Source organism: Symsagittifera roscoffensis, chromosome 2, assembly GCF_963678635.1.
Source record: "Symsagittifera roscoffensis chromosome 2, txSymRosc1.1, whole genome shotgun sequence".
Taxonomy (NCBI): Eukaryota; Metazoa; Xenacoelomorpha; order Acoela; family Convolutidae; genus Symsagittifera; species Symsagittifera roscoffensis.
The window spans coordinates 7,616,000-7,688,088 of NC_087063.1; the positions used below are offsets into that span (position 1 = coordinate 7,616,000).

General features: G+C 37.7%; 2 protein-coding genes across 3 annotated transcripts; both read right to left on the reverse strand.

Annotated features, from left to right (window-relative positions):
- Nucleotides 1–1,382: 1,382 nt before the first annotated feature.
- LOC134840364 (S1 RNA-binding domain-containing protein 1-like) lies at nt 1,383–11,187 on the reverse strand. 2 transcript variants are annotated; one of them, XM_063856132.1, is made up of 7 exons: nt 10,716–11,187; nt 8,906–9,703; nt 5,857–6,113; nt 4,762–4,901; nt 2,556–2,672; nt 2,178–2,338; nt 1,383–1,976 (listed from the first exon to the last, which is right to left on the reverse strand). In XM_063856132.1, the coding sequence occupies exons 1-7, from the start codon at nt 11,179–11,181 to the stop codon at nt 1,642–1,644; spliced, it is 2,274 nt and encodes a 757-aa protein (XP_063712202.1). In that variant the 5' UTR covers nt 11,182–11,187; the 3' UTR covers nt 1,383–1,641. The 2 variants fall into 2 exon arrangements, with proteins under 2 accessions (XP_063712202.1, XP_063712201.1); XM_063856131.1 differs by having other exon boundaries at nt 1,383–2,338.
- An 8,574-nt stretch (nt 11,188–19,761) lies between these two features.
- On the reverse strand, nt 19,762–26,456 carry LOC134839078 (cell division cycle protein 16 homolog). The gene is made up of 9 exons (XM_063854496.1): nt 25,932–26,456; nt 25,224–25,416; nt 24,106–24,225; nt 23,836–24,010; nt 23,622–23,765; nt 23,220–23,446; nt 22,576–22,765; nt 20,560–20,956; nt 19,762–20,179 (listed from the first exon to the last, which is right to left on the reverse strand). The coding sequence occupies exons 1-9, from the start codon at nt 26,234–26,236 to the stop codon at nt 19,966–19,968; spliced, it is 1,965 nt and encodes a 654-aa protein (XP_063710566.1). The 5' UTR covers nt 26,237–26,456; the 3' UTR covers nt 19,762–19,965.
- Between the last annotated feature and the right edge of the window lie 45,633 nt (nt 26,457–72,089).

The following is a 72,089-nucleotide window of genomic DNA, read 5'->3' on the forward strand; positions in this document are numbered from 1 at the left end:
ACTATGTTTAAATATCCGTTCTCACATTGCTGTCAATGTTTTAGTTGCAATCGGTCAACTAGTCTAGAGGCTGCACTTCATAAAAAAGACAGTCGATGCTTCGAAAAATGAAGCTGGTTTAAAAGCATAGCCAATAGACAAGTGGAAAAGAGTCAAAGAAAGCAAAGAAATAGAAAACATACTCACTTGTTTATCAAAAAAATCTCAACTTTCGAAATTCGAAGAAAAAAGTCGATGGGCCTTTAACTAATCTCTTTGAATTTCCTGAAAAAATTTTTTGGACGCTTTTTCATAAATGTAACCCAATTGGAGAAAAGTAGATCAAGGAAAAATTTGTAAACTGAAATCCACTAACGAAATCAGAAATCGATCATGTCTTTCTGGATCTTTACACTTTTGCCGTTCAATAACGGAGTTTTCCTTCATCTTAGGAGAGCAAAAGAATTTAAAAAAATCAAAAGTCAAATAGCGATAAAATAAGAATTTGAGCTTGAAAAATTTTAAAACCAATTCATGAAAAATAATTATCACGACCTGTATAAGAGTCTGAACTACATTCATCGACTCTTTCAAATAAGTTGCTTCAAAATGAAGATTTCTGACTTCTAGTGAGTTCGAGCCCCAAACCATCATGCTCACGAACTTACAGTGATCCAACTGGATCAAACTCTGTTGACACTGTCCTTATTTGGTTTGCCCTTGAAACTTTGAGTATTTTTTGCCATTGAAACTTCTTTGCCCTTAAACTTTGAGTTCTATAAAAACACGGTTTCCTCAATATAACATTACGCTACGCTCATTCCAAGCTTGGTATAAGGCGTTTTTGAGCCAATTTTGATTACATCAAAGAAAGGTCACAGGGGTCTATGATGTATCATATTGAAACTTTTCAGCTGTGATTTGGCTTCCCAAACAAATTTTCGAAAAAATTTCTTGGAGTCAACCGAAGAACAATTTTTCTGCACCCCAGAAAGCGTCCCCCCTCAAAATAAAAATAAATGATTATTATGTTTGCATAAAATGATCTGTAGATCTGATGATACAGATTTTTTTTTGTGAAGATTTAAAATACCCTTTTTTCTAAATTAACCAATTTTCAATTATTTCCTTTGATAACTGTGGTCAGAGTATTTTATGCCAGATTCACTGCAATCGGCTACTATTAAAAATAAGGCTCGGTTTCATATATTTATTTCCTGTACAAAGACTCCTTCAACAAAAAGCAACAAACAAAACAAAATATATCTATTTTGACCGTGGCTTTAATCCAGTAGTTCAAAACCACTAACGATTAAGTTATCTGAATTGATCAGAAGCCATTTTAAATTATTAGTAAAGTGAAATCATAAAAATTAAACGCTGCAATTAGCCATCACCCCTCCCCCACAATAAATGGCATCAACTTAGTGAACTATGTCCTAATTAAAACTCACCCAATCAGAAATCTGCAAAATTCACCAAAACTAACTTTAACACAGAGGTGAAAAAAAGTGCAAGAAACTGACAGAGGCAAAGCGGAGCTTTGCATTACTTGCGTTTAAAATTATTTTCCATAACTTCAGCGTATAAAAAATTACTCTTAATAATATTTCTCACCAATATTAAATAGTAAACCAATATAAACAAACTCAAAACAATTCATCATTCAATAATTTTTAAAGTAAAATGTCCTTTTACAACATCAATTTTTGTCACCTTCACTTGTACATTTTGTCCAATTTGAAGCGATTGAATCAATCCAGGTCCATTTAGCGACATGGGGGCCAATCCTACAACTTTCGAACTCTTTAAATCGCAACAGTTCCTCAATTCAACAAACGCGCCAAAATCTGTGACATTAACAACCTTTCCAGCATATTCTGAATTTAATTTAACCTCTTCGTTAGTTGAACCTGAAAACTTTTTCAGCGCTTCTTTTCGGTCAATGAAAACTCTCGCTCGTTTCAGATTACTCATTTCGTTCAGCCTGTCTTGCTCTGAAAACGACAAACATTTCACAACAAACTCGAAATCGTTCAAAATATCCTTGTCCATCAATTTGTACTTTTGTCGCATACTTTCAATTTCATTCAGCTTTCGTGAAATTGTTCTGCTCACAACGCCGTTTAAAATATCATCTGATGAAATTTTGTTCATGCTCAAGCAATGAAGGACTTGTTCTGCTATAGAATACATACTGGGATGTATATTCGTCACGTCAAATGGATTTTCTTCGAAATATTTCTCGCCAGTTTTACTCTGTTTTGTTGTTTTCGCAGTCCCAGTTTTCCGTTTCTTCGCACTTGGATCGTCATCATTTACTGTTCTGCTGTCCGATTGCCATTTTTGGCCAATCTTTCTAGAAAAACAAAACAGGAAGTGAATTCTTGCGAAACTGTTTGGCTTGGATATGTAATTTTTCTTTTTGTTAAAATTGCAAAAAACTCAATGGACGCTTTTCAAGACAAATAACATTATTTTTTTACTTTTTAAGCCTTTTAGAATAAATGAACAATTAAACATCATTACCGATCAAAATTTGTAATTGAATTAAATATGAAAGGTTTATGTAATACCTGATTTTAGATTCAATTACACTTTGGTTCTGGCAACTTGGGTATATTTTGACGAACCCTGCGCATTGCTCAAACGTCTTCTCTCCCAGTCCCTTAACTGCACTTCTCAATTGCTCTCTAAAAATCAAAGCATCCATTTCTTGTTTATCGAACATAGCGAAAAGACAGCTGGAAAGGAGTCAATGAACACAAGGAAATAAAAAACGACTTGTTTTTTTTTTAACTTTCGAATTTCCAACTAAAAATATATGACCATGAAGCTCTTTGAGTTTCAAGAAAAACCTATGCTCGAAAAATATTTGATGAACAAACTCCATTTAGAACAATAAATAAAGTTTTTGTTCCGCTAGGATATCAGGAAATTAAAATCCACTTTCGAAATTAGAATTAGATCACTTTTTTGTGACCTCTACACTTTTGCTGTTCGATAAATGAGCTCGCCTTCTTTAGAAAAAAGTGAACTGCACTTGAAAAAAACAATCATGAGTCAACCGCAAAAAAAATCATCACGATCTATATAAGCGTCTTCACTACGTTCATGGACTCTTCAAAAGCTTTCGAAATGAAGTTTTCTGTAGAAAAAAAATAAACTAAACTTGAAAAGAAATCATAAGTCAAGCCGCAAAAAATCAAAAAAAAACATCACGAACTATATAAGCGTCTTCACTACGTTCAGGCAGGGACACTTCAAAAGGTTTCGAAATAAAGTTTCTTGCAATTTCGAAAAACTTCACAAAGAGATTGAGTGAAAATTTTTCCAAAAAACGCTGATCATTCGTTTCGCTAACTGAAAACCATTCGATTAAGAATAGCCGGTTGCTTGCAAGTAGCACATAATGTTCCGGCCACATTCATAAAAACTACTAATAAAAATTCTTCAAATTAATACGTTTATCAAATGAGGGTCGTCTTTTGTGCGTGGTTTGATGAGATACACTTGCGTGAAAAATTAGAAAACTAGGAATAATTGACAACTGTTCTTTGCAAACAAACAAAAAACGAAAAACTACATTTTTTTGCACTATATTTTTTATTATTTTTTGAGAACGTTTGTTTTTGTCAGGGATGTGCCAGATAAAGCTTTCAAATGTAGTTTTCGTTGGCAAAAATTAAGTTCTTTAAGCCTAAGTAACCAATTTAACAAGTTATCATCACTTCATTCGTTCGCTTCATTCGGTCAAAATTAAAAGAAAAATCAAAAATCTCAAACCGGTTTTTCTCGACACTGGGAAAATGTTTAATGTCGTTCGAACCACGACTAAAAGAACTTCCATGTCATATATCTTTCAACCCAGTTTGATGATTCTAAGTCGTACCTGATTTTGCATGGAAAAAAGAGAAACACCCGAATACAAAGTTGCTCCCCATTTTCCAAATGGTCGGAACAATAACTAAATTAAACATACATACTTGACACTGCGACAACAGTTTCTCATTCTTTTTTCTTTCGAAATCGGAATCACAACTTACATGCCTCAAGCATGATACAACGCGTGACGCGAACAGAACTTTTTTATATAGTAGAAAAAATTGCATGAAAAAATCCACCCTACTCCATAGTCCCTTCCAGTCACTTCGTGACCTGATGGGAATAAAAGGCAAGAGAAAAATTTTTCCAAATAGCAGCAACAAAAAATATTAGATCCTATACTACACAACCAAAATTATGGGAAATTATCTATTACGGCTCAAAATAAAACTTAGAGGCAGTAAATGTAAACTTGGCTTTAAAAAAACTTATATCGGAGCAAAAACTCCATAAAAAACAGAAAAACAGAAGAACAACTACTCGAAAACATAGTCTAACACTGACAGCTTTTTATAAACAGGTCGCTGTTCTTTGAATCACCTGAAATCTATGTTCAAATTGATAATGTGAATGAAACCCACAAAACTTCAATTAAAAACTATCAGTCCAAAAACCTCAAATTATATTGAAAAACTTGATGCTACTAGAAATAAGTTAAATGTATCAGAAGACTGAAAAGCTAGGAAATTTGAAATTTATATTTTAACGTAATGAGTGAAATTTAAACTTTTAACTTAAAAGTCTGAAATCGTTTAAAAATTTCGATGCTGGTCGCGAGTGTGAAAAAGTTTTTGAACTACTGCAATTATATAAGTGTCATTTCCAAAAAAAGAATTGTCGTTTAAGATTACGGATTGAAAGAACTGAGTAATACTAATACAAATCTTTATTGAATACCTCGATACGAATCTGCAATCTGGCATATTCTCTCTGCACTTGACAATTTTTTCAGCCAGACCAGGTCCCAACCCAGCGACATGTTGAAGCACATGTGCACCTGCTGTATTCAGATCCACGCCAGAGAAAGACACAAACTCCTGTACAAAAACAGTACTGAATAATTTAGCAAAACTTCAAAAATACAGTTAGTTCAAAGTTCTAGGTTGAAACTTTTTGAAGTTCATAGCGTTTAAAACCAAGTTTCCTCTAACTTCATTCTCATGGCAATTTTCGAGGGAATTTTGGATTTCAATGTTAGGTTCACAGCGGCGACAATACAAGAAAAGCCGCTAAGTCAAAAAAAGAAATCAAAAACTTCGAAACAAACCAGATCTATCAAAATGAAAAGAACTAATTTTTAAAACATGCCAAGCCAAATGAGCAGAAAACGTTTGAGACAAAAAAATTCTTAAAACCTACAAAAAAGTTTAGTCCCCTCCCCTCGAAGCACAACCATACACACACACACAAAACACTTGGAAATTTGAAAAAATTTAATGAAAATTTTAAAAATTTGTCGAAAATAATGGATCGACCAAAACCTTCATATCGTCGCCTTGATTTTGTTCGAAACAAAAACCCTCTCAAAAAATGCCAAATAAAGTAATTGAAATTAGCATCGAAACAAAATTAACAAAGCGGTAATAAAGCCGACAATTCTTGAGCATACTTAATTTGAGCTGGAGAAAAAATAACGAAAAAAAAAACAACAAAAAAACGAAATAAAACCATATACTGAAATTGGAGTTGGCAAAGTAACAAGCAGCATAAAAAAAATGGGCATCTAAAAAGCAGACATGCTCAGAAAACTTGTCTGTTAGTTAACGAAAGTACAGTTTTGAAGATGACGAAAATTTTAGTCATCCTGTGAACAATGTTGTTAACAGGAAAAACAGCCTAGAACCCGGTTGCAACACCCTTGCTTATCGCGAAGGTAATAATACGGAGTATTAGTTCTTGTTACAGAAAACAGATGCAAAATTCGCGATAAATGCTTTAAAAAAAATCGCTTGATTTCTGAAAAAAATCAGCCGTTCAGAAAAGCAGACGAACCTGAAGAGTGTCTTTCATTGAAATCACTGTCTTTGCATTCGGCAAGTCGTGTTGATATTGTCCGACTGATAAGTTTTGCGGAGGTACCCGAGACAACTCGCTGATTGGATCTCTGAGTCGTCTGGCCAATGAGATTGCACTTCGAAGTCCTGCTTCCATATTAGGAAACTCTTTCTCGGCCTCCGAGCTCACACTCCAAATTGAAACTCCTGCCTCGCCAATTGTAGTAAGTTTAGGTTCGGTTGGCCCTCGAATATCTGCAAACATTAGAACAAAAACCGCCGATTTGCCGATAGTTCATAACATGATGAAAGAGAAAAGAAATGAAGAAAACTATCCAAGATCAAAAAAAATTACATAACTGGAATCTTACCAAAAATTTAATACAAGTCTTGGAAAAAGCAACAACCTCGCCGATAGATCATCTTTACAGTCAAACCTGTGAAATCAAATAGTCAGAGTAAACGTTTCCTTTATTACGCTGAATTGTACTTTGGCAGTTTTGAGAGCTATATGACACATAAATCAAAAATTTACATACGTCAAAAATTCAAAAACTTGACTTTCCGAAATCAATAACTTCTTCTGCAATAAGAAGGTCGTGGCCGATTAAGCAGAAAATTCCCAAAACCGGGGTTCCCAAAATTCCCAAAACCAGGGCAGTTTTCGAGAAAGACAAAAAGTTTCCGAAATACTGTCAATAAATCAAAAATTTAACTTTTATTACAAATCACACTTTTTTAGAAAATATTTGAAAGTAGCCACTGGAAAGAAGAGAAACACACAATCTGCTGTTTCGATTGAAGTCAAAAACTTGGGATTTGAAATGGCAGTTTTCGAGAAGAGTCGAATAGTTTCAAAAGACAGCAAACCAATTATTGACTTTTCCGATGGCCATAACTTTTGCGAAACAAAAAAAATTGGGTGTAACAGGATTATGCAGGGGAGCATTTCACAATCTGTTAATTTGATTAATCCAAAATCTCAGAGTTGGGCGGGTAGGTTTCGAGATAAGTCAAAAAGAATAAAAAAACGGTCAAAAAATCAAACATTTGACTATTCCGAGGGCCATGACTTTTTGTGGAGAAAAATTTGAGCGTAGCCGTTTATGCAACGGAAGTTCCAATAACCTGTTTTGTCAATTGAACCCAAAATCCAAGATTTAGGAGGAGATTTTCTGAGAAAAGGAAAAAAATCCAAAAAAAATTGAAGGCTGTAGACAGTAGTGTAAAGTATAAAGAGATGAGAAGATTATGCACACAGGGGATTAGGCAGACTTTAGATTGACATGCCTGTTTTGAAATACGGTAGAGTAGTTTTCTACTGAGCTAAAATTTTTCCGAAAAATTTTCGAAAATTCTCAAAGAAGAAAAAATGAAAAAACCCTATCCCATACATTTTCATAATACCTGATTTTGTCGAAAATGAATTTTGTGGCCGTTTACATAACACAATATAGGTTGAAAAAGCCAGTTAAACATCAGGCGAAACCATTTGGTCAAAAAAAACTTTAGAAAAAAAAACAAAATTGCTCATAATCAGACTTGGTAACATGACAAATTAAAGAACTTTCAATTACTGTAAAAAAATTTAGTATAAAAAAAAATCAATGCTTCACAAAGTAGGCCGATAAAAACTAGCACCAGATAAATGGTTTCTTTATCCCAATTTTCTGTCACTTTTTTCTCGAAAGATCAATTGCATTAGATGAAAAATGCTAGAATTAATAGTAATAAGAGTTAAAACAACGTTCTGTCTCTTTTCCAAGTGTACAATTTAGTCTGAAAATTTAGACCAGTTTTTCTCAAAACTAAAGCAGCTTTTTCAATTGTTTTTTTTTCGAATCCGAACCACGGCTGAAATATCTTCATCATGATTCCAAAATTGACCACCTGAGAACTTTTTTGAGTTGGTCACAATCGACCCGAAATAAAAACACGTTCTACCATAGTTTCTCCCCACCACGCGAAGAGACTGGGAACAAAGAGTTTTTAGAAACATAAAAATCAGGCTCAAACTTCAGAAACTAGTTTAACAAAACTGATTTTGATAGGAATTGCAGTGCTGGTTCAAAAACCTTTTTCTCAAATTGAGTTAAGATGAGACAAAAAAAGAAAAAAAAAGTTGCTTAGAATTTCACCAGAATTATTATGCTGCAATTTTTTCGCCGAAATTCTCAACCAAAATTGTACCAAAAATTGGTCATTTTGGCTTTTTAAAATAATCAATAATTACGCTGAAACTACCGGGTTAAAAAAAGAGAAAGCTTTAAAGCAAAGATTTTGATTTTTATATAGTATATTGATTTTTAACTATCAAACAAAAAAATTCTCTTATATAGTTTTTTTTTGGAAAACTAAGCCGTTTAGAACTTTGTTGGACTGTGTGAGAAGCTTCTTTTATAATTTTCTCATCAATTAACTAGGTAGTTTCGTGGTAAAAAAAGGTAGTTTCGGCGTAATTCTTGGTTAATTGAAAAAACTAAAATGAACCCTTTTTGAGATAAAACTTTGGTTGAGAATTTTGGAGAAAAAACAGCAACTTTTGTTTTCTTCCTTTTTTGCCTTATCTTAACCCAATTTGAGAAAAACCCGTTTAAAATTTCAAATTTTGTTCGTTTAGTTCAGATAATTCAATTCAGCACGCTTACACATTATAGCTAACTGACAACTGGAAACGTTTCAATGAATTCAAGAATACTGAAAAACATTATATAATGCCGAAAAAAATATAAACTAAAAAGCCACTATTGAACTAAGAGTCATTCACGTTTTTTTAGCAATTGGCAATTTTTGTATTACATAGCTTAGTTTGCCTTCCATTAAACAAAGGAAAAATGAACAATCAAACAACCAAAGAATTTATACGAAAACAAAACCTGAAAACATAACGAAAGAAATTACCATATGACCTGAATAAGATCTTTCACTTCGCTATTTGACACGTAAAACAAAACAAAATCAAAACGTTAACTTCAGAAACGCTCTATTCAGATGGATTTCTTTTTCTTACCAAAAAAAACTTCAAACAGAAAGAAAACATGACTCACTTGTCAAAAGTATACATATCAAGCTTTCGACTTGGTTGCAACCAGTTCCATTACCAAGGGCGATGTAACCAACTTCATACTGATCCAACAGTTCTTTCAACTTCACATCTTGCCCATTGACACTAGTCGTCAAATTCAACTTTCCAGTGAATAATATTCTGTTATTATTGTCAATAATCCCAATTTTACACCCATTTTTGAAACCAGGGTCGATTCCCATTATAACTCCGGTTTTCACGGGCTCAGCAGCCAAAGTCTGTTTGAGATTTTTTTGAAGCGTTTCTAGTGAGTCTTTGATGGCTTTCGACTTCAAACAGCTGCGAACATGCCTGGTAATTTTGGATTTTACTCTAACAAAGCAATCACTAACACACGCAGTTAGAACTGAACTTTTATGATTATCTAACATAACTTTGTATGTGCACGCTAGATAGTTTTGAACAAATGAGTAAAATGAGTTCTCATAATTGACTGGAATATCAATTGAAACCTTCAAAATTTTGTGCGTCTCGCCTCGGTTGATAGCCATAACCTGATATGACATCATTCTACAAACTGGCTTTCGAAAATTGTGGTACGGCGCATAAGTTTCGACGTTATCTTCTTTCTTTTCCGATTTGGGGGTCTTTTTATCAGTTTTCGAAGTTTTTTTCAATTCGCTCTGCAACATTACCCGACTGTCGGTCATAACAGATGACTTGACATTATTTAAGTATTCGAAGCATTCGGCAATTAGTCGATTTACTACAGATGCTTTCACGAGGTTCACAATTTCGTTCGGCTTCTCTTGTTGAAAATCTGAAGTAAAACATTTTTTAGTCAACCTTGAATACAAAAATTGTCTGGTGACAAAAATTATTAAAGCATAGACAAGCATAACTAGACACGTTTCTTGTGCATCGAGATGATGCTTACCGAGATACCTTTTTAAAAATCTAAATAGGGCCATCAGTGACTTTAAACTTTCAGCCCGTTTAACACTATTGCTGATTTGGGCTTCAGCTGGGTCAATCAACCAACGCTCTTAGAAAAACTATTCCAGAATGAGGTGAAAAAAGGATAGTCGCAAAATTTGGTAGAGTTTGCGCTACAATCAGGAACTTGGTTAATTGGATCAAAGTTGTTAAAAACAATACCACTTTCCCGTAAAAGTAGCACGAAATTCTTTGACGTTATGTTCTGGACAATAATTTTTTTTCAAAATGGAACAAATTTTGGAGCAATTGAACGGTCTCGCCACCTCAACCACCCCCTTCTCGAAAAATCGGTTTTAGGTAGAATGAAGTTCACTTAGTTATTGGAACAAATTGTTTATCTTTCAGTCAATCAGCGCAAACGAAACTTTTGGAAGTAATTTGCGCAAAACGAAACTTCTGGAAATTGAATCTGATTTTTTTTGCCTAAACCGTGAAAAAGTGTTTCCTTTTTTTCAATCAGAAAAAGCCATTAAAAAATTTTTTTGCCTATTTTTCTGTCGAAAACAAAAACTTGCAAAGTTCGAATGAGAGATTTTGGATAGAGATAATATAGTTGACTTAGTCTACTTGGGGGGAGGAGGGGGGGGGGGGGAGAGATTGTTTACATGAGACCACATTTTCAAGCACAGTCATAATTAACAGCCGTAAGCGTAAAAAACGTTCATTTTGACTTTAAAACATTTTTGATTGTTTAGACAAGAATAGAGGGGGAAAAAATTATTGGGAAAAATGGTATTTCAGCAATTTTTCCTGGGGGACAATCATCTCACCAAAATTTGAAGCAATAATACGGCGTTTGCTCTCGATTATAATTTTCTTTAAATCTCTCTTACCTTTTAGCCTCCGGTTTACATCATCTTCATACTTCAAAACACCTCTAAGAACATCCTCAACGACATTGTCTACCAAATTCTGATGATCTGCTGTCCATTTTTTGTTAGTGCGAGCTTTAAATGATTCTTTTACTTGATCTAACTCATCTTTTACGACACAATTCGACAGCACAGATTCTTCCGATTTCAGCAACGATGTTCTGTTCTTTTTCAGAAAATTCAAACTAGCTTTTCTAGTTTGATTTAATTCTTCGTAAGTTTCAAGAACCTCGCGCATATCATTCGGGCTCAGATTCTGAACATGACTTTTTCGATATCTCTCAATGAAGGGTATAGTACTATTGTTATCAACCGATTCAAGAAGCAAATATTCAACTTCTGGTTTGGGGAAATTTGAAAAGGCAGCTAAGATACTGTTGACAATTAACGGGTCATGGCCCTCGTCTTGATCAGGTTCGATTTTCATCTTACAGGATCTGGAATATGACAACTATCAAGTTGCAGCGCTAAAAAATGGTAAAGACTTCGACTCTTCATTCAACAACACTGACCATCTTTTTAACCAGATAATTAGCCGAACTTAGTTCAAACATCCAGATGTTGAATTCAGATGACCTAAATGGAGATAGAAAATTATTCAACGTTGGATACAAAAAAGTGGATTTGTATTTTAAAATGCAAACCCTAGCTGAACAATTATGAGGAAATCTTATATTTGAATAAAGTTTTACAGTCGTTCGAAATAACCTGACGTTTGTGTTTGTGGTGGCTGATAGATATTTCCCAAAATTGAAGTCATTTTCTCCTAAATGTGAAACTGGACAATAATTCATCTGCCTGATAGCAAAAAAAAGTATCATTGTCCAAACAATTTAGCAATTGATTCATCATCACTTAACCTCTTAACAACTTATCCAAGAAACAAATTTCAAAAACAACAATTTAAGTTTATTCAGTTCTATCAATTTTTCAATTAGGTGCGACTTATTTAACCCAACCATAAACAAAGCCAACAGAGTTAGAAAAGTCGATGAACGCAGATGGCCTTAAAGCTCCTTGAATTTCTAGAACAATTTATGATTGACAGTTTTTAGATAAAATTAACCCAATTTGAGAAAACTGGATCAGTAGATAAAATTTAATTCCGCTTAGAAATCTGAAAACTAAATTCCATTTTCGAACTAGAACTTGATCACGTTTTTCGTTACCTTTACACTTTCGCTGTTCGATGGTGGAGTTTGCCTTCTTTTTAACAATGGAAATGAACTAAAATAACAAAGAAATCAAAAGTGAAACCTCGAAGAATTAAATTTGAGCCTGAAAAAATTTTAAGACTTCCGGAAAAAAAAAACGAAACGAAAAAAATCATCGCGAACTATATAAGAGTCTGAACTACGCTCATCAACGCTTAAACAAGAATTCTTGTTCATAAGAACTCTTGTCCAGCAAGAAACATCCAGGACTGTATTATCTATACCGTTTTTAAAAAGTTACTCGAAGATTTACGCAGAAATACCGCGCAGAAATTTTGAAACAACCTGAAACAGGACTATAGCCATAAGACAGTTGGTAAAAGTAAACGACTACAAGACCCGGAAGAAGTGACGGAATTTTTTCTGGAAAAACTTAATTTTTGAGTTTTCAAGCAGTGAGAGTTTCAAACGGCTTCAGCTTTCAAAATGTATCAAAAAGCTTTTATATCAAAACAAGATTCAATGATAGATAATCATCGATGATTCATTGTTACTGATTTGATTTTTCCGGTTAAAACGAAAAACAATTGACAATTTAAACAAATGTTCTTCTCAAACTGAAATAATTTAGACAAAAAATGGTGAAAGCAAGCAAACCTGGCTTAGAAATTTCGCAGATTCAATATGATGCAATTTATTTTGCGAAAGCAAAACCCAACGTTTTTTATTTTTTACCCAAAAACGATTATTTTGGCTTTTTTAGTCAATAATCAAAACTTACTCTAACACTGTTATTTCAATTGTTGGGAAAATTATCTAACGTTGCGCGTCGACTTTTGCAGATTATACCCTCGTCAAACTTTGCTAGGCTACGCAAGAAGCTCACTGTTGTGTTGTTTTGTCAGCAATCGAACTAATAGTCTTAGCGTAATTTCTGATAGACTAAAAAACCAAAAACGATTGTTTTTGAGGTAAAAGTTTGGGCTTTTTTCCGCAGAGTATATTGCATCATATTAATTCTGCTAAAAATCTAAGCAAGCTGTAACTTCGTGAATTTTTGTCTAAAATCAACCCAATTTGAGGAAAATTCGTTTTCTTATCATTTTTTTTTTTTCGTTTTTGTCTGGATAATATAAATCGTCTCTGTATTTCGTAGATTAGCGTTGATTTATGAATGACAATCGACAGTTCCTAGCTCAGCAATGAACCATCAAATAACTCATCGATGAATTATCTATGAATCATCAATACATTTTTGCGCGACTAATCGTCGATAAACCGTTCAGAGACGAATGAAATGTTCAGAGACTAATCATCGATGTTTCATCAACGAACTTTCGAATTTTCGTAGGGCTCGATAAAAGCAACTACAGATCCAGCTAAAGCTGAAGGTACGTGTTTAATATTGAATGAGTTTGCTGTACTGATAAGGCACGAAAAGAGTGATTTCAAAAATTGGACTTTGCCTAAAACATTGGTTGTTTCTCTGCTTAAATAAGTAAGAAGGGTAAGAAATTTTGAGATAATCAATTTTCCCAAGATAACATTTCTCACAAAAAATTAACGAATCGCTGCTTCTGCAGGAACAACTATCGCAACCTGCTCTTTCAATGGAACTTTTCATCTCAGATTTGATTATGTGACAAAGCCTCATGCTGACTGTGCCCATAAAGCCTCAGCCGAAAGTATTCCTGCCGAAAAAAGTTTTTATGCGAAAGAAAAACGAAGGAAATATTACTAAGTCAGGGTTAGCTAAAATAAGAATTGCAGGAGTAAATCAACTATATTTGCAACTACGCAGAAAACAGCTTACCACATAAGAAAAATCCGTCATGTGTGATTTATGTTAACTGGTAAAAGTCTACATTTCGATTAAAAGAAATTTGAACAATATTTTTGATTAAAAAAATTAACTACCAAAACTTTTTTTCCATTTGGCAGGAATCAAATAGCTTACACAGAGGAGAAGCTGAGCTTCGCACCACTTGCGATGCAACTATAAGTGAATGTGATTAAAATCAAGTTAAAAGAAAAATCAATAATTGAAAAAAAAAAAACATTGACAAATCGTTTTTCATAAAAATTTAAAGAAATTGCAAGAAAAGCCAAAGAGTTCCAGAACAAAATTACCTGAACCACTAAAAGCTTTACAAGGAGCTTGGGAATTTTTGTCGGCTTAGCTCCTTTCTGTGGAAAAATACGGGCCAGTCCGGTTTCGAACAACAAGCTTTTGCCTTCTCAAGCAGACTTGTTACTTCTATGCCAGATGCACCGGATGATTGATTGAATTTGAATTATTCCCAACATTTGCGATACAACAAAACATCGATACAACAAAATGAATTGAAAAAAGTCGAACCTTTTTTTGAAAATTACTTGGAAGTCAAAATTTACTTGAAATTCAAAAAAATTAAAGAAATTGCAAGAAAAGCCAAAGAGTTCCAGAACAAAATTACTTGAACCACTAAAAACTTAACAAGGAGCTTGGGAATGCTAGACAGAAGCCGAAATTTCAAAAAGTCCTTTCTGTGGGAGCTAAGCCGGCAAAAATAAGCAGACAGACAAAGTTATAAATAAGCAGAAAACTTTCCAATTGCAAAAAATAAGACACGACTAGAATCGACCTCTTCGGATTTGCCTTCAAGCATGAGTGTTTCAACATCTTAGAAGCAAATTGAAGCTTCAAAAAATCCAGCTACGAGAATTAAGACGGCAAAAACGATCAGACGGACGATAGCCCAAAAACGATCAGACGGACGATAGCCCGAAAAAGCTCAAAAACTCAATTTTGCAAAAAAAAAATAAGGGCCCGGCCGGTTTCGAACCACAAGCCTTTGCCTTCTGAAGCAGATTTGTTACCTCTATGCCAGATGCACCGGATGACTGATTGAATTTGAATTATTCCCAACACTTATTTTCGATTATCGCAAGGTTAAAATGATTTTAAACTTTTTGATAAAAATCAGCTCAGTGTGAGCAAAAAACATCAAAGTAGCTCGAAAAAATAAAATAATGAAAGTCCAAAAAAAGGCTTGAAAAATAAAACTTATGATTATCGCCCGAATCGAACCTGGAGATTCCGAGTCTCACATCTGCGCTATGGTCGTTTGACATTAGGCTAACACTAGCAACCAAAAAAAAAACAGATGCTATAGTATTTCCAATGCTATGCAACAAAATTGCCACCAAATGAGCAAAAAATGGATCAACAAAAAATATTTCATTTTGCTGGAAAATCTATAAAATGAAATGCCCTTTTAAAACAAAGGTAATAAAAAAAATTTCGCGTCGAGTTTTTGCAATGGTCGGGCAGAATTTAGCTTCCTTTTAGCAAACAAATTTGAATTGTGCTTAAGGAATCAACAGTCAAACCACAAAAGAAATGAGCGTGAACAACGTTTACTTTTTCCTGGAAAACAAAGAAAAAAATCACAGCAATAGAGTAATGATTGTCTTCACTTCATTCATTGACACTTCGACCCACTTTAAAGCATGATGCAATGAGAGAGCTGTAGTATGACCTTTCTGTCAGAATTTTCACCTTTTGACAGGGAGTAAATAACCCTATTTTTTTTATAGAACCCAAGTCGCGTGGCTCTGTTTTAAATTTTATGCGACATCTGTATTTAAATCTCTAATAAATACGAAGCAAATGAGTAGAGGCTACGTCCTTACGAGTAGTTGAACCGTTACTGTCCTTCTTGACAACAGTGTGACCTTGGGTTCTGTTAATCAAGCATTTATTGATTAACTTCCTGATCAGCAAGAAATCACATCAGCCTCAAGCAATGGGCACAGACAACGTTGGGTCTCCAAATACCGAAACTAAGTTGAGAGGCGGAGAAATTCTTCTCTGATAGAATCGGAAGCACGACATCATTATATTCCAACGTAACTTAACCCAACTTATCATATGCTGAATAACACAAGAATTGATTCATGTCAATATTACATGTTTTGCTTCTCTATTTGAGTTCACATTATATAGACAGACGTGAAGCTGCGCTTCGTAAACACTTGTGAGAACACGACCAAAAATCAGCTCTATCAAGTAAAATAAGAAAAAAAAGGCTCGAATTAGAAAAATTTCGGCTACGTTTAGGATTCGAATATGCGACCTACTGCAATCAAGAGATTTTGAATCTCACGCACTATCCACTCAGTCAGTCAAGCTTAACAATCGACAAACACAAATCACGAATAAATAACCAAACCATTAGGCAAAAGTGGCACCAAATACAAATAGACTCAACTTTGCAAGGAACAATTTGGATTATTAACAAACTGAAGACATCCACACTAACTTTGCATGCAACAAATCGCAAAGCATAAAGCCATATTATGTATAAATAAAGCAATTCAAAAAATTGCGATATATATTGATTTGAATATTTAGAAATTTCTGAAATCGAGTTTTCATTATTGTTGTTGTTTGAAACAACTTGCTTTTTTCGTTTCATTTGATGAATTAAAAATGCATCAACTGTGTTAATTTATTACTATTCGGATGTCAAAGCACATGCTATGAAGAAGCTGTAAAGATGCCCCAAAAGTGGCACCAATATTTGTGACTTAGGCTAGAAAAAAAAGAAGCTTCGTACTAATACACTAGCTTAGCAAGTGTAATTATCAGTAAAAGTTAATTCAATTGAAACTGGATAATAATCTCTCAATGGGGTTTCAAATTCAATTTAATTGCCATTTATTCTCCACTGAGACATTTCAACAGTGAAACAGATCACCATGGTAGCCCTCAATTATAGTTTAGATTATTGTCACTGATATTGCCACACATAAGAATTCGAAGAGTCTATATAAGTCGAACAAAACTTGAATAAAACTTAATGTTATTTCAAAAAATTTCACAGAACTTTTTATAAAGCGTAAATCAATCCTTTTCAATCGAGAAACAGCTGAATAACGAAATTATACAGACAGCAGTTTCTAAGTCTTTTTACGAAATCACAATCATGACATATATGCCTCCTGCATGGTACGACGCTTGCTATCTAACAAGCTTATTTTGTAAAAATCAAATCTGCCCAAAAAAGTAGCCCTACGTCATAGTTCGTTCCAGTCACTTCGTGAACTTGTCGGGACAAAAGCAATTAAAAAACATTTAGAAACAGCAGCAAAAAATGATTAGATCCTAAATTACATATTCTTATATTGGAGCAAAAACTTCATAAAAACAAAAAAACTGGATTAAAAATGTCCAAATTATTGTCCAATAGTGAAAACTTTTTATCAACAGGTTGTTGTTCTTTATATTAATTGAAAATATGTACAAACTGATTATGTAAACAAAGCCAAAAAAAATTCAATTAAAAACTATCAGTTCAAAAACCTCAAATTTTACTGGAAAATTCTATCAATAAGCTCAAATCCATAAAACTGAAAAATATAGAAATTTTAAAATGTTACTAGAAACAAGATTAAATCCATTAGAAGACTAGAAAAGCTATAAATTCAAAAATGTTAACTAGAAAAAGCTTAAATCTATAAGAATAATCAAAACGCCAAGAATTCTAAATGTTTACAAGAAAAAGCTTAAATCCATAAGAAGACTAGAAAAGCTAGGAATGCAAAAATGTTTACAAGAAAAAGCTTAATACATTAGAAGAATGAAAGTCAGGAATTCAAAAATGTTTATTAGAAAAAGCTTAAATCCATTAGAAGACTACAAAAGCTAGGAATTCAAAAATGTTTACTAGAAAAAGCTTAATCCATTAGAAGAATGAAAAAGTCAGGAACTCAAAAATGTTTACTGTAAAAAGCTTAAATCCATTGAAGACTGAAAATTTGAAGCAATTTACGATTTTAGCGCAATCTGAACGCAAAACTTTCAAAGAAGTTTTCATTTTTTTGCAAAAAAAAATTGAATGAAACTCAAATAGAAATCAAACCGCAAAAAATCAATCATGAGCATGAACAACCCCTAAAAAACTAAAAACGGCCGACAAGGAGAGTTAGAAAAGTGTACACAGAGGCGAAGCTTCGCAAACCCTAGCGAGATCACACACACAAAAAAAACTGCTTTTAAATTCTACAAATTGCATCAGGAAAAAGTAGAAATACGCCTCGAATTAATTAAAATTCGGCTGTCTTCTAACTATGACAGGTTCTCTGACGCATCGGTTTCAATATACACTCTCCCCATCCGCCGCAGGAGCTATAAGAGGTCGCCAGGGTGAATGAGGAAGTGATCTTTATCAGGTCCTCCAAGGCTTCTTCTTCTTAGTTCCTCGCCTTGTTGGCAATCATTCATGGTTGACAGTGTGCTCTTTTCGCAGCCTGGACACTCCACTGAACCAACTGCCCCTATCCTAGCAAGGTTGGCCTTGCATAGTGATGGTTGACCTGTCCTGAACTTGTTGGTGGTGACCTCTTCTCGCCTGTTTTTTCCGTGTTTGATTTTTGTCATCTGCCTTAGTTTATCGTATTCGCCATAAAAATTTATGTCTCTAGCTATTCTTTCCAGTCTAATAGCGGCCGATGCATGCTACTTATCTAGGGCTACTGATACGTCCTCTTACTGAAGTTTTGCTGATTCGTTTGCCGCCTGATCTGCTCTCTCGTCGCCAGCCCCTCCACAGTTGGACGGTACCCAGATGAAGGTGGTCTGTTGGATATCACTTAGGGATTTTCAGACCTTGATGCCACATTCCGGATCTCGGTTTTCCGGTCCTATGGTGAGTTTATCCATTGCTGACTTCGAATCTGTCATTACGGTCACTCTGGTACCGTGTCTATGGTGCTCGTGTACACCAATGCCATCTGGATGGCTTTCATCTGTACCTGGTACGAGGAGCATAACCTGCCAGCAGGGATCCTAAGGATAGTGCTCGATATTTTAGTTGTTACCCATCCTCGGCTACGTCTCGTCTTCGATCTCACACACTAACGGCTCAGCCACGGACGCTTAATATATCACAAACACAAACACAGCCACAAATAAAGCAGCGAACAGATGCTAAGAAATATCCAAAGCTACAGATCGTTATTATAGCAAAAGTGCCGCCAAATAAGTGAACACTTTTATTTGAGAGTTAGGTTAGAGAAAAGAAGGTTCGTACTAATTCACTACGCTGCTCGCAAGTTTAAAAAAGGAAACCAAAAAAAACTTTCGAGTAGCGAAATCATATTGAATTTAAGGTTAAAAGGCATACGATAAATGATACATCGCCAACAGACAATTGGGAAAGAGTCAAGGAACGAGAGTAAACAGAAAATATTGACTTGATTATTGAAAAAACGACACTTTACTAATTTGAAAGAAGGCCTTCAAGCTCTTTGAACCTCTAGAACAACTTATGATTGCCACTTTTTTGATAAAATTAACCCAAGAAAACTGGAACAATAAGTAAAACTTTTAATTCGCTGGAAATCTGATAAGTAAATTCCAACTTTTCGTGAACTGTACACTTTTGCTGTTCGATGGTGGAGTTTTCCTTTCTTTTAACAAAGGAAATGAACTGAATTCAAATAGAAATCAAACAAGAACCCGCTAAAAATCAAATTTGAGCCTGAACAAACTTTATGACTAACATTATATTTAAAACTATAAGACTTTAAGGCTATAAAAGAGACTTAACTATGTTCAGAGTATTAAATAAAAGTTAGAATGACAGGATATTACATGAGATACGGTAGCTTGAAAGAGAGCAATTTTCATTTGGTCATAAGTTTAATAGTGCTACTTTTGGCTAAAAACTGTTTTCTTAAGGACTAACTTGTTTTGAACTATCACGTTGAATATATCTGCGCAATTTTCATTATCTGTTTACTACTGAAAGGACCGAAATAACCGTTATTTTCAAAAATCAATTCTGAATACTATTTCAAACCAAACAACAATTTGAGTCAACTATTACAAGCTCTCACTATTAATCATAAATAAATTGTTTTTTACATAAAATTTTGCAATTACGCATCGGTAAAGGTCAAATATAGGTTTTCCTCCAAAAACAAATATCCATCATGAGGTTTTTCAACGATTACAATACAACTGCAAAACTGAACTGAATATGAGCCTTTCAAATTTAGCATTTTTCATTTCATATAGAGTCATCCAAGTCCATTAAACTCGACTGTTGATGCCGTGTTTGGTCTCCTTCGGAAAACAAGGAATTATTGGAAATGAAACTAGCAGCCGATACTCGTTCGTGTTGCTGACCTTGGAACGCTGCATCACTATTAGATTTCTGAATTTCACATGTTAAATTGAAGTCATCTAGATCTCCTTCATGTTTAAGCTCCGGCCGTCCTAACCTGAAGTTCGCCGATGTCATAACTCGAATGAAGTTTTGATTTTTGAGGAAATAAAAACAGGATAACTGCTCGGGATTTAGGTTTTTTTAAGCTCAAGTGTTAATCATTTGTTACCACGAGAGATTATGTAAATCTCGCATTTTTGCTGGTAAAAATACCAAAAACACGGCAAAAAAATGTTTTTGGAGAAATTTTCAATTTGAAGATAAGACCCCGTCCTTATATGAGTTCGGAGAATACACCCTATTTTTATTTCTTACTGTAGTATTCTTACTTTTCTTATTGTAGTATTGGAAACAGGTTTTATTTAGCTAAACAATTTTATATTCTTGCATGTTTATTTGAAAATAACTCGAATGAAACCATAAAACAGAGTTTACTTAATTTTATCCAAGCTGACTTCTTCGAACTTAGAGACGACGCTTGAAGAGTTTGGCGATGAAATCGATTTCTCAAGAGCTATTTTCAACATAGCTACAGTAAACGCATCTTCTCGCTTGAACGAAAGCGCTCTGTGAAAACAGCCAATTGCTTCAGTCCAGTTGAACAAATAGCAGTGCACTAATCCCAGACTAGAATAGGTTGATGCACTGTTAGGATTTAGGTTAAGTGCACGTTCGTGCAGTTGAACAGCATCATTGTACTTTCCTGTTGCGCGATAGACGTGAGCGAGGTTGTTTAGAAGAGGTTGCCATTTGGACGAAGGAACTTCGCTTTGTAATTCGTCAACTTTCTGCATTGAAACTAGCATACACTTTTCAGCTCCGTCCATGTCACCTATAAACACAAAAGATCAACTACAAATACGGTCAACTTCAAATTCAAAAACATAGCCGACTAACAGTTGGAAAAGAGTAACAAACACAAGGAAACTGAAAAAACTGACTTGTTTTTTCAAGAGCCTTAAACTTTTGATTTCGAAACTTTTTTTGTTGAAATTAACCCAATTTCAGACAGAAGCGAAGCTGCGCTTCGCAAACACTTGCGAGAACACGACCAAAAAGCAGCTCTATCAAGTGAAGTAAAAAAAAGTAGAAAGAGGCCTCGAATTGGCAAAAACTCGGCTAAGTGCAGGATTCGAATCTGCCACCTACTGCAATCAAGAGATTTTGAGCCGCACGCACTATCACTCAGCCACGCAAGCTTAACAACCGACAAACAATAGTCACGAGTAAAGCAGCTAAATATGCTAATAACTTGCCGATGCAATTCAGCAAAAGTGGCACCAAATACAAATAGACTCAATTTTGCATGTTATAATTTGGAATATGACTAACTGAAGGGATCCACACTAACTTTGCATGTAACAAAGCGCAAGGCATAAAACCACATTATGTATAAATTATGCATTACAAAAAAAAGCGAGATATATTGAGTAAGAAAATGTCTGAAATCGAGTTTTCATTATTTTTATGATGTTTGAATCAAATCACTTTTTTCGGTGCATTTGATGAATTAACAAAGCATCAACTGTGTTAACTTATTACTAATCGAATTTCAAAGCACATGCTATCAAAAAGCTGAAAAGGTGCCCCAGCATTATTGGAATGCCGCACCAATATTTGCGACTTAGTTTGGAAAAAAAAGGTTCGTACTATTACACTCCCTTCGCAAGTGTAAAAACTGGATCAATACGTAAATTTTTATTTAGCTGGGAAATCTGATAGTTAATTTCCATTTTGGAAATCAGAAGTCGATCACGTTTTTCGTAATCTTTACGCTTTTGCTGTTTGATAGTTGAGTTTGCCTTCCTTTTAACAATGGAAATGCACTGAACAGATTTTCCGCTGAAGTCAAACTGCGGAAAATCAAAGCTGAGCATGAACAAATTTTAAGACTTTTTCCTGAAAAAAATCAGCAAGACCAATTTAAGAGTACTCATTACGTTCATTACTCATCAAGCTTTTTAATTTACAATTTTGTTGAAAAATATACTGGAGCCAGCAAATCAATTTCAGGTATTGAAGCTCACGCGTTATAATATACTCAAAAACACCCACAAATACATACACACACACTATACCAGAATATCCGAATTATCCTTCGTTGACAAAAAAATACATGATTTCACCTTCCCCATTAAGAACAGAACAATTTCAATGTCTAACAACTTTTGATCGGAATTATAGACATTACTAGTCATTTTGAAAGAAATTACCCTGATCCAAAAATCCTAGTTCTAGTCAAAACCTCGGTTTAAACAGGCTGAATATTAAATCCAAACTTTTCCAGTTCCCCTTTGATTTTTTCTGAAATTCAATGTATGAAAATCGAATAAAATTGACTTTTCATGTTATGAAAAGGTTTAAAACGTGTCGTGTGAACATTTTTGAACAGCTTTATTTTGATATTTTACGAGAGGGATGGGAAACTGGAAAAGAGCCAACTTCCAGTACCTTTATTGTATAGAATGACTCCCAGTTCATGCAGCACATTTGGATCTTCTGGTGCTATGTGCAGTGCCTCGCGAGTGAACTTCTCTGCCAGGGTCAAGTTGTTAGTCACTGTGTATTCCAGACCAATGTAGAGAGAGGGAAGATGGAAGCCACGCATCAGTTTCGCAGCTGTGAAGTAGGCTGCCATAGCCTGAACAAAAAAAAACAGCCAGTCCAATCAAATTTACCAAGAATTACAGAATTATTCTTTGCGGCAAAACAAAGGTTGAAAGAGACCCGCACAGAGACGAAGCTGCCCTTCGCAAACACAAACAACACAAAACTGACAAAAAAACATCTGAAGCACGCAAGAAACTACGATTTGAAAGAAACACAGCTGCAAATTGCAAACACTCTGAACATTCAACGAGATTTGAACCACGGACCTAAGAGAATCAGTCGAAACCACTTTTTCATATACTCTAATATATTACCCTGATATATTACTCTGATACATTGTGAGGTAGTAATAAATACTCTTCAATAAAGCCGATATAGCTAATTATATTAAACATAGCCAATTAGAAAACTTCAAAAAGAAATTGAAAACAGAAGTGACATTAAAATTGGCCTTTAATAACTACACATGACCTGCAATAATTTACCTGATCATGTTCATTTTCAGCGGCGAAGGAGTGCGCATTGACGAGCCAACAGGGTCCATTCATATTGTCAATAGAAATTGCTCTCTTTAGAAATCGCCTGGCCGGGTCTTGTCTTCCAATAAGAAAATAGTAGCAGCCAACTGCCAGCCAGGAGACTGCGTACTCGGGGTGGACGTCTATCAGGCTGTGAGCCAAGCTGAACAACTCATTGCTTTTATTCAGCTCCACTAAAAAATCAAAAAAATAAAATCTAAATTTGCGTCAGTTTCATAAAATAGCGTTTAATATACATGCGGCGTAAATTTCTGATTTTCAAACCAATTTAGAGTTGACAAATTTATCTATTTTAAATTTTCCTTGCTTTAATTAGTCAAATAGCGCTTTAACCATAGCTGAACCTACCCAAAACACTTATATGTAACATCAATGTCGGTTTAAACATTGGATCGGACTTGAGAATCTCTTTTGTTCTGACATAGCATTGATGAAACTCGTTATTGAAGAACAGTCTTTCGGCGTAACTCGTCTTAACTTCGTTATTCTCAGCTAAAATTAAAACATGCAATGACTTAAATGATAAAATACGACTGAAGACTTCGGCAAATAAATTACCTACACAGGGCTTGAGAGATTTGAGGTGAAACTGATTGCAAAGTTTTTGATACTGTTTTCGACACTTTGTGACATTTTTTGAGATTGCTTTCGTACAAGAATTTGACAAGTTTGGCACATTCATCGCTGGAACACTGTTCGTGAAATGGTAGACTGTTGAATAGATCTTCTTCTTCTTGCTAACAGAAAATTTACTGTTATTTCTTTACTGGTTAAGTTTTTAACTTATTAAATAAAAAAACTTGAACTATTTCTAGTGAACAATTCAACTAACCCCTGTAAGCAAATGATGCTTTGTCAGTCGCTCAAAGGCGTCATGGGTGAACACATCTAACTTCAGAGACTCGCGAAAATTCTTCTCAGCCAACTCGCGGTTTTCAATAGCTTCGTAAACCTATATAACAGAAAGACGCTTTGGAACAAAGGCAAAGCTGAGCTTCGCACCACTTGCGATACAGAACAAGAAAGCCGCTAAGTCCGAAAAAAATAGAAATTGACGAATATACTTGATCTATCAAAATGAATAGAAAAAAATAGATTTTGAAAATCGGAAAAAAAATACCAGCCAAGTCGAAAAATACCTTAGCAGATACCCTATGAACCGAAACAATCAAAAAGAAAAAAATCAAAATCAGACATAGTAAATTAACAAATTTGTGAAATTTCAGTTATAGTTAAAACTATTGAACAAGAATTTAACAATCCCAGGAAAAGACCAGCAGGAAGGCCGAAAAAAACGCTGATTCGATTGTGTTAAACGAGACCGGAATACTTTAGGCCTCAAATCCACGACTGCCTTGATCGAATGGCATGGAAAAACGTGTTATCCTCCATTTAATTGCGTGAATGCTATTCAGAATGCCCTCATCTGAACCATTGCTTACACGCTTTCCGGACTTCCAACCAAGCCACAATGGGAAAACGGACAATAAACGCATTAGTAGTAGTATTAAAATTGGAACAAAACCCATGCTTTAAAAAATAAACCAAAAAACCCCTACCAGATAAGAAAATGTACTTAAAAAAGCGGAAATTGAACCGACAGAAACTAGGACGAAAACCACAAGCCCAAAAAAATGATTATTTTCTAAAAGATAATTTCAACCTGAAACCGGCTTGAACTATTTACTAGCTAGGTTACACATTTATTTGAATTTTCAAGAAAATGAGCATGTCAGAAGGTCCTCTAGAAGAGGAGATCCTCTAGAAGTGATTCTGTGGACAAGGTTGTTTACGGGAAAAAAGTCTAGCACCCGATTGCAATACCGTTGCTCATCACAAGGGTAAAAACCCTAGACGTTAAGTCACATACAACAAACCACCATGAAACGTAAACTTCAAAGAAATGATTATGAAAGCTATGTTTGCCTTTATCAAAGCAACAAACAATACCTTTCCCAGGAGAAGATGTATTCTGCTGTTAATCTGCGAATGACTCATTCCCCAGTCAATACAATCAGTGTTTCTGTTTGATGTTTTAACTGTTCTTCGTAGATTTGGCTTCCCCGTAGCTGAGAAGCAATTGTAGTTTCCACCCTCTAATACAGATAGTGCTTCTTCCCATTCATTCAGTTCGAAATGACACCTGCAGTTTGACAAAATGTAACAAATGAGCCTGAGAACAATCTAATTAAGTTCAGTTCTCATCGAAAAAATGAACTAGCCACAAAACTCAAAAACAAAGCCGTCATGCCGTGCAAAATTAGCTCGTAACAAGCTATTACTTGCAAAAAAAACATAGCATTTTCCTGGATTGAGTACATGTGGAAACCACTAGTTTTCAAATTTTGGTCCATTTGGTTCATATGGGGAGGGAAACTACTGACGACTCTACTGAGAAAATTTTTGCCAGTTTCACTATTTAAATTGGCTATTGCACAAAAATTGTTTGCTCTAACATCGGCTGAAACCATTACTTTCAACTCAATTTATTCGACCACGATATCGATAGAATTTTAGCTAAAAAGGATTTAAGCTGAAAAAAATCACCACTTATAAACATTAGTGCTTGTTTCGTGTGCCTGATTTTGTATTCATTTGAACCCTTGCTCCTTTTCGTTTCGAGTCTGAACAATCAATGTTCTCATCAATAACACCCACCTTGCAGCGAGTAATCTGAAAGCTGGTATTTCCGCTTCGAGAGAATTGTCTTTAATCAATACGGCACACCTCTTATATTGTTTGTCAGCAAACAAGGATCTACATAAGAGATATACGTCTTCCAAATGATAAGAAGTTAGAGACACGAGTTTATCTGCCCAATACACTGCATCCGAGGTTTCGAAAAACTGGAGACAAGTTTTCACAAGTTTACGTTGCCGTTTAGCAACATCACTATTTTCAATGGACGGATCTGTTATAGCCATTACACTCTGAATCAACTTTTGAATAATTAAAAAAAACATAATTTGCCAGTTGAAACATCTTCAATCTGTAAGGGTATTTCGAGCTGTTTTTTATTCACTAATGTCAAATAAAAAAGATAGTCTTTAATGTACAAGTAGCACAAAATGTGCTAATCTCATTTGCCAATTTAAGTGCATAAATATTCCGAGTAATTGTCTTTTAAGAAATATGGAGTGCAGCCTGTATTTAGTCAACCGCGTATTCATACTCGTCAGTATTCAGACAAATACTGTATGAACCAATCAGAATCGAGAAAAGACATAAATAATCCAAAATAAATAATAATTATTTATTAATTTCTTACTTGTCTCGATTCTGATTGGTTGAAACAGTATTTGTCTAAAGACTGACGAGTGTGAATACGCGGTTGTCTTAATACTGCTATGTAACCAAGAAATATACACACTTTTTTTCAAATTAATGTCGTTTGTTCTCCGCGGTGTGATAGGACCTGAACGAAACACTAGAATCTCAACAAAACATTCAAAATCAAAAATTGGACTATTCCAAGGGCCATAACTTTACGTGCGAAGAAAATTGGTCGTAGCTACTTGTGCAGGGGAGCTTTTCAAAACAGTTCTTTCCATTGAAACCAAAATCTCATATTCGAACGGGGTAGTTTGTCAAATATTCCCCCACACTTTTTCGAAGGCTGTAAACAGAAGGGTCAAGTAAGAAAGACTCTAGGGAAGTATGCAGGCACACAGAGGAATAAGCGGCCTTTCAATTGATACTCCTTTCTATAAAATCTGAATAAGTTAGAAAAAAAAGACTAAAAATTTTGCAAGAGAAAAAATTTTCCAAAATGAAAAAATTGAAATGTCAACAAATAGATTGGAAAACAAACAACTAACTTGAAAAATGCGGAGGGGAGTGCTGAAATTGCGTTGATATTCAAACGTCCCAAAATTAGGTGAATAAACCGATGGAAAAATCGGCCAAATAATTTTGGCCGAGGAATTTTTTTAGCGAAACAAAAAAAACGAAGGAAATATGAAGTCAAGATAAATAAAATTACAAAATGCAGGTGTAAATCAAACACCAAAAAACAACATTCCAAAAATTCGCGTAGAAAAAAAACAATTCCCGGATGTGGCAACTAAGCCGACAACAGATAAGCAGACAAAAAATTGCCCGACATTTTTTTTTGAAACAATATTTTCCGTTTGAAAAACACATCCTTGTCAGACTCGAACCCTGGACCTTTACCGTCCCAGGCATATTCGTTTCCTCCACGCTAACTTGGCCAGGTACGCTAAGAAATTTTATTACATTATGAAACAAGGTAGAGATGAGTCCAGACTTCCAGATGAGTCCTGCGGACAAAGTTGTTTGCGGGTTAAAAAGTCTAGTACCGCGTTGCAAACCCCTTGCTTATCGCAAGGGTAAAAAATACATGAAATTATAACTTGAAAAAATTTGAATAACTACATTTAACAAAAAAAATCATAAATGAATCGGATGAAATTAGAAAAACAGCCTTTAAAAAACAATTGGAAACCAATCACCGAGCGCCAACAAAGGCGGCAATTTTTGGCCCAAGCCTGTTGAGCCGAAAACAATTATTGTCATAAAAAATTTTATGAAGTGTTGATAATCATGATGAAGCACATAATCCTATGCAAACTTATTTTACCCCAAAATATTCAATATATGTTGACTTATGCGGAATAACAAATTGTTTAAACATTTAAATGAAAAAAAAAAATATGCAAAATCAGACTTTCAGTTATAGCTTTGCTATGCACTTTCAGTTATAGCAAAGAAATAGTTATATTCAAAAAAACCCAATACTTAAGAAGGTTTACAATATTTACACGCAGATAATGTTTTTCCTGGGTCTGAAATGCAATATTTCCCCATCTAAAATAATTTTCAAAATAAGGTGTGACATTATAAGAAACAATGAGAGTTTAGTAAAGTAGTCACAATGAACAACGCAAATTTGTGGTCTTAAAGAAGTCACAACGCATGATCAAATTTGTCTCTTTACCTTATTCGATAAAGTGTTCACTCTTATAGAAAATGTATTAAAAATGGTGAAAATGGGCTTTTTCAGACCCAGAAAAACCTCGAAGATTCTTTAAATTGAGACTTTCAAGGAAGGTAGTTCAGATGATTTGCAATCGGTCGATGGAATAGAATTGGTAAATTTCTTATTAGGTGTCCAAAACTGTTCTTAAAATTAGGAGCTTTAGAGCATAAAAAATTGAACCTGCGTTCAATTTTGCCAACAAAAAGTTCTCATAAAATAAATATGACTAGCGTGTAAAGCACCTCCGGTACTCATAATAAACCGCATATATTACAAAAAGATCTGCATTCTTTGAGTGTATTCTGACAACACCCAATTACAAGGTTCGTAATTGCAAAAGTTGCAAAGTTTTTTATTCAAGTTTTTCATACAAATTTTGAAGAACCATAATATAAGTTTTTTTATAAGTTCTTCGAAAAATTTAAAATGAACTAAGAAACGTCACATCTTGGAACCTAAAAGCAATTGAGTCGCATTTGGACGCAAGATTGGCAACTTTTGAGAGTTCTCTTATAGTACCCAACTACAACAAATTCAAATTTTGAGAAACTTCACCTTCAGTTTTCGCAAAAAAGGTATTTTTGAGAACCAGAAAAAATTTCACATCTCGAAAACTACCAAGATTTCAGCAGTCTTATTTGATGGCAATACTCGCAATCTTTGAAAGTACTCTAACAGCACACAACTACAGGGTTGGGAATTTCACTTTATGAATTATTTTGTAATTTGAGTTTTCTTACAACTTCCAAAAAAATCTCAAAAATCGTCTCATCTCTTTAACTAAAATTAGTCAGGCATTCTTTTTTGGAGGCCGAATTTGCAACTCCTGGGATTACTGACTGCCCCCAACTACAGGTTAGAAACTTCAAACTTTGAAAAAAAATTATTTAATTTTCTTGAATTTTTTTTGAAAAAAAGAAAAAATCACAAAAAAGGTCATATCTGGAAAACTGTAAGGTTTTGAGCAGCCATATTTGAAGGCAAAATTTGCAACTTCTGAGAGTACCCTGACAAAGCCTGACTACATAGATGATAATTTCAAGTTTTGTGAAATTTTTCATATCTAAGTTCATTGAAAAATTTTGAGAAAATCCTAAAAAGCGTCATATCTCGAAAACTACATATATTTGAGCAGCCATATTCAGTGGCAAGATTCGCAACCCCTAGGAGTACCTTCACGATATCCAACAACAGGAATGAGATCTTCAACGTTTTGGAATTTTTCAAAGTCTAAGTTTTTGACATCATAAAAAAACGTCATATCTCGAAAACTACAACGATTTGAGAAGTGAGATTTGGAGGCAAGATTCGCAACCCCTGAGATTACCCTGAAAACGCCCAACTACAGGGTGAGAATTTCAAAAATTGAGAAATTTTTTAAAATTAATTTTTCTAGAAAATTTTAAAGAATCTCGAAAATTGCCTATCTCGTACACTAAAAGGATTTGGTTATTCATATATGGAGGCCAGAATCGCAAAACCTGGGAAAACTCTGACAACATCCCACTATTAGGTTGTTGATTTCAAATTTGATTAAAAAACGTGAAAAAATTCATTTGTTAAACATGCAAAAATAACACGTTTAAAAATCCTAAACATGGCGAAATATTAAGCCCGTATAAATATAAATGTATAATAGATAGATGAAAGTTACAAAATTATGAGACGGATAGACAGACATGATAAAATTATTTAACAAAGCAGGTATACAGACAGACAGACTTAATTTGGCCTCACAAAAAAATTACTGAAAATTAATGACCTTGTGGAAAACTAATTGAAAACTTTCTTAAGCATTGCAATATATGATATAGCTTAAACAGGAAAAAACTCATTCGTTAAATATGCAAAATTATCATGCTTAAACATGGGAGATAGCTGTCACTCGCATTTAAAAATAGTATAGATAGATAGATAGATATAGATAGATAGATAGGCATCAAATATAATAGGCAGCAAGGCATATTTTGCTCTCCAACAAATGACGGATGTTTTTCCCAATTTGCACACCTTTTTCAAAAGTTCTAGGGTTAACTTAATATATTTCAATCAGTTTGAATACTTCAATAAAAAAAATTTGAGTTAACAACTTTTCAATGTCATTGCTTTTGTCATTTAATCATCAATGAATTGGTTCAGAAAAGATATTTAAATGCGTTGAATTGCCTTTAAAATACGTCTTGAAACGCCTTTCAAAAGGAACTGAAAATGGCATCATCCAAAAATTAGGTTGGCCATGAGTGCATCTCTGGCCGTACAACTGACCAGCATTTGAGTGCATTAAACTATTGGGGAAAATTCAAGCAGAAAACGACTGCAATAAGCAAATGACAAAAGAAAACATCTGAAAACTGTCGAAAATGTAGTTTAAAAAATGTTTGGAATAGTAATGTGAAAAAAGAGTTTTCATGCCAGCTGTCAAAACAAAAGTTATGTCGAGTACCAACCAATTGGTTGATGTAGTATGGTACTATGAATTCTGCCGTAAACTACCTGAATGTTCGCCTTGTAGTAATGAAATAAAATGTTCGAAATATACGTAAATGACAAATTTTGTACTGAAAAAGGTGTTGAAATTGTTTGAAGTTATAAAAACCCTATGCGATTATTTTCGCCCTCGAAAATACGCAAAACAAAAATAATTATTCAAAAAATTAAACAGCTTAAACTATTTTAAAAATGAAGAAAAAACCCAAAATCAGACCTGCTAAAACTAGTAATTACTGAACTTTCAGTTATAGAAAAAAAAAATTTCTTTCTTCTTTTTTTCGCAAGATAATCAGAAGGTCAAAATTATCATAGTAACCGAGGTTACAGTCAGGAGTCCCTTCATCACGTATTCCAGTCAAAATCCTTGGAATTTTCTAGATATGGAAGTGACAATGATGAAAGAAGATGACAAGTGTTTAAGTCCTTTTCAATAAAAATCTTCAATTAAAAGCTCAAAAAATAACATGAGAAAAGTTTTTTTTTTAAATTTAATAACAACCTGGAACAGTCTTTAACTACTTACTACTTAAATTATGGTAGTTCTATTTGAATTTCAAAATTTTGATCAGGTCACAATTGACATGTAACATTATTACTGAAAGGAGTATTTTCTAAACTAAGTTGTTTACGGAAAAAGTAAGTCTAGGACCGTGTCCAAAACCCTTGCTGATCGCAACGGTAACAAAGTATGCTTTATAATTCCTGTGTTTTTCTTCATGATAAGTTTTTTTTAGAATTACTTTACCCATAGGCTGGCATTTAAAATTAATCAATTGCCTAAAATTTTTGCGTTACTTTAAAATTTGTCACCCATATAATGTATGTTTTTCAGTATAGCTCGCAGCGGAAGAACCTTCTTCTTTAGCTTTATAGCAACAAAAATGGGGCAAGATGGTTTTCCATGTCTTCCAAGCGTAGTCAACTAGACCAAAAATAGTAATCAGTTAAAAAAAATTGAATTAAATAAAAAATGAACTTTAATTGCAAAATGATAATTAATATTATTAAGCAAGTAAGTAACACAATTTTTCCTGGTAATTATTTATTTACAAAATAATAAAATAATGCTTGGAATTTTAACATCAAGTAAATTTAAATAGTTTCCATGTTGTTTTTCCATAGGTTGCCATAGGAGGATCTTCACGAAAAATAGATTAAAATATTCCTAAAATTTAAGTTTCATAGTCTTTTAAGTTAAACTGCTGCTTTTTACGTTTGAAATTGCATGTTGAATTTGGTTCCAAATAAGAACTGATTTTCTGAAACAAAAACCAGGGAATTCAGAATTCAATACCGTGAAAAATTGATATTGGTATTGACAGAAGAAATGTTTGCTAAAAAGTAAATTTCAAACGTTTTTGCAACTATGTGCATCGTCAGGATTTTTACAATAAACTAACTTAAATGACGATAATACATCAATTTACAAATGTTATTTACAATAATTCACATTCATTTTGGTTCTAAACCATCATGTTAAAAAATTAGCCAGCAGTTGACCTCTAAATTAGAAGAAGAAGAAGAAAGAACACTTGAATTACTATACAATAAAGAGCCGAGGCATCAGTGTAGCAAAGTGTAAATAATAAAATTGGTTATAAATTCATTGGTTACATCAAACAAAAACAAAACATCAGAAAACAAGCAATAAACAAAACAAAAAAACAAAATCGGTTACAGTTCGGAAATTGGTTGATTAAAGTATATGAAGTTTCGGATACTAAAGAAAAATAAAGATTTAAGATTTAGTAACAAGCTGGTAATAAAACTTTACAAACAATTTTACAGATAGTCCAATTATACAGCGTATATACAGAGTATATACAGTTTCTCTTTCAAGCAATGTGTGAAAAATTAAACTGAATTAAAACATATAGAACTAGCAAAAACGGAAATCACGCCACGTATTTGTATTAGTACATATAGGATTGTTTCTCAATTCACTCACGTAAAATTCTTTCAATTTTTTCTTGAATTCTGTTTTCGATTTTTCTAAATAGCGCAAAATTATGGGCAGTGAATTCCATTTTTTAGAAGTCAAATGAAAAAATGACTTTTGTAGAGAAGCAGTCGAACAATGTTTGTCAAAAATAATTTGTTTCGTTCTTTCGTTGAGCCTATAATTGGCAGTCGGTAGTCTCAGTGTATTTTCCAAAGCCTTCTTTTTGTTTGTAAGATATTGGTATAAGTATGTTATACACTTTAACTCAATTCTTTTCTCGATTCCAATGAACGATTTGCTAATGCGAAGAAGGGAAGAAGATTTAAATTTCGATCTGAAATATGTTCTTTTTAGCGCCCAGTTCAACTGTTTCTCTAGAGATAGCATCAAAGTAGCATTAATTTGTTGTAAAAAAATTGCTGAATAATCTAAATGTGATAAAACAAGACAATGAAGCAAGGCAACTAATGATAATGTCGGCAGTTGTTGTCCAATTGTATCAATAGTTTTAATCCCTTGGGCCATTTTTTGGAGAATTGTTTTGATTTAAGCATGCAAAGATAAACTTGAATCAAGAATTATGCCTAAATATTTGCATTCTGATTTTTTGGCTACATAATGCCCACTAATTACTAGTTTATCAGTATCCACATTTTTGCTATCATTTTTTTGACAAAATGTTATAAATTCCGATTTAGATGCATTCAGATTCAATTGGTTCTCTGCAAAAAATTCCGTTAGATTATTGAGCGATTTTTGCAATCAATTCAAAGCATCCTCAGAAATTATAGAAGAGGAAAAAACCATACAGTCGTCAGCATATTGAACTAAAGTACAACCTTCATATAATCGCTCTTGTATGTCATTAACATATAAATTGAACAACAACGGACCAAGTACCGTTCCTTGTGGGACACCTCGTTTTATTTCAATCCAGTCTGAAAAAATTCCATTGACGTTTACTCTTTGAACACGTTTGTTTAGGAAGCTAGCAATTAAAGCATTTGCTCCATTTGAAAAACCGAGAGAAAGCATTTTTTCAATTAAAACTTCATGCGAAATAGAATCAAAAGCCTTGGACAGATCTAATAAAGCTGCATGTACGATTTTTTTTGAATCTATTTGATCTCGAATACTTTCTGTCACATAAACAAGAGCATCTTGTGTTGAAATGTTTTTGCGAAATCCGAATTGAAATGGTGTCATTATTTGAAATTTGTCAAGATGTTCTGTTATTTGGGCATGTAAAATTTTTTCAAAAATTTTAGAAAAAGCACAAGTTATTGATATTGGCCGATAATTTTTTGCATCCATTGGGTCATATTTTTTAAACAAAAGGGTTACGTTTGCTTTTTTCAGTTCGATCGGGAAAATGTTTTCATCTAAGCAAGTATTCATGTAAGTTTTATATATAAGAACTATATATAAGCTTTAACTTATATAAGAAGAACCATAATATAAGTTTTTTTTTAAGTTCTTCGAAAAACTTAAAATGAACTAAGAAACGTCACATCTTGGAACCTAAAAGCAATTGAGTCGCATTTGGACGCAAGATTGGCAACTTTTGAGAGTTCTCTTATAGTACCCAACTACAACAAATTCAAATTTTGAGAAACTTCACCTTCAGTTTTCGCAAAAAAGGTATTTTTGAGAACCAGAAAAAATTTCACATCTCGAAAACTACCAAGATTTCAGCAGTCTTATTTGATGGCAATACTCGCAATCTTTGAAAGTACTCTAACAGCACACAACTACAGGGTTGGGAATTTCACTTTATGAATTATTTTGTAATTTGAGTTTTCTTACAACTTCCAAAAAAATCTCAAAAATCGTCTCATCTCTTTAACTAAAATTAGTCAGGCATTCTTTTTTGGAGGCCGAATTTGCAACTCCTGGGATTACTGACTGCCCCCAACTACAGGTTAGAAACTTCAAACTTTGAAAAAAAATTATTTAATTTTCTTGAATTTTTTTTGAAAAAAAGAAAAAATCACAAAAAAGGTCATATCTGGAAAACTGTAAGGTTTTGAGCAGCCATATTTGAAGGCAAAATTTGCAACTCCTGAGAGTACCCTGACAAAGCCTCACTACATAGATGATAATTTCAAGTTTTGTGAAATTTTTCATATCTAAGTTCATTGAAAAATTTTGAGAAAATCCTAAAAAGCGTCATATCTCAAAAACTACATATATTTGAGCAGCCATATTCAGTGGCAAGATTCGCAAGCCCTAGGAGTACCCTCACGATATCCAACAACAGGAATGAGATCTTCAACGTTTTGGAATTTTTCAAAGTCTAAGTTTTTGACATCATAAAAAAACGTCATATCTCGAAAACTACAACGATTTGAGAAGTGAGATTTGGAGGCAAGATTCGCAACACCTGAGATTACCCTGAAAACGCCCAACTACAGGGTGAGAATTTCAAAAATTGAGAAATTTTTTAAAATTAATTTTTCTAGAAAATTTTAAAGAATCTCGAAAATTGCCTATCTCGTACACTAAAAGGATTTGGTTATTCATATATGGAGGCCAGAATCGCAAAACCTGGGAAAACTCTGACAACATCCCACTATTAGGTTGTTGATTTCAAATTTGATTAAAAAACGTGAAAAAATTCTTTTGTTAAACATGCAAAAATAACACGTTTAAAAATCCTAAACATGGCGAAATATTAAGCCCGTATAAATATAAATGTATAATAGATAGATGAAAGTTAAAAAATTATGAGACGGATAGACAGACATGATAAAAATATTTAACAAAGCAGGTATACAGACAGACAGACTTAATTTGGCCTCACAAAAAAATTACTGAAAATTAATGACCTTGTGGAAAACTAATTGAAAACTTTCTTAAGCATTGCAATATATGATATAGCTTAAACAGGAAAAAACTCATTCGTTAAATATGCAAAATTATCATGCTTAAACATGGGAGATAGCTGTCACTCGCATTTAAAAATAGTATAGATAGATAGATAGATATAGATAGATAGATAGGCATCAAATATAATAGGCAGCAAGGCATATTTTGCTCTCCAACAAATGACGGATGTTTTTCCCAATTTGCACACCTTTTTCAAAAGTTCTAGGGTTAACTTAATATATTTCAATCAGTTTGAATACTTCAATAAAAAAAATTTGAGTTAACAACTTTTCAATGTCATTGCTTTTGTCATTTAATCATCAATGAATTGGTTCAGAAAAGATATTTAAATGCGTTGAATTGCCTTTAAAATACGTCTTGAAACGCCTTTCAAAAGGAACTGAAAATGGCATCATCCAAAAATTAGGTTGGCCATGAGTGCATCTCTGGCCGTACAACTGACCAGCATTTGAGTGCATTAAACTATTGGGGAAAATTCAAGCAGAAAACGACTGCAATAAGCAAATGACAAAAGAAAACATCTGAAAACTGTCGAAAATGTAGTTTAAAAAATGTTTGGAATAGTAATGTGAAAAAAAGAGTTTTCATGCCAGCTGTCAAAACAAAAGTTATGTCGAGTACCAACCAATTGGTTGATGTAGTATGGTACTATGAATTCTGCCGTAATCTACCTGAATGTTCGCCTTGTAGTAATGAAATAAAATGTTCGAAATATACGTAAATGACAAATTTTGTACTGAAAAAGGTGTTGAAATTGTTTGAAGTTATAAAAACCCATCCATGATGAAGCACAAAACCCTATGCGATTATTTTCGCCCTCGAAAATACGCAAAACAAAAATAATTATTCAAAAAATTAAACAGCTTAAACTATTTTAAAAATGAAGAAAAAAACCCAAAATCAGACCTGCTAAAACTAGTAATTACTGAACTTTCAGTTATAGAAAAAAAAAATTTCTTTCTTCTTTTTTTCGCAAGATAATCAGAAGGTCAAAATTATCATAGTAACCGAGGTTACAGTCAGGAGTCCCTTCATCACGTATTCCAGTCAAAATCCTTGGAATTTTCTAGATATGGAAGTGATAATGATGAAAGAAGATGACAAGTGTTTAAGTCCTTTTCAATAAAAATCTTCAATTAAAAGCTCAAAAAATAACATGAGAAAAGTTTTTTTTTTTTAATTTAATAACAACCTGGAACAGTCTTTAACTACTTACTACTTAAATTATGGTAGTTCTATTTGAATTTCAAAATTTTGATCAGGTCACAATTGACATGTAACATTATTACTGAAAGGAGTATTTTCTAAACTAAGTTGTTTACGGAAAAAGTAAGTCTAGGACCGTGTGCAAAACCCTTGCTGATCGCAACGGTAACAAAGTATGCTTTATAATTCCTGTGTTTTTCTTCATGATAAGTTTTTTTTAGAATTACTTTACCCATAGGCTGGCATTTAAAATTAATCAATTGCCTAAAATTTTTGCGTTACTTTAAAATTTGTCACCCATATAATGTATGTTTTTCAGTATAGCTCGCAGCGGAAGAACCTTCTTCTTTAGCTTTATAGCAACAAAAATGGGGCAAGATGGTTTTCCATGTCTTCCAAGCGTAGTCGACTAGACCAAAAATAGTAATCAGTTAAAAAAAATAGAATTAAATAAAAAATGAACTTTAATTGCAAAATGATAATTAATATTATTAAGCAAGTAAGTAACACAATTTTTCCTGGTAATTATTTAATTACAAAATAATAAAATAATGCTTGGAATTTTAACATCAAGTAAATTTAAATAGTTTCCATGTTGTTTTTCCATAGGTTGCCATAGGAGGATCTTCACGAAAAATAGATTAAAATATTCCTAAAATTTAAGTTTCATAGTCTTTTAAGTTAAACTGCTGCTTTTTACGTTTGAAATTGCATGTTGAATTTGGTTCCAAATAAGAACTGATTTTCTGAAACAAAAACCAGGGAATTCAGAATTCAATACCGTGAAAAATTGATATTGGTATTGACAGAAGAAATGTTTGCTAAAAAGTAAATTTCAAACGTTTTTGCAACTATGTGCATCGTCAGGATTTTTACAATAAACTAACTTAAATGACGATAATACATCAATTTACAAATGTTATTTACAATAATTCACATTCATTTTTGTTCTAAACCATCATGTTAAAAAATTAGCCAGCAGTTGACCTCTAAATTAGAAGAAGAAGAAGAAAGAACACTTGAATTACTATACAATAAAGAGCCGAGGCATCAGTGTAGCAAAGTGTAAATAATAAAATTGGTTATAAATTCATTGGTTACATCAAACAAAAACAAAACATGAGAAAACAAGCAATAAACAAAACAAAAAAACAAAATCGGTTACAGTTCGGAAATTGGTTGATTAAAGTATTGTGCCAGTCGGTCATATTTGGAAGTTTGACCTTGAGAGGAGCAAAAAAACACTTGATTTTGGAGTGAAATTTAATTTTTCAAAATTTCGAATGGAACCTGTCATGCACGATTTTCTCGCGAGAACTGAAAATCAGAAAAAGAAGTTAGAACAATTTCAGAGCAATTGAGTTGCACACGCGGGAAAGTTGTAAGAAAAAGCAGTAGGAAATTGCTATTCGCAATTTCCGTCACTATAATAATCGAGAGTAGAGCTGTCCCATCTGTGACAGAGACGAGAGCATTCCCTCGAATTGGATTATAGCGACTGGAGTAATATTCGGAACTGGACTAGAGTGAACCTTCGGTGGAAAGGTGGACAGCTTGAGTGTCCTAATGGTTCACAAGAAAACTATTGTCTAGAGAATAAACTCGTTCTCATTATTAAAACTATAAAACATTAGACTCATTTAGTTACGTTATTTAATTCTTGAGTTAACTACCGACTGGATTATTTCCCACTTCTTGAGCGTGCTACTATGTGAGTACAAATTTAAATTCTAGAGTGTGTTTTATGATTATCATGTTGAGGTAAGGCGAGTTTTAGGTTGATCCATCTGAAATGGATCAAAGTTCCACTGTCTAATAAAAAAGCAACTTAACGGATTGTTCCAACCCGGTTTTTAACGGCGTTCATGTATTTTGGGTATCTAGAGACCTAAGTATGGGACGTTTCTAATTCTAGAGTGGGGGGATATTTTAGTAGTAGCCTTTAAGCTGTAACGGGTCGTAGTCTCATGTCACAAACGAACCGAACTGGCTCCGACCGTTCTTGAGGTAGAAAAACACAAGAGATAGTGTCCCTGACCCTTGAGCCAGTGGTTATAGGGCCTATTTTTCTTAAGCCTCATGTGTGACTGCAGTAGACGAATGTTGGGCCATTTTTTGGAGAATTGTTTTGATTTAAGCATGCAAAGATAAACTTGAATCAAGAATTATGCCTAAATATTTGCATTCTGATTTTTTGGCTACATAATGCCCACTAATTACTAGTTTATCAGTATCCACATTTTTGCTATCATTTTTTTGACAAAATGTTATAAATTCCAATTTAGATGCATTCAGATTCAATTGGTTCTCTGCAAAAAATTCCGTTAGATTATTGAGCGATTTTTGCAATCGATTCAAAGCATCCTCAGAAATTATAGAAGAGGAAAAAACCATACAGTCGTCAGCATATTGAACTAAAGTACAACCTTCATATAATCGCTCTTGTATGTCATTAACATATAAATTGAACAACAACGGACCAAGTACCGTTCCTTGTGGGACACCTCGTTTTATTTCAATCCAGTCTGAAAAAATTCCATTGACGTTTACTCTTTGAACACGTTTGTTTAGGAAGCTAGCAATTAAAGCAGTTGCTCCATTTGAAAAACCGAGAGAAAGCATTTTTTCAATTAAAACTTCATGCGAAATAGAATCAAAAGCCTTGGACAGATCTAATAAAGCTGCATGTACGATTTTTTTTGAATCTATTTGATCTCGAATACTTTCTGTCACATAAACAAGAGCATCTTGTGTTGAAATGTTTTTGCGAAATCCGAATTGAAATGGTGTCATTATTTGAAATTTGTCAAGATGTTCTGTTATTTGGGCATGTAAAATTTTTTCAAAAATTTTGGAAAAAAGACAACTTATTGATATTGGCCGATAATTTTTTGCATCCATTGGGTCATATTTTTTAAACAAAAGGGTTACGTTTGCTTTTTTCAGTTCGATCGGGAAAATGTTTTCATCTAAGCAAGTATTTATGACAAAAGTTAAATGTGGAACTATAATTGATTGACCGTCAATGATTGCCCAAGCAGGTACGGTACAAGGTCCGAGAGGTTTTCTAACATTGATTTTTCGAACTATATCAAAGCATTGCTTCACTGTAATGTATTGAAAATGGAAAGGTGCAGATTCAGAGGCAGCTTTGTTGTAATTCGGAGGCTTTTTAGCGCCAAAAAATTCGCCTAAGTTTGAAAAAAAATAACAAAAAATGATTGGCAATTTTTTTGTCTCTGGTTATCATTTCACTGAAGGAATTTCGTAAAACTGTAATTCGATTGTTGCCAGAACATGTACCTCTAACTTGGTTAATATATTTCCATTTTTGTTGGATAGTGCTGATAAGTGAAAAACAATTTTTTGAATGATCGAGTTGTTTACTTCTAATCAATTGGCTCATTTGATTACGTAAAAACTGGTACTTTGACCAATTATCGCTTGTGCTTTGACTGCGATATGATTTGAGTGAATTCTGTTTCTTAGTCAACAATTGCTGACATTCTGAATCGAACCATTCCGTTTTCAACACGTTTTTTGGTTTAAAATTACGAACAAACTTTTTTTCGATAGGAGCATGTTGCTGTAGAGCACAAGAAATTAAATAAATCATCGTCGAGAACATGTTTTGTGCGTCTGTACATTGATATAAGAGATACCAAGGAAGAGCGGAGAGTGAATTGCAAAATTCATTTTTCTGATAATTTTTCTTATTGAAAGTCGAAATTATCCTCGGTAAAATTTTGCCGCATTTTGTATCCGTCAAAATAAATGAAGCAAAATGGTCGGTTTTATAAGGTGTATCAAAACAAAATTCAATGCCGTTTGTTTCATAGTCACTGATTATGTAGTCGATATGAGTTTTTGTTGAGGAACTAATTCTGGTCTCATCGTATGGACAAAAAACCTTCAATCCATATGGAATAATTATAGAATCTAAATTTTCTTTTTCTTTGCTATGCAGATAATTTATGTTATAATCACCCAGAAGCGTAATTTTATTAGAAACTGAAAATGCATTATCTATGTTAAATGTTAATTGTTCCAAAAAATCAATAAAGTTTGATCTGCTTGGGTTATAACTTAAATTAACTAACATTTTTTCTTTACTGGAAATGTTAAATGTAGATTTGCACTCAACCCACACTGACTCATATTTTTCCTTATCAAATAAATTTAAATCAGGACTCAATTTCGGAGCCAATTTGACTGGTATATATAACAAAACGCCACCGCCTTTCTTTTTTACCGCTGATTGCCTATCATATCTGAACATCGCATGCGTTCTAGGTTGGAAATTCCATAAATTGTCACTATCTTCTTTTTTAAGCCACGTTTCGGAAATTCCTATAATTGTATTTTCGCCCATATTATCAAGAAATTTTTTCAATTGCATCCGTTTTCTAATAATACTTTGAAAATTCAAATGAACAAATTTAAGATTTGCACAATTTTTTGAGCAGATACCGTAGACTGTTTCAATGGTTTCAATAGGACCGGGGTTTTTTTCAACATCCCCACTTTGGGTCAGTAACAACGCAAAAAGGAAAAAATGAGTCAGTGTGGTAGCTCTCCGCTCATTTATCCCACATTTCGATGATAATATCTTTTGATGGCAGCTTAGATAGCCCCAGCAAACAATAGTTTTTTCTTTAGTTTCCATCTGAGCCTTGGAAATTAGAAAAATTGCACAAAACAACCAGAATTTAATATTCAGCATAATAAGTTAAATAAATTAAATAATCGCCAAAATTTGCACCAAAAAAAATGAGAAACTAGTATTTCCTAAAAAATTTTGCACCGTTTTGGAAAAATTGTAACATTTCTGCCGTTTTTGGATCTAAATTTGATGATTGTTGGGTTTGCTTCATTCTGGGGCGGGTTGTAATCTCACATGTGTTTGCATTAATATCAGAACCTCTAAAAGAATCTCTAAAACTTTGCACGAAATTTTCAACACCCCCATCAGAAGGATGCAAACCATCCGAGCTAAGCGCATCGGTATTTTGACTAAAATTTTTGTTTATGTCTAAAATATCCAATTTTACTTCGCCCAAGTCTTTTACATTCCGTACTAAATTAAGAATTTGCTTGTTTAGTTTCTGTACATTTGGATTAAAATCTTTTCTAAAAGCGCCTAAGGGAGTTACAGTACATAGTGATATTGTTTCTGGGGAGAATTTATGATTTATGAGATAAATTAGTTTTTCTAAGCTACTCACGGCTTCCTTCGCGTCGAAATCACTTGAGAGGCAGTCATTTATTCTAATTAGCGTAGTTACATGTTTAAAATGTCGCGATTTACTGTTTCTCACGCGTTCCAGCAATGCAGAAATTTTGTGCCCACCAAATCTTCTCGCCAACACTTTTTCCGATATTTGTTCCCCATTGATTCTGTTAACAATTGAGTCTCCCAGTAATAGGCTAGAATATTCTCCTTCTCGTGGTAAAAATAAGCGTTTTCGTTGCTGGTCGAATTTTTCTTCTTGAATATTGGTTGCTTGTATTTTGATTTCTTGGTTATTCTTGCTTTCTTGGTTATTTTCGCTTCGTTTGTTCTGATTTCTGCTCCGAGTTCCAATCTTGCTCCCTTCATTTTCAAATTTTTTTTCTGTAATTTTCGAGTTGCCCGTGTTTTCAAAATTTTCTAGATCATTTTAATATACTATTAAGATTAAAATACTTTTAACCTCTAAATTAATTATACAGTTTTAATTAAATTGTCTGGAAGTTTCTGAGTCAAAATTTCGATTAAGACATGTACGTTTTAAATAAAAAACCAAAAATTATTTTGGGACTAAATTTTCAGTGTTAAATCCTTGCTCCTAAACTCATCGCGCGTGTTCAAGCCCGGTTTCTCTTTCCTGATATGTATTGGCTCTAGTGTTAACAATTTTGTTTGGTTGTTTGACCTATCTATAATTTCCCAACTAAGATCTGCGCTATTTCCCTCAAGTTGGCATTGCTGAAGAAGGAGGCCTACCGGTGAGTCTGCTTTCTTATGTTCCTTATTTCTAGTGGTCAAATGTCGAACAATTTGTCCGACATAGGTGGAAGTGCATCTACTACGTGACAGTTTATAAACCACTCTTGACTTGAGGTCATTAGAAAATGCTGTCCTCAGTGATGATGAAAATGATTCTTGTTTTCTTGTGGTGAAAACCACTTGAACGTTAGTTAATTGTTTTAACCTGTTAGCAACATATTGGCTTTGGTTACCTCTATATTGCACCATCAGCATTGGGGGCTTCACATCCTTTGGTGATTGAGTTGACAAACACCTCTCACTATCCAGGGGCTCGCCCTTACTCTCAATGATTTTGCTCAGGGCGTCTGTCGCCAACTTTTGTAACAGTCGCCTACTTCGGTCACATATGAGGCTTAAGAAAAATAGGCCCTATAACCATTGGCTCAAGAGTCAGGGACACTATCTCTTGTGTTTTTCTACCTCAAAACGGTCGGAGCTAATTCGGTTCGCTTGCGACATGAGACTAGAACCCGTTACAGCTTAAAGGCCACTACCAAAATATCCCCCCCACTCTAGAAAATAAGAACATCCCCATACTTAGGTCTCAAAATACCCAAAATACAAGAACGCCGTTAAAAACCGGGTTGGAACAATCCGTTAAGTTACTTTTTTATTGGAAAGTGGAACTTTGATCCATTTCAGATGGATCAACCTAAAACTCGCCTTAACTCAACATAACAATCATAAAACACGTTCGGGAAAATTAAATTAGGTACTTACATAGCAGCACACTCGAGAACTAGAGGTAACTAAATTATTAAGCGACTTGAGAATGATCGGGGAATTAAGTTTGATTCAATAAGTTCTAATCGAACAAGTTTTATCTCGAGAATGGAATTTTGGTTCTGGACCATTGGGACACTTCGGTTGTCCACCTTTCCACCGAAGGCTCACTCTGGTTCAGCTAGATTCCGATCTTCTTTTGTAATCACTGTCTTTTATATCAAGATAGGACAGCTCTACTCTCGTGGTTTTTATTATTATCTTGGAAATTGCAATAGCAATTTCCCGCTGTTTTTCTGTCATTTTTCCCGCTATTGTCAATTCGGTCGTTCTTTCTTACATTTTTTGTTTTCAGTTGTCGCGAGAAAACTGAGCATCACAGGCTCCATTCGAATTTTTGAAAAAAAAAACTCCATTCCAAAACCACCTATTTTCGTGTTCCTCAAGGTCAAACTTCCAGATATGACCGACTGGCACATACTCCCCGGACTCAAGATCGATGTCCTCATCGCGTGCTGCCGTCTGTTTGCAGCAGACTTAAGTTTATCTACACCCCAAAATTCACAACCATGTAAAATTTTCACACTATCGCTAAACAGCAATCAAAATCTGCACACACCTGCACCTGTGGATTTTCGCTTTTTAAGCTAGTAATTTAAAATTTTTTTTGCCCTATTCATTCAGGAAATTGTCATGAAGCATTTTGATTTATATAATACATATAACATATTAATAACAATATCTGATTTGTTAAAATATCTTTTTGGTTAACCCAGATTTCATACGAGTTCACCCTCGAGCCCCCTTCCCTCTCAAGACTCAAGACTCTAGAATTTCCCACTGAGCCACCTGCTCACCTCGCGTTCTTCGCCTTCGAGGTACCAGACGCAGATGCATTTGACACCGTGATCTGCTTCAGCAGTGCCTCTTCGTCATCGGAGCTAATCACGATCTCTTCCCAGGCTTTCAGCCGTTCATAGGACCGCATCCATTCCCTTTGCTCCTGCAATCTCTTCGCTTGATTGGGCAAACTCTTCACCCTCGACTCTCGGTTCAAACAGAAGGAATTATACAGACTCAGGCTCACGTTCTTCGCCAAGTCTTCCTCTAGTATCGACTCTCTCGCCTTGGTGTTGTTTCTGGACACTCTCCCAACTTTTTTCCACCCCGTCGTGATCGCATTTCGATGGGTCAGCAGAGGTCTCTTGAAAGCCTCCGGTCCTATCTCGGCCTGGAACTGTCGATATTCCTTCTGATATTTCCTTATATGATCCTTCGTTATCATGTATAACCAGGACGTCAACGTCGCTCGAAACCAAGGAAAGAACCTTAAGCGGCTCCATACGTGTCTGACTTCCATTGGTAGGGCGAATACCTTGCAGGCAGTCTCAAACAACTCAAGTCTCCTGCTGTAATCTATCGCGTAAATCGACTCTGCCATGGGCGTCTTCGATTCCCGATACTTCGTTACGTTTTCTTTAATCCATCGTAGAGCCAGCATCGTGCTCACCACCAAGATGGTCACCTTCTGCTGATGATCGGGCAGTCCTAACGACCTGATTTCCTCCACATCCCAGATCAGGCAGAGATTGAGGTCGATGTGTGAGGTCAATGCTCCTAAGATTACGTTCTCCCGAGGCTTCTAGGAGAGGCTCAAGATCCATCATTTTCTCTTGTATCGCGTCGTTCTCTTCCATGTTTGGAGCACCACTCATAGGTTTTCCGATCACGTTTTGTCTCTCGTGGTCACTTGTGTTTTCACAACAGCCTGTGTGAGTGATGCGACATCCGAGCCAGTCTTACGCACTTGGGCACTGAGAAGGCTTTGTCTATCAATACCCTTTGGCTGGATACCTCCACCATCGCCATGTGCAATGGATAGTGGCTGCCACATAGGTTGGCCATCAATGACCCCACTAAGGACTTCGCATTTAGAGGCAGACCATAGGCTTCGCTCATGGGAAATCCCAATTCCGCTTTAAGTCCAACCTTCCAGCTCTTGATGTGTTTCTGGGTTACCTGCAACACCCCGGGCCATGACTCCACACTCAACGCGGTCACCAAGTGGTGTTCTGACTCTAGCCTCTCCAGTGACTGGAGACTGCACATTCTCGAGAAGAATCCCAGAGCTGTTGCTAGGTTCACCGTGGTACTCGCGTAACACTCAGCCACGATCTGTATTTCACTCTTCTCCCTTTCGGTAATGTCTTCAAACCAGGTGACTAGATCTTCTTTCTGGAAAGACTGTATCCTGACGCATGACCGTCCATCACAGGTGTGCTCGCCATTTCCACACGTCGAATCAAGACAACTGCCCGGCTCCATTTTCTTCACCGACCCTAGTCTACTCGTCGTTTCACTTGACTCCTTCGCCTGAGGCAGGATCAGTCTGTGCACTATGCTCAATGTCGCCAGATCTTCGTCCTCCGCTGGTGCTAATCTCACTCGCTCCGTGACTTCCTCGATCAGGCTCGCATGGGGATGTGGACACCAGGAGGGCCTCAGCAATTTCCACACCACTCCCAGATTCGTGACCAACATGCCATTCCCGTTACCCATCTTCAGTTCGACTCTCTTACTTGAGCGCGGAACACTTATCACCTCTGGTGTCTTCTCGAGAATCAAACCTAAGCTAGGTCTCTCTCTCTCTACAGTGTCTATCTCCACTATCTTCTCTGTCCAGAACTTTAGTAGCTCCGCCACCTTGTAGTTTATGTGAGCACCTCCGGCTTCCGAGTCCAGGAAAGGGTTGTACGCCATCCCCATCACTCCAGTGACATACTGGTACTCTCCCTTCTTAATGGTTTTCAAGTACTCTCCTGACGAGGCCGTGTTACGGTGCACGTCGTGTTTCTCCTCGAACTTCTTGTTGTAGAATCTCCGTATCTCATCTAACTTCCTGTGGCTCTCTAGAGACTGCCTGGAACCATCCTCCTTTTCTATCCCAGTACTCTGGTATACATTCAATATGACTGCTGAGACTCTCCTTTCCATTGCTTTGCTCCCAGTTGCTCTTTGCTGGCATGCTAGGATGGTGCTATCAGTCATCACCGACATTATCCACCTCAAGAAACAAGTAGCGTCTCTCCTCCTTGCCAGGCTCAAGCCTGAGTTATCCCTAGCCACGTGTTGCATCAATGTCTAATATATTTCTAGGCTTTTTCCACCCAACTTCAACTTGTCGTGCGAGGTCAGCGTTTCCAACTCTATCCCCACCAGGCTCCACGCGAACATCAATTGTCCTGCTGATCTAACAAAGGGATTTGCCATCAATGGCGACGCCGATGAGGATGTCCTCATCGCTTCTTCAAAATAACCCCTCAACAAGTTCTGCCAAGTTCTCCTCAGATGGCTCCCCAATTCCAATTTGTTAAAATCAGCCTTCTGCTGGGTAGGCCAGTTGTGTCCTTTGCGTGACACTTCACTGTCGAGTTTCTTTAAGCATTCTTCCAATTCCTTCAATGTTTCAAGGGCCACCCACCACGGTGGTGTTCCTCGTTTTATTCTTCTCGAGAGGATCGCTAGTCACTTGCTTCCCAGTGGCCTGATGTTCATTTGAGACCCATTCTTTGCCGACGTGTACTTCCCATGTCTGCCCGCTCGTCGAACCTCGTTTCATCTTTGTCCTCTGAGGCTTGAAGTCTTCTTCCGTTGTCGAGTTGGTGGGAACCTCCATCTCCCTTTCTACCTCGAGCAGTTTCCTTGGTTCGTAGCTACTCTTGTAGGCTGCTGTCTTCCATCGTGCCAGAACCATGGGGGCCGTCTCTCTCAGGTGTTTCTCAGAGACTGCATCCGCCAAAGGACTACCCAACCCTTCTACCTCTCTCTTTCTCTTGCGAGACTTCACGTCTTTACTTGGGGGCGTTGCCGTTATCATCACTGATTCGACCTCTTTGTCTCCATCCAACTCTTCCAACTCTTGTCTCCCCCGGCTCGAGCCTTAAGGATATAAGTACTTTTAATTAAAAAACTAGTTTCGGCCTTATCCCCCCTTACACTTTCAATTATTTTATTGACAGATTTTAGTTTCAGAGTAGAGCTGTCTTTACATTCGTCTTCTTTGGTCTTCCGTGATTCCTTTCTCAACTCGACCATCTTGCTCAGCAGTTCTCCTCTAGCTTTCTCCTCCAGACCCGTCCCCATCAGGACAGGCTCTCCGAACTTCACCACTTTGTCCCACAGTTCTTCCTTGAAATCATCCAGTGTGTTCTCGCCATCCACTTCTCGATTGAACTCGCTTAAGAATTCTCGCCAAGCGTCCTCATCCAGAGTGCCTAGGAACATGGCCTTGTTTCCCTCGAAGGTATTCTTCTCCCTTTCTTGTGCGCTCAAGAGTATCATTCCCATATTAGAGTTCTCACCCATCAATGGCAACTCTAGATTTTTACGGGGAGATGAGGTCAGAGGTGGTGTGGGAATGTCTGCCCAATTTTCTCCGCTCAGGTCCTTCAACAGCTCTTGAGTGGTAAATTCCTCCTCTGATGGTTTGGGTTCGGGCGTGCTCCCCACTTCCATATCCTCCCCTGCCTCGCTGAGAGTCTCGTCCATGCTTTCTTCTCCTGATTCGACTCTTCTCCTCTCAAGGATCCTCCTGAATTGATCTTCTACAGGGCTGCTTCTTTTATCTCCAGGGGTGCCCACCGACAGGGGTGATGGTGTCGTCGGATCCGGTTTCTTGTATTCCGTCAGAGCCACATACAACGGGCCTGCTGCATCCAGCTCCTTCCCCTCCTGTCTCATCTCCACCTGCTCCAGTCCGTAAGGTGCCCGGTATCTCCTCGTGGCAAACTTCATCTCGTCCTTTAGTGCAATGTGTCCTTCTTCCACGATCATCCTGCCCTCGTCCCACACCGGCAACATGTTCTCCAAACCCGCCCGCTCAAGCTTTCTCAAGACCTCTCGTACCTCGAATTTTGGGGGCAATGAGCCTCTCATCTTCTTCGCTTGGGTCGTCCAGGAGTTCAGTGTAGCTGATGAATAGGGGATCCCAGCCATCGGTAAATTCCCTCTGCTGCCCTTCCGCGGCTGCTCTCGCGAACAGGGACGAGACCACCAGGGAACTGTTCAATCCCAGGGTCATTCTCCTTACCGTTGGGAACTCTGGAATGATTGTTGGCAAGATTTCCTTCTCCAGTATTGCCTCTAGCTCCCTCTTCACCAACTCGAAGCTCTTCTTCCACGCGGGAATTCTCAAGACCTATTGTCCACTCGCCGTCAGGGGATTTAGGTTCCAGAATTTGGGGTAAGTTTCGATGGGACCCTCGCGTTTACCTCCCATCCTATACTGCAGTTGTCCTCGGAAATTGTACACCATCAATTCTTGATCTTTCACTTTTCCGAAGAGTACCGTGTTGCTCATTTGTGCCCTCAGCACCTCTTGCTGACACCAGTTGAGTGTCGTCCCATCCAGTATACTTATGAGGCTCAAGTGTGTCACGGAGTTGCGATAAGCTGTCACCAGAGGATCTGGAAACGCGTATGTCACGGCCGGTCCATAAATGCAGGTTAAGACCTCCTCCAGTCCCCGGATTATCCCCATTGGGTCCGATCTCATCGCCAGGCACAGGTCTGTCAACAGAGGCATGCCCCCATTCATTTTTCTCCATTCATCTCTCGTCTTTGGATTCTTTTCCTCACCAGTCATGTGTCGGTTCTGCATCAGGAGGTACTCCACTAGCAGCGTCTTTAGCCCTGCAGCACACTTATGTGAATAGGTGTCAATGCTCGAGTGGGTTTTCCCCATCGACAGGGGCTCCCCATATTTCGTTAGTCGATGAAATGACACCAGTTCAACATGGGTCAGGAGCACCAGTGCCAGATACCCGTCAATCCGGAGTGTTTCCACACCCCGACTGAATATGTACGCTGGACCCATATAGAATAGGTACCTCGGGTAAACCAGGTACAGTGCCAACAACAAGCTGATGGGCATGCTCAGGATTTCTTGTACAAAGGCTCCAAAGATGGTCTCCTTTGCACCAAACACTCCAGCCATGAACTCCTTTCCCCAACAAGGACTCAAGAACTCAAGAATCTCGTGATCCCTCCTCGTCTTCAGCTCGCCCTTTGCGTGCTCCCTCCAGAATCCTCCAATTGTGACCTCGTTGGCAGCTGTGACGAACCTGGTCACCGTCATTTCCCTTTTCTCGGCCACTTCCAGCTGCTCCTCAAGAAAACTCCAGATTTGCTACACAACAGGTGGGGCATTTCTCCTTCGTCTTCTCCTTAGCGTTTTCAAACCTTGGTGTCAGGAATGGCCACCTGCCTCTTTCTTGTGTCAACCGATACACCATCGACTCCAGTTGCTTCTCTGTTGCAGCTACGTTCTTTCTTTCATTGCTCGGTCCCCTAGACTTACTGGTGGAGCTTGTGATAGTCAAGTCCATGCTTCGAAACCACAGGCTGGCCGTCAGGTGAGTTATTATTGGATGATCGTCCCCTATAACCGGACTGAAGTTGAGTTGTCTGGCGAAGTTCGTTATCTCCATTAAGAGGACCTCGTCCAATACAATGAGGATATCTGCTAACTCGTAGAAGCCCCTCAACGCGTGGGACACATCCGCTCACGCCGCCGCCAGCTCTGACTTGCGAAGCCTCAAGTTCGTCGGTTCCAACTCCCGATTGGGGGATGCCATCAGGATCCGCCATTCATTCCCATCGGCTATTAAGATCAAGACCGCATACACAAATTGCAGAGCGGTAGGCATTCTCGCGTACCCGGGGGACGTCGTGAACACCAATCTTGTCTTGGAACCAAACGGCGAGGTAAGGTTCTCCTGTACCTCATTCATCGCTGCAAATAACGTCTGGATAGCTTCCCAGATTCTCTTCGGCGCCGGTTCATCGCCCTTGAGCTGCTCAAGAAACCCAGTCGCATGCAGGTGGTCATTCATTCGCGCAAACAGTGGTAGCTCGGGCTCGCAAGGCATCTCCGAGTTTATTGCTACCACCAAGGTTAACATTTGGTTCAGCTCAGCTCCTGGCAAGGAGTATATCAAAGTCTCCGGCCAAAACAACTTGGGAGACGTTCCCTCGAAGTCCGATCCCGCTACGATGATCACCCTCGCAGCAGCTGGATCTGCTCTGTCGTAAACTGCCAAGGTTTTGGCCAATTGGGTGTTCCAGCAGGGTTTCCCGTATCTAGGATCGTCCGTCAACCTCGTGCCTTCATAAGCGGCATCCGGCAGTTCCATTTCCCTTGGGTCCAACAATTTGTCCACCACCCTCAACTGTGCTGGAGTTGCCAACCTGATTCTGGCAATGCTCGTTCGATGTTTGGGGGGCTCCACTACGAGTCCCGGACTCCCCAGCAACTTGAGAGGCCTATAATTGATAGGTCCCATGACCGATTTTGTGGGAATCCCAGTCAGATCCGCAGTCTCCAATATTTTCGCTCTTGAGAAATGCGTCTCGTGAGCCTTCAACCAGTCCACGCACTGGTGTCTACTCAAGTCTTCATGTGACACTCGCTCGAGACCCAAAGCTTCCGCCAACTCTTGCCTGCATCCAGATCTTCCAAGTCCAGCTCCTTTACCTTCTCCAGGTATCTCGACCGACTGGTCTCCGCCGGTCTCTCCACCCTCTTGTTCTCCACCACTACCACCGAGGATACTACCGAACTCTGAGGTGTTGATGACGTTGCCTCCTCGGCCTCCATTGGTGCGGCACCTGGTAATCTGGTCCGGCTGCTCCTCGAGCTGTCTCTAGAATCGGCCGTCGCTCCCAGGCGACTGGATAAAGTTCTTGAGTTAAAGAAAGGTGGATTTGGAGGTGGCCCGAATGTGAATTGGGCCGTCTCCAGCAATTCTGCCTCCAACGCGCTTATGTGCCTTTGGAAGACATCATTCAACCATTCCACTCCCCTAGGCCTGTCAAAGTGGATCCCGTCTGAAGATGCATCGTCGGGGAAAACAGATCGCTCCATCTGCTCGGCTACGTCCAGTAATCCAACGGGAAGGTCACCCCTTTGATGTATTTGCCTGATTATTTCGTTCAGTTTTCGCACCTTCGTGTTCATTTCCATCGCGTGTTGGTCCGCCTTCATGTTGTAGGGAATGGTACACACCGTGAGAATGGCAGGATCCATTTGAAACCGCAATTCCTCAAGGATGCAGCTCATCTTGTCATGTAGCTTAATTACCTTTCTGGACTCCCCCCTGGACACGTCATTCGTCCCGATCATTAAAGTCACCGTATATACTCTCGTCATCCCTGGCATCTCAAGTGTTGCCAACATCTGTGGGGTCGCAGCTCCAGCGAAACTTAAGATCCCCGTTTGCCAATGTGATTGAATCCGGGTCAGCACCCGCAGCAGGCTGTCCCCTATGATTAGGTGGACCGCACCTTCTGGTACACGTGGCTGCGTGAAGTATTCCACCCAAGCTGCGTCATGGAAGCAATCCCTCTTGACTCTTTGTGCCGTGCTCCAATCCATCCGATTGTGGCTGTGGTATCTGCCCTCCGTGTTCTTCTTGTAGCTTGAGATTGCCACACTCCTGATCGGTTGCTCCCTCCACGTCGGGGGTAGCTCCGCTCTTGCTGGACTCTCACGATTCCTTAGTTGTAGCCTCTCGTTCAATTCTTTCAGACGTGACGAGCTGCCGCTCACCTGACTACCGCTCGGGGTGGAACTCGGGGGTATACATAGGCAGTGCGACGTCCATCAATGGACGTATCGGTTGTGTCTCTAGGCCACGCAGGGAGGACGTTGACTCAGTTGGTATCCATACCTCGAACCCCTCATTCATATGCTCCCGAGCCGCGTGGTCAAGGTTAAATCGTCCCTTCGTTCTGGGAGCTTCGTCCACCTCCATACGCGACTCTGCTCTTGAGCCGGTAACCATTCGCTCCTTGGGCCTGGCCCCCTTTTGCATATCGAGCTCGCGTTGTCGTTGCTGGATTCTCTCAAGTTCCGATTTCAGCTGTTCACAATTCGCGGCATTCTCTCGCACCCTTTGCTCTTGTAGATGCTCGGCCTTCAGCATATCAAGTTCCCTCCGCGCTTGGTCCTTTTCGACGACCGCTTGATCTCTCTCCAGATTCGCCTGATCTGTCTCAAGCTTCGCTTGCTCCCGGTCGAGGTTCGCTTTGTTCCTCTCCCTCTGTGTCCTCTCAAGTTCTCTCTTCAGAGTACTGAGGTCCGGATACACTTCTCACGTTTGTTGCGCTCGCGTCATCGATGGCATCTTACTCGTGCTCTGGCCCGCTGATCTTGCTGATGGTCTTATCGGTAGTGGGAACTCGGTGTTGCTGCCCAAGCCAGGGTTCCCTGCCAAGTCGAATCCCCTTATTCCTCCATCCACATTCCAGGACAGCCATCTGGTTTGCTCTTGGTTGGATATTCCCCCAGTGGTGTAGCCGACCATCAAGACAGCTTCTGTTCCAGACTCCCTGCATTCGCCCTGCTCTTCCAATTGAAGGATGGCGTTCAGCATCACCGCCATTCTCTCATCCACTTGGGTGTAATCCAGATCCCTCAGGCGTCTGTATAGCTCATCAAGCGTGGGCTTCTTCAGATCCCGGGGCATGGACTTCCAAAATCGATCTGCCATTATTTCTGGATGATCTGGCTCACGTACCAACTTGAGAATTACCTTACCACTTGAGAATTACCTTACCACTTGAGAATTTACCGTACCACTTGAGAATTAGCGTACCACTTGAGAATTTGAGAATTAAATTCTTGAAGCGTTGTTCAACTTGTGTATTCGTTCAAGAACTTTTTTTCTTTCAATTGAGTGCAGTTGGGTAGTCAATTTGACTTTACCAAATCAATCTGAAAATAACACTTGTTTTTTAGACTAAAATGCTATGTTCCTAACCTAAAACCCCCTGCCACTATAGTTAAAACCTTATCCTTTTCGTTCTACTAAAATAGTTGAATTGGAAGTTTTCTAAAAGCATGCAGATTCATTTTATGTTTTAGCACCATCGATCATTTAAAATTTAATTGTCATGCCAATCACCTTTTAAGATCCTTTTACCTGTGCCGTGCCCCAATACACAACTTGAGATCCCTTCATACCCAACTCGAGACCCCCATGTACCCGACTCAGGCGATGCTCAAGTAGTATTTCCTGTGCAGATGTACCATGATCTCCGTTTCCGCGAAGACCACGTGTAGGATAGCGTATAATTCCCTTGGGCTCAACTTGCCCCTGTTTGGGTCATAGACCGGCATTGAGACCTCCGTTATCCTTCTTTCAATCATGAAGTCTCGTAGTCTTGTTAGTGCCAACATCAAGTGATCAGGATCGATCGTGTTCCTGTCATTGACCCTCGTCACTAGGAAGCACAGGTATTTGCCTGGGACTTGTGCTACTTACGAAGGAAGCGCAGCCATTCCTCCCAGCCCCGGTCTCTGTCTAAACAGAAACTCCACGTTCTGGTATTCTCTCTTGAAGTCGGCCTCCAGTCTTGATTTGAAACTCATGTCCGCCGTGATACAGATTGCGCTAGTCCTGTCTGACAGAATGAAGTCACTGTCCGTTATCAGGCTGTTTTTCGAGTATTCGTTTGGTATTTCAAACTTCGTTTTGAAATTCCGTCCTATGGTAGGCTCTGGTTCTTCTTTCTCCAGTTCCAATCCGCTTGTTTCCCTCACTTCCTTGAGCTTCTTTATCATCAAATTTTCGGTGTGGGTAAGTCCTACCCCCACTCCCCGGACAAAAATATTTATCGACGTCCCCGTCGATGATGCTGGGTCTGAAATATCTGGCGGAATGTCGAGCGGCCTGTCTGTTGCCGTCCAGCCGAAGAGGGGATTTTCCGTCTTCATGTGCTTTCCCGCTGATATGTCAACTTGTTGTATGCTTTGTCCTTCGTCGCTTCCGTTCTTGACATCGCGAATCCATTCTAATATCCTCAAGTTCGTATTCTCCCTCCTCTCTATCTCGCTCTGTTCCAAATCTGTCTCCCGATCTGGTGTCGAGTAGTCTTCCTGAGGGTAGTGTTCATTATCATTGATGATTTGCCATTCATCATCAGCTGCCAGTTCGCCCAAACTTAGTAGCTCTTTGCTTAGGTCAACGGGCTGTATCTTATCAATCAGGAAATCGTCTCCGTACGTGTTGTACCTCATGCCTGTCCGTTTGCGATTGCCACTCCTTGTCCCCGCTGGTATTGATAAGTCTGGTTCTGTCCACTTTGGCACCTCACCTTGCTCCGGATCGTTCCAGTCTTCTTCCACAAAAGATTCCGCTTCAGAGTCCGCTTCTATTTTTTCATTGTCATCCAAACTCAAGTTCTCAGTGCCATCATTTTTCTCTCTGGTGCCTCATTCGTTCACTTCACATGCTGGCTCCACCAGTAGGTACTCAAGTCCCTCCATGTCCTTTGGTATACACCAGTCCTCTGGGGATGGGACCTGAGGCTTCAGATTTTCATAATGTGCTGCTCTCCCAGTACTCAAGCGGTAGAACCGTCCTTGTTGATGTACTTCCGTTATCATGAATGGTCCTCTCCATTTCTTGAGTAGTTTCTTTGTCCCTTTGGGCGGTATGACATTCTGGAAAACCCACACGTACTGACCCACCTCATATGGCTTCGCCTGTAATATCTTTTCATCATATTTCTTGCGCTGTCTCATTTGTGCTTGCGCAGTGTTCCTCTTGCATAGCTCGTTTAGTTCCTGCTGTCTCCTGATCGCTTCTTTCACGTAAGCTTGAGGCGACATCCTCTTCCCTTCGTATTCCGGGTAAAAGAATGTCAGGGGCAATGCTCTCTCCCTGCCCGTCAACATCATGAAAGGACTGATGCCCGTTGTTGAGTGTTGCGTACTGTTGTACGCCCCTACGACTTGCGGCAGATATTTATCCCAGTCTGTCATGTATCTTGAGCAATATACCCTCAGCATGTTCACCAACGTTCTATTCTGTCTCTCTACCAGCCCGTTGGTCTGAGGATGGTAAGTCGTTGAGTGTGCATGAGCAATGTGTGACCTCTTCATTAATTCTTTGGTCAAATCCCCCACAAAGGCCTTGCCGTTGTCTGACTGAAAAGTCATTGGACAACCATACCTCGATATCCAATGAGTTATCAGGTTGTCACAAGTCTCCTCTGCCGAGGCTGTTTGACACGGCACCGCTTCTGCCAATTTTGTGAAGTGGTCTATTATAACCAGTATCTGGTTATACCCCGACTCCGTCATGCAGATCTTTTGATGGTCTATCTGCACCACTTCATTAAATTCCGAGCTTTCAACCGACTTGAGTGGGAATTTTATCTTCCTTGGGTCTTTTACTTGCAGGCATGCCAGGCATGCATTCACCCATCTCTCGCAAGCTTTCCTCAATCCTGACCACAACCGCTGAAATGAGGCGGTGGCATTGCAAAGACCAAACGGTATCCGTTTCCATTGAAACAGACCCAACTCGCAGGCGAACCCTGTCTTGTCCCTGTCCTGCTTCCTGAGTGGTACCTGCCAGAAGGCCGAACCTAAATCAAGAGTCGTAAAAAACTTTGCATCACCTAACTTCGAGAGGCTCTCATCAATCCTAGGTATGGGATTGTGCGGTACCGCATTCTCCTCAAGTTCTATTTCATGCTCAACAAAATTACAACACCCGATGTCTGCCTTATGTCTCGAAAAAACTTCCTCGTTCCGCTCTAATACATCCTTGATGGCTTCGAGCTGTTCGTCCGTTTTCTTGCCTCTTAAATGTTCAATTTCCGGTAGGACCGGTTTATCACTCTGCATTTCATCTAGTGTGGGCCGTTCCGGAAAATTCGAACAGCTCGATAGCCCATCGTCTGTCTCTGACTTAAGTGATTTCACAAGATCTGATGAACCTTTTGTTTTCTTCAATCGTCTCAAGATACAAATTTTGTCCCTATGATTTGGACAATCAACGACTTCATTTTGTTTTGAATTTTCAGTCATTTCATATCGAGTTTTAACGGGTAAAGCATATCCCAGCTTCCTCCCCCTCTGTATCGTGATGGGTATATTAAGAGTATTCAACAAGACACTGACGCAGAGACCGCTCTTGGTTATCGAGAAGGATCTTCCTAAAACAGCAGCACTTTGACTATTAGGATTCGGGACTATGCATACTTGCTTGTTGTCACTTAGTTCATTGTAATTTTTCATTCGCAAGCTTACGATTGCCGCTTCGTTCGCCTTTAGTCTCACCCTCCTACTCAAGAATACCGGTGCTTTATTTTTATTCGCTATTAATAAATTTACCGGTTTAATTGCGTACCTCCTATCCGGGTTTCTTATCCTGAACATCGCATTGTTTAAATCAATTGTTACGTCGAAGTTCCTGATGAAGTCCCTGACTAAAAAGAATTGGTCAGACTCATCTAGGCTTTCTACTACAAGAAAGCTCATCCACAGATTGCGTTCCCCCAGATTTAAGGCTATTATTGGTGTTCTGCCTAGCACCCGCAGCGCCCCTTTGTTAGCAGCTGACAACCGTATTCTCGAGTCTATCAAGTCATCTTTGTTAAAGCCCATTCGCTCCCAAGTTTCGATTGGTATTACACTCAAGACCGCACCAGTATCGAGTAACCCACGCAAGTGAGTCTTCTTGCCACTTATGTCCAGCACATGTGCTGATACGTCTGCCTCTGTTCCAATGTGCATTGCATCTTCCTCCAGCATGGCACAGTGTCCAATCGATCTCACCTTTAATTCTTCTCTGCCCACATAGATCTGTCCCACTAGATCTTCATCACATGTTATCATTGTTTTCGTGTAGATGTTTATCCCATCTATATTCAACTTCACCTCACGTGGACCATAAGCTTCTGTATATCTGTTGTCCACACGGATCGACTTGCTGCCACCTCTCGTGAGTAGCGCCCTCAAGGCTCTAGATGTCGTCTGTGGGCTTATCGCACTCAAGTTGTCTGCGTATACGTCAATGTGCATTCCTGTCTGGTCGCTGGGTTCACTTAAGTTCCTTGTCACTTCATGTCCACCTACAGTGATTATCGACATTATCCTGGCTCCGATTTTCGTTATGCCAAATGGCTTTCCTGTCACCATTTTCAGAGTGTTGCAATTTCCACTCTTTGTCGACCCTGCTACAGCTTCTGGCACTGGCACCGAGCAATTTAGCGTCTCGTTCAATCTCTGTCTGTCGATCTCTTGCTTCAACCGTTGCTCTATTTCCTTTGTTGCTAGGTCCTGTTTCACCTTGTTGATCGCCTCTGACGCCACTTTCTCATAATTTATCTCTAGGGCGTTCTTGGCCGTGGCCTCTATCGCATTGTTAGCCTGCGTTACCGCCTTCACCGTCTTCGTTGGCAAATCCGTACTCGGTGCTTCTAAGTTTTTTTGCTTCAAACTCGGTTCGTCTATTTCGCTGATTCTGCACCGCCGCTAATGCCAATTTTTGTTTGGGGTGACTCTGGTTCTTGACCGCCTCCCAAAACAAAGGAAAATCCATCCTAAAGTGCCCTTCCTGATTGCAGAAGAAGCATCTTGCACCTATCTTGATGATTAAGCCACTATAGTACTCTTGTTCTTCCATCTGGCTCATGTCCTCCTCATCTGGTGCGTACCCCAGACTCTTCATGCCCTGCTTGTATGTTGTGCAATCTGCCATGTGATGATCAGCTGACCCGCAGTTCGCGCATGATCTACGTTTGTCCATGTCATATCTAGGCTTGTACCATGACGACCTTTGTGGTTGGCTCCCCCTTGCATATTCCTGTTATCTGAATATGAGTACTTCTTGGGCTTCATTAGCATGTAGTCTCTCGACTTCTGTCTCATCTCTTCTGGAGTCGGTGCACTGTCTTTCGACAATGTATAGTATGTTGCTAACATTGTTCTCAAGTCATCACTTTTTACCCAATCAATGAACTTTGAGGCGATGCTAAAGTTCCTTCTATTGGTGGACTCTTCCGGGTCACTCCGTCTTCTCAAGCTCTCAAGATCATCTAGGAACTTGTCTATCAATTCATCGTCCTTTGCCTTCTTTTTTCGAATCGCATCATTGCTTGATGACCCTTCATGCCTGACCCGAATCGATTCAACAATATCTCGAAGATTTTATCCGCAGTGTCGCGTTCCTCTTCCTTCTTGTCGTGCCTTCCAAGTTGCTGAGTATCGCTGTGAATGCTTGCCTCTCATCGTTCAAGTTGTCTTGTTCCAAGTGCAACCTCATGACTTCTACCCAAGTGTCAATGCATCCATCTGAATCATCCTTGAAATCTTTCGGTTTTTTGAAAGTTTTCCTGGATTTGTTGCTTCCTCTGTCACTTGAGTCGGTGTTCCTTGTGGCGAAGGCTTCTAGTGTCCTGTTCATCATTTCCCAGGTACTTGCCCACGTCATGACATCCGGTCCCACGTTTTTGTGAGTCGTGGAGTCCCCTGGACCACTCGTTGTGTTTGCTGTTCCGCTTTTCATAATCGCTTTGGCCCTCCCCGGTGCTGTACTCGCGGCATCCCGGGGTAATGGTAACGGTGTTGACTGCCGTTTGTTCCGTTGTGGTTCTACGAAGTCAACTCTATTGCCTTGCGTCCGCTCCGCTGCTGGCCTGTCCTGTGACGTTGAGTTCCTCAAGATGGCGTCTAATTTTGCCTGTATTGCACATGAACTCTCAGCCTGGCCCCTACTCATCGTATCCGTTCTCGTTTCCAAATTCCCCAACTGGCTGTTCACTGCGTCATATCGTTGCTTCATTTCTTGCATGTCTTTTTTGATGTTCTTGTCTCGCTCTCCATCAGTGGTATCTACCTTGTCCGACATCTGCTGAAGCCTTTCCTCTGTCGCTTTCGCTAGATTGAAATAACTGTCCAGGTACTTATGTTTGTTGTTTCTTAATTCTTTCCTTATCACATCTCTATCCTCCTCGCTGTGCTTCAGTTTCTTGTCGATCTGATCTAGCTTTGCCATCAAATCGCCTAGCTCAAGAGTAGTTGTTTCATGGTCAGCTGCTGCACTGTTGTTGGCTGCTGTTCCTGGTCTAATCTGGTCTTCGTTTTGGTCGGTGTCTGTCGTTTTCGTGGAAACTGTTCCGAATGTTTTGCCTTTCTCGGCTTTCGGTTCTTCCGCTGCTGCGTCTCTCGACATCATCCCGACCATTATCGCCAATCTTTCAGTAAAAGACGTTCTTTTTGCTTGAGACTCGTCCTTCACCGTTTCTGGCGTGTTGCCTGTTGTGTCTTCCACATTGTCTATCGGTGAGAACTCCATGGACTTTGGATTTGGTTCTTCTGCATTCGGCATCGGTGTTGACTCCGTCGTCTTCTTTTCCACCTCATCCACACTCTGGTCTGGTGTTTCTAGGTCAATCTCGATGGCGGGTTCCGCTTGTTTCCCTTCCGTGCCCTCTTTTGTTATGTTCTCTGTATTACTCCTTGTGTTGACCATGCTAACTGAAAAGTTTTTCTTTGTTATCTTTGGGCCCATTGATGTCGTTTTACGTAGCGACGAGTTATATTTTGTCCTTGATTCAGTAGATCTTTTTTCAGCCACCGGTACCCTGCTCCACCTCATTATTTTCATTTACAATTGTTACTATTTACAGTATTACTATATACAAAATTCTACTCTGAGGTTAAAATCTCTTTTGACAAAATTAATAAAAAGAAATTTACAATTTAATAAAAAAAAAGTTTCCTAAGCTTTTTTGAAAATTCTATATGTTCTTGATCCCCACAGTACCGGATCTTTATGACTAGTCAGAAAATTTAATTTTGCGATTGGTTACTTCAACCTGTCTTAGTACTCTTTAATACCGTCACCCCCCTTCTTTATACTGTTCCAAGACTTCCTCTCTACTGTCCCAAGACTATTCAGTGCTGTCCCAGTACTTCTTGTTAGTGTCCCAAGAACACTGTCCCAAGACCCTTGCCCTAAGACGACTGTCCCAAGGCTACTGTCCCAAGACTAGTGTCCCAAGACCACTGTCCCAAGACTACTGTCCCAAGACCCTTGCCCTAAGACTACTGCCCAAGACTAGTGTCCCAAGACCACTGTCCCAAGACCACTGTCCCAAGACGCTTGCCCTAAGATTACTGTCCCAAGACTACTGTCCCAAGACTACTGTCCCAAGACTGCTGTTCCAAGACCACTGTCCTAAGACCACTGTCTCAAGACCAGTGCCCTAAGACGACTGTCCCAAGACTACTGTCCCAAGACCACTGTCCCTAGACCACTTTCCCAAGACCACTGTCCCAAGACCAGTGTCCCAAGACCACTGTCCCAACACCACTGTCCCAAGACCACTGTCCCATGACCACTGTCCCAAGACCACTGTCCCAAGACTGCTGTCCCAAGACTACTGTACCAAGATCAGTGTCCCAAGACTGTGTCGTACCAAGACTGCTCTGGCCCAAGACTGTCCCAAGACTGCACCGTCCCAAGACTGTCCAAAGACTGTACTGTCCCCAGACTGTCCCAAGACTGTACTGCTCCAAGACCGTCCCCAGACTGCAATGTACCAAGACTTCTTCGGTACTGTCCCAAGACTTGTCACTAAGTGTCTGGATAGTAGGATCTCTTCTTCTTCGTTGTGGGGACTTTTTAAAACCACTGTACCGTGTACCACCACTTGAGCTCTAGTGAAAATTTTCCCAAAATCCCTATCTTAATGGCCAAAATCCAAATACTGACCCCCCTGTATTTATCTCCCTCTCGTTGTTTCAGGCTATTTGAAACCCCAACTTCTTCGCAGGTATCTTGTGATCACCTGTTTGTTCAAATACCAACAACAAATTTTCACTAAAACGTAAAAGTTTAAACAGGAAAAATTATAAAAACAGAGAGATGAACCCACCTAAAATTCAAAGCTGACTGATGTCAACCTTTGTCCGAAAAAATGTCTGGTACCCGATTGCCACGCGTTTTCCTCCCCCCTGCTAGCGATCTTATGGGGTATCACAAAAACTGTCTATGTCCGTTCCCCCCTAGCGATCCGACCAGGGTACCTACCTTAACTCGATGTTAAATTTGGATATCCGCTTCTTATAACGAACGCGTGTAAGTATCTAATGTAACTAAATCGACGATGCCGAACAATTAGTTACTCTAATGTGTCCCCCCTTTTTACAATTTACAACCACCAACCTTTAACCTAACCAGCCCCCCTTCTAACCTCCCCCCTCTTTAGCCCCCCTCTTAAGCCGAAAAATCCCTTAAGCGCCGGGTGCTAAACCTCTCGAGAGAAAACCGTAGACCTGTTTCCCGGCCTGCTTGTGTAAAAACTTCCTCAAAACAATGGGGCTCCGCTTATCCAATTTTACACTTATTTCCTATAATGTAATGTGGATTTTAACGATACCCGTTTGTCCAACTTGAGAACACCCCTGTGCGTCCTCCTCTTGTTGTTGCGATCCCGTGCTGGTTGTCCCCTTGACGTGCACTGTACTTGACACCAACACCTTCTTCCCACTTGGCTGGTCACCACTTCCAGTCAAGTCTCCTAGAGGTTCAGCTCAGTCCTAGTGAACCACTTTCCCACTCGGCTGGTCACCTCTTCCAGTCAAGTCTCCTAGTGGTCCAGCTCTGTCCTTGTGAACCACTTTCCCACCCGGCCGGTCACCTCTTCCAGTCAAGTCTCCTAGTAGTCCGTCTAGGTTGCAAGCTATCTGAAAACCCTTAACAACGTCCTCCACTTGGGCACCTTATTGAAGTCACTGGTTTAGACTGCTAGATTGATCGAAACGATCGGTCTTATAAAACAGTATGGGTATACTAATTAATTAATATAAAGGTTTGATCCAACTAATCTGGTATCAAATTCACTGTCAATTTTGTTTTATGGTTTTTGTTCCTTTTTCTATACTTTTTTCTTGTTTTTGTTTCGCTTTTTGTCTTTTTGCTCGTGTTTTTGTCCCCCTAGTTACACCCCCCCCCTTACTCGGTTAGCTAAGCCTCGTTCGGAGAGCGTACCAGGAAGTTTTCTCAAGTTTTCTTAAAAAGCTATCACGGTACAACCGGAAGGTTTACACGTTCCCGCTGAACCGTACCACCGGTACTCTAGAATGGGCATGTAGCCCGGAGCTGTGTCAAGTGGGTTCGACTCCGTAGTCTTGATGTCGTAAAAAAACCCAGGAGCGCCATAAAAACACTATGTAACAGTCGCCTACTTCGGTCACATATGAGGTTTAAGGAAAATAGGCCCTATAACCATTGGCTCAAGAGTCAGGGACACTATCTCTTGTGTTTTTCTACCTCAAAACGGTCGGAGCCAATTCGGTTCGCTTGCGACATGAGACTAGAACCCGTTACAGCTTAAAGGCCACTACCAAAATATCCCCCCACTCTAGAAAATAAGAACGTCCCCATACACATACCCAAAATACACGAACGCCGTTAAAAACCGGGTTGGAACAATCCGTTAAGTTACTTTTTTATTGGACAGTGGAACTTTGTTCCATTTCAGATGGATCAACCTAAAACTCGCCTTATCTCAACATAACAATCATAAAACACACTCGGGAAAAATAAATTAGGTACTTACATAGCAGCACACTCGAGAACTAGAGGTAACTAAATTAGTAAGCAACTTGAGAATGATCGGGGAATTAAGTTTGATTCAATGAGTTCTTATCGAACAAGTTTTATCTCGAGAATGGAGTTTTGGTTCTGGACCATTGGGACACTTCGGTTGTCCACCTTTCCACCGAAGGCTCACTCTGGTTCAGCTAGATTCCGATCTTCTTTTGTAATCACTGTCTTTTATATCAAGATAGGACAGCTCTACTCTCGTGGTTTTTATTATTATCTTGGAAATTGCGAATAGCAATTTTCCGCTGTTTTTCTGTCACTTTTCCCGCTATTGTCAATTCGGTCGTTCTTTCTTACATTTTTTGTTTTCAGTTGTCGCGAGAAAACTGAGCATCACAGGCTCCATTCGAATTTTTGAAAAATAAAACTCCATTCCAAAACCACGTATTTTTGTGTTTCTCAGGGTCAAACTTCCAGATATGACCGACTGGCACATTTGTGGACCAATTTGCAGGGTACTGATTGTCAGCCATTGCGCCCTATTAGTTTCCATAGCCTTATTAAATTGCTCCCAGTTAGATGTACTCCTAAGAACCCTGTGTACAGTGCCTTGCATAACACTGCGCTTACACTGAGTTGAGGTGCAGCTTCTATAGTTCAGTATAGTCCCAGTATCTGTTCGTTTTTGATACCAACTGCAAATTACACCCCTACCCTGCGATACATTTTTGTTCAAATCCAGAAACGGCAAATTACCCTCCGAATTAGTTTCCTCTAGTGTGAACTGCAGATTTGGATGCAGAGAATTGGCGGCATCGAGAAGACAACTCGGCTTCCCTCTGACTGTTCTAACAATGTCATCAACATACCTGAGGAACAATTTCACCTGGGGAGTATCCTTCTACCTGGTTTATTGCGGCAGCAGCTTTCACAGTACCAGACTATATCGGTTATTGATCCGTATACGTCATCTGATATGTTTCCGCATTTTAGATGATACCAGTTTCGGGAACTCTCGCATTCAACCCCCTTTGATCTATATGTGACTTTTCTGCTGGAACATGGGCACAAACCGTTTTTGTCAATAATTTGCTGTATCTCCGTTCTCACCGGTATTTCTTGTCTTAGAGCAAACTCGTACTCTTTCAGCCATAAGTATGCCAGAATTACAGCGAGGGACGCGCCTTTTATTCAATCATCAACTTGCACATACCATGAATCATAACACTTGAAGTATACTTTGCTGACCGCCATATTCAAAACCGTTTCATGGTTGCTCTTTGAATTTTAGGAGGAGACTCCTGGTTGTACAGCTTCTGTAAAGCAATTTCAATTGCCTCCTCCAGGAGAACGTTGGTGTACAAACTTTTCACATCAAGAGATATAATGGTTTCATGCGGATCTGAGAGCTATGTTTTCAATTGTTTCTCTGGCATCTTTAGTATTGATTTCTATATTTACTCAATCGATGTTGTCAAAAAACTTTGCAAGCATTTTGTTAAGAATCTCACACGAGCTGCCTGGAAGTGATAGTACTGGTCGTAGGGGTGTCTCAGCCTTGTGTACCTTATCTAAACCGTACAAACGTGCGGGTTGCCCCGCTGCTGACCTCATCTTAGAATATAACTGATCACTTATCTCGTCTCTTTTGTTCATGGCTAGTAATTCTTTGTTAAGTTCCTTCTCAATTTTCAGTATAACATCATCAGTGGTTGCATCTTTTTTCAAAAACTGAGCAGATTGCAACAAGGATTCGAGCTTTGATTCATACGTTTGTTTGCTCAGTATGCAAAAACCAACCTCCTTATCAAAAGGCACAGCCAGCAACCCATTATCTATGAGATATGTCCTCGTTTTTTCAGCGGCTTATTCTTTTGGGGTTTGCCTTACGTTTTTTGCATATGCCTTTGCCGCGGCTTCTATTTCACATAAAGTTTCACCAGATGTTTTTTTAATTTTTCATCTGTGAGAGGAAAATGTCGATATCAGCCAAAAAGTGCGTTTTCGTTAAATTTGTCTCTAATGGGATGCTTCGGGCCTATTGATAGCACTTCATGTACCCATCCAGGAAGTTCAATGTTATCAAGCACCTTAACTGATCGCTCAATTCTCCCCCCCAAGAGGTTTATCCTGTCTCTCGGACAGTTTTTCTATCTTTTTACATGGTTTTCTGATGTTGTCTTTCAGCTTGCCTCAACTTCACGCCTCACGAAGCGGAAAATGGATGCCCACCTCTGTTCGTCGATTTCTTTTTGCACCAGTGATCTTGCTTTCTTTAGCATCTCCTCGTACCTTTTCCTGTCCTCATTTGCCCTAGAAGTTTCAGTCCTTAGTAGTTTTAAGTGAAAATTATGCACAGCTTTGTCCGAAAAAACCCCGTTCTCGGGGACCCTAAACTTCAAAATTTCCGGTATTGGATCGCTTTTCAGACAATTTCTCAGAAACTTCAGTTTATTTAGAGATACTTGAACTTTTTTAAAGATTTTTAAATAGTCTAACACAATTTTCCAAGTTAGTTTTCTTTTTAAAATTTGTCTGAGCTAAACAGCAGGCAAAAGTACTCTGGTTCTTGTTTTGCAGGCGATGAGTAATGAAACGATAGTCCCAAATAGCCCCTGATAGTCCCAAATAGCTTTGACAGCCTTTCTTTGTGTGCCACTACCAATCGCAGATATTTCAGCTCCTATTCAGCACTCTTGTGCAGCTTCAAATATTCCCTGAGCTGCTCCGGGTTGTTTTGATTGCTCTGGGAGAGTAGCCGTCTTGTTGCTGAAATAATGAGTACTCCTGTGCCGGGAAGTTGACTAAACAAGTCGGGCGTTCCTTCCCTTCTGCAATAGACGATCGCCAATATCTGCTGCTTCTTCAAATAGTTTGTCAGCTCCTCGACACCGATTGTTTATAGTTGTTTGTTCTGTGGCTGCTAATTGTGTTGTTCACCACGTCGTGCCACACAACCACATGTTTCTTCTTTAATGGACTGTCTTCCAGTAATCGTCGGAGGTTCTTTCCTTGGTTCAGCAAGTTGTTATTCAGGGATAGGCCAAGAATTGCTGTAAAAAGGCTCTCGTAACGCTTTTTCTCACATGTGTTAAGGGTGTTGATGCTGTGGAACAGGGAGCTAACTACTAAAAAATGCGGTAACTCAAATGAAACTCGGCCATATTCTACGTATCGATAAAAAGAACTTTATAAAAACTCCCTGTACATCGATGAAAATCATCAAATTTTTTTCTACTGGCCCTTTAATGGGAAAACAGTTGGAATTTCAAGCTCTTCCCTTTTTGGTTTATCACAAATTTTGAAGTAAAATTGAAGAAACTTTTGCTGAAAAAAAACTTCAAACTTTTTTGCAACTATGTGCATCGTCAGGATTTTTACAATAAACTAATCTAAAGGACGATAATACATCAATTCACAAATGTTATTTACAATAATTCACATACATTTTGGTTGTAAACCATCATGTTCAAAAAGTAGCCAATCCCACTTTACCTCTAAATTACTATTAAGATTAAAATAATTTCAACCTCTAAACTAATTAAACAGTTTTAAATTAATTTGTCTGGAAGTTTCTGAGTCATAATTTCGATTTAGACATGTACGTTTTAAAAAAACCAAAAATATTTTGGGATTAAATTTTGGGACTAAATTTTCAGTATTGACAGAATCAAGTATTGGTGTTCTTATTGATCACAACCAGAATTGTGGTAATCTGAATCGTCTAAAACCTCAAAAATCATTATAAGATTGATTAAAAAAAAAGAAAACTAAATTATTTGATTAAAAATGTTTACTAAAACTAGTATTGAATTCCTTCGGTTTGTTTAACATATGTAAAAAAATGGAAAATTATAAAGCAGTCATGCCAGACATTTCTATCCAAAATGATTTGTGTTTCAAACGTTTTTGTGATTTTTGCTAATACGAGTTTTCAAAGTTTTAGCAAAGTTTTGAGGTATTGTAACAAAGTTTTAAGATATTGACTGGTTTTGGCATTGGTAAAGGTACTGTTGATTCAGTTAGGTATTGGTATTGATATTGGTATTGGGGCCTTAGTATTGATATTGTTGTTTTGGTATTGGTATTGAGTTAAATGGAAAAAAAACAATTTTCGACATAATGACCGCCGAATCTTGCATGAAATGGTAGGTTTTTAGTTCTTTTGTTCTCGTCAATTGTGTTGTTCACGGGCTTGATTTTTGTAAATTCCGATAGTAGTTTATGTTTGATTTTCAGTAGATGGCAAACTGTTTCCCAATCGAGAAACAAAAAAACCGGAACTACCTTGTATTTCAGCTTAAGATCGGATGAAGAATCAAACTATCTTCTGTCGCAGCAGGCCTTTATTGCCCAACTCAGTTGTTTTTCAGGCAATATTATTAGATTGGACTGCATCATAAATTCGTTGGGTAATGCAGATGGCTTATGACTAAAGCGTTCAATAACAGTAATCGGTTTTTGATTGTTAGTGGTTTTTTTTATCGGTTGTATTGTTTCCGATAGTAGTTTATGTTTGATAGTAGTTTATGTTTGATTTTCAGTAGATGGCAAACTTTTTCCCAATCGAGAATCAAAAAAACCGGAACTACCTTGTATTTCAGCTTAAGATCGGATGAAGAATCAAACTATCTTCTGTCGCAGCAGGCCTTTATTGCCCAACTCAGTTGTTTTTCAGGCAATATTATTAGATTGGACTGCATCATAAATTCGTTGGGTAATGCAGATGGCTTATGACTAAAGCGTTCAATAACAGTAATCGGTTTTTGATTGTTAGTGGTTTTTTTTATCGGTTGTATTGTTTTGATCCCACATGCCATTTTTTCTTTAAATTTTTTTAACTTCTCCCTGAAAGGTTAGAAATTGATTTAATATTACCCTCAAATACTTAACTTCTGGCTTTTCTTCTATTTTGTTATCATCTAATGTTATACTGAACTTTGAATTTGGTTTCTGCCTTGATATTTTTAGCTAAATATTATCAAATCAGTTTTCTTTGTGTTGAGTTTTAGAGAATGTTTAGTGAAGTACAGAGACATATTCTGACATGATTTTTGCGGTAGCTGTAGAGTATTTTTGATGTCATTATCATCAAAAAATAGTAGTGTATCATCTGCATATTGTACCAGTTTGCAAGACTCACTTATATATATTTTTCAATTCATTTATGTATAGGTTGAAAATCAGGTGTACCAAAATTGTACCTTGAGGTACGCCTTGCTGAATTGAGATCCAATTAGATTCAGTATTTTTTACTACCTTTTTGTGCTGTCTTTTGTTTATAAAGCTATGAATCATTTCAATTGCTGAACCAGAGAATCCGAAATCATTCAATTTATTCGTTATATAGTCTTCAATTCATTCTTTAATTGAATCGAAAGCTTTTGATAGATCTGATAAAGATACGGAAACACATTTGTTTTCATCCATTGATTTGGGAAGAACTCAGTTTAATAAAGGATGGCGTCCATCGTTGAATATGGGTTTCTAAAACCAAATTGGGTGTTGCTCAGCAGGTTATTAGATATTAAGTATTTTTGATTTGTTTGCATAGTAGTTTCTCAAAAAATTTAGAGAGTGCACCTGTTATGGAGATTGATCTATAGTTCTTTGCTCTTTCTGGGTTATTTTTTTTGTATATTGGGGTAACAATTGCTCTTTTGAGTCTAGATGGAAATAAATTTTACTTAATAAATTCAATTATAAGAAATGTAAGGAGTGGATATCTTTCATTGCACTCTATTTCATAGCCCAGGCTAGAAGATCAGAAGGTCCGGGTGGTTTATTTGTCTTTCAATTTGTTATTTCTGTTTTCTATTCAACTTGTGTTTTTGATGGTTGAATCAGTCGCCTTCTTATTATTTTTTTCCTCAAAAAAACATCCGAGTCTAGAAAAATTGTAATTCAAAAAGTTTGCCATTTTGAAGTTGTTTGTTATTGCTTCACCAAATGAATTTTTTATTAGCGTGATTTTGTTTGCTGATTTTTTCGAGTTTCTTTTGTCATTTTTTATATTCCATGTCTGTCGCTCAGTTGTTTTAGGATTAAATATTTTCGATATGAAAATATCGTCTTTCAGATTGAGTTTTGGTTTGTCATTACGAATGTAGACTGTTTTAAGTAGTGCGCATCTTTTCAGGCAGCTTACTACATTAGAATTGAAAACCTTGATTTTTCTGGGTTATTTTGCCTGTAGAAAGACTCCCAATGAACGCTTGTTAGAGCAGTTTTAAATTCTTTACTGAATATTTTGATCTATCGTAGATGGTGCGCTTAAACGGCACAGTTTTTTCAATTGACTTTAATTCAGATATCAAAATTGTAGCTAAGTGATCAGTTATATCTGTTGGAGTGATATTTGAAATGTTGTTCTTCAATTCGGTTGAGTTTAAATCTGTGATAAAACAGTGTTTTTGAATGATTTGGTGTTGATTTATTGACAATTTCAAAATTATAGAGCTTTAAAAATATATCCAAGGATTCTTTTTCTTCAGTATTTAAGTAGTTAAGGTTGTAGTCGCCCAAGAGAACAAAATTTGAATTATTGGATTTTGCGAAGTCAACTGACAGAGCAACTTCATCGACAAACTCTGTTTTGTTAGATTTGTTTGGTTATAGGAAATATTTAATAGTGTTGATCTTTCAGTTTTGTTCTTTGATGTTTTAAATTCTACCCAGATGCTGTCATACTTTTGATGGAATAAGTTTATATCTGTGTGTAGTTTAGGGTGTAAGATTTTAGGAATGAATATCATGACGTGCCTCCTTTTGTTTTTTCGATTCCGACTGCTGATCTATCACATCGAATGGAGAAAAAATAATCTCTATCCAATTTCCATAAGTTTTCATCATTAGGGTCATTAAACCATGTCTCAGAGAACCCATAAATTGTGTTTAATCCACATGCATTCACTAGTTTTTTTTAGACTTGATCTTTTTTAAAACTCCTGTAGTTTAGGTGTAGAATTTTTATGTTGTTTTTGTAATCGTTTAGTTTCTCCGATATCTCATTAAATTGTACTACGCGTGGACCTGTATTTGGGTTGATGTCGCCGCAGCATAAAAGAAAACTTGACAATAAATTTCATGTTACGAGAAGTTTTAACATTAGTAAAAACAAAATTACCAATAAAAATGATAAAGGTAAAGAGCGCTCGAGAGGCACTACAGTAATATTATTAGTGCTCTTGAGAAGCACCCAGTTTGACTTAATGGAAAAAAATGGCAACCCATGGACATATTTTTTTACTTTTTCGAAAATGTTTTTTTTTCTCGAAAAATTTCGTTGCAATCGACAAACATAAGCACAAAGAAGCTAGTTAAGAGGTTATTTGTTAACATTGACATTTTTGAAAACAAAAACACCAGACTTATACCTAGATATTCTTAACTAGTTTTAGCGCTAGTAGCTCTGCATAAAATTATGGGAGGCATAGCAACGTTTTTGAAATTAATGCGTGACCATTGATAAGGATGGATCATAATTACGGAATTTTTTTCGCTTCTGATTGTTGAATTTTGTATATTTTTTTGGGCGGGGTAGAAAATTACAATATTGGCACATGAAAGATCTGAGGCTGTTGCGTTAAAAACGGACACCACGCTCGTCATTTAAATGAATATTGTCCCAAAAGAGAAAACTCCAGTTGTTGTTGCATTTTATCAGTGCTAGTACTTTCAGCACCTGATAACCAGATTTAGAGCCGTATGTACAATTATTATATTCTTTATACAAGTCCATGTTTTTGTTTGCCTCTACGTTATCTAAACTTGGTGGTAACTCACATATTACCACTGTTTCAGGTGTGAATTGTTGCACTAATACTTCAATCAATTCTTCAAATTTTATAGAGAATTCATTCAACGTTTCAAATTTCCTCTTAAAAATAGAGTTAGTGCCATCTGGTATTATTACGCATTTAAATTCCGATCTTGGATATTTAGTTAGCACTTTCATTTTTTTCTCTGTGCTATTGCCCCTATGTGAATGGATTATCGTGTCGCTGGGCATAGTTTCTGTTGTGACTCTAGCTGTGATACTAGAGCCCAAAATTAAGTTTTTAGTATCCTCGGGAGTTTTGAAGGGCACAAACTCACGTATAACTGGGGTCCTGGTACTGACGTTTTGGGAGCTTGATTCCTGAATCTGTCCTTAAGTTCCACTCGCACTTCCCTCTTTTTGATTAATGATGGTGATAATCATTCTATAGTTCTCTTTCTGGTCGTACAGAACAGCATAATTTTTGAATAGAGCATTTTTTATGTTTGTCAAACTCCTCAAATGTTAATTTTTGGCTAGATATAATTATGGTTAGACTTGTTTAAAAAGTCAATCAGAAGAACTCATCCGCTGAAAAATGCAGAGTTAGAGTGTAAGTAATAATTAGAAGTTCGTAATCAGAAGTTATCAGAATGATTGTAGACCAAAAAAATTTCGGAAATCAGAAAAACTTTTAATTCGGAAATATTAGATAAAAATGTTAATTTGTTTTCAAATAATTATAATATTTAATAACACACAGGTCAAAGCTAGAAAACAGTAGGTTTTTAATTGATTTTTTCATAATTTAACCTTGATGAAAAATTTCGAAAATTAAGAGATGTCAGCTTATGCCAAATTGTTTTTTTGATACGAGGAACAATTCAAAACTCAGCAATAAATCCTAAATCTCAAGTAATTCAACTCAAATCTTGGAAAATTTGGAAAAATGTTTTAAATATCGAATTTTTGAAAACAAAAAGCCAAGTCAAATATTCTTCGATATTGTCAAATAAAATAGAAAAACCATTTTTTTTTTCCAAAATGCCTTGTTTCAAAGACTATTATATTCAAAAATTACCAAAAAAATTTACTAACTCGGACCGATTGCAAATGATCCAATCTATCAACTCTGAAAACGTCAAGTTTTGACTTGAATCACTCATCAGGTTTTTTGCGGGTTTATTTCACCATTTAAAACAAATTTTATAAAAAACAATGAACAACACAATTTTGTCGCCGAAAAATTTTCACAACCCTTGACCGAAACGGTCTCTTTAGCTTCTTCGAGAAAATGCTTAATCATTTAGAAAAGGTTTCAAAACTGGTGAAGATTGTTTTTTGAGTGCTGGAAACAACTCGTAGAAG

Excerpts from the sequence above, each read along its gene's own strand:
- LOC134840364 (XM_063856131.1), bottom strand. The coding sequence starts at position 11,181 with ATGAAAATCGAACCTGATCAAGACGAGGGCCATGACCCGTTAATTGTC. Across the intron at positions 2,673-4,761 it reads GATTGCAGATTCGTATCGAG|AGAGCAATTGAGAAGTGCAG; the intron begins GTATTCAATAAA and ends TTTGATTTTTAG. Across the intron at positions 2,339-2,555 it reads GTAATTGAATCTAAAATCAG|AAAGATTGGCCAAAAATGGC; the intron begins GTATTACATAAA and ends TTGTTTTTCTAG.
- LOC134839078 (XM_063854496.1), bottom strand. The coding sequence starts at position 26,236 with ATGTTTTTTTTAATTATTCAAAAGTTGATTCAGAGTGTAATGGCTATA. Across the intron at positions 23,766-23,835 it reads TCAAATCTCTCAAGCCCTGT|CTGAGAATAACGAAGTTAAG; the intron begins GTAGGTAATTTA and ends TTTTAATTTTAG. Across the intron at positions 20,957-22,575 it reads AGTCATTCTATACAATAAAG|GTGACATGGACGGAGCTGAA; the intron begins GTACTGGAAGTT and ends TTGTGTTTATAG.